The sequence below is a fragment of the Amblyomma maculatum genome, chromosome 3 (assembly GCF_055883805.1).
Source record: "Amblyomma maculatum isolate TAMU_Amacu chromosome 3, ASM5588380v1, whole genome shotgun sequence".
NCBI classification, from domain to species: Eukaryota; Metazoa; Arthropoda; class Arachnida; order Ixodida; family Ixodidae; genus Amblyomma; species Amblyomma maculatum.
In genome coordinates, this window is record NC_139346.1 from 162,883,704 (window position 1) to 162,955,792 (window position 72,089).

Here is a 72,089-nt window from a genome sequence, read left to right on the forward strand (position 1 = left end):
CTTGCATATGAATTGAAATAAAGCAAATAAACAGCCCAGCTCATGTTATGGGTTCACCAAAGATGCATATTTTTTCTTTCTCATTAACGCGCATTTTTTATTCTGTGTTCCCTTTCCGCTGCGGATTAACAGAAAATGCTGCGTGATCAACGGTTAGCCAGGAGCAGGCACGAGGTGGTTTACATTAATGCAAAAGTAGAACAGCACATATCCTTGCTGCGGTCAGTCAACACATTCTATGTTCTGCTCGATCAATCAACAATTTAGTCAGTTTAGTGTAGGTTAATGAGTGAGTAAGTATAATGGGGCTTAAAAGATCAACATCTGTTTTGTTCTTTTATGCCTCACTATGCTTATCATTAACCAGCACTGATCAGACAGGATTGTTGATTGGTCGGGCAGAACATAGAATGTGGTGACTTATCGCAGCTAGGAGATGTACTGTACTACTTTTGCATTAATGAAAATCACCCCGTGTCTGCTCCTGGCAAACCGATGGTCGTGTACTATTTTCTGTTGTTCAGGAGTGGAAAGGTAGCAGAAAATCAAAAAGCGTCACTTGCAGAGTTTCTGAAGCATTTGAGCCTGAAATCAACAAAATTTCAGTTGCGCGAATTCCAAAAAGCGCTCTTAAGAAACACATGGGCCACTATTTCATAAGCGCTCAACAAGAGGTCAACACTGCATCATCCAAGATGTTGCCGATTATCAACAGACTTTCAACAGCGTGTATTGACACAACGCTTTCGAATTTCTATAGAAACCCTACATGCATTTTTGTAAGGGCAACCTCACCTAACCCACCCCCTTCCCCTCTAGGCCTCAGGTCATCCTCATGAATAAAGGTTTATGAATGAATGAATGAATGAAAACGCAGCACGGATTCCTAGATTGAACACTAGGCGGGGTCAGCTTCGTGTATCCGTGAATGACATAAAGGCCGATGGCGTCACCATGTGATGATTAGTGACAGCAAAACGGCTGTCTGGAACTTTGGAAAAGGGAGGATCTCGAAGGAGGCAGCCAAAATTCTAGAGGAAGGAAAACTTGAAAGAATTGCAAGTATTTGGACCCCCAAGCACGAATCCGTCCCCGGCAACAAGGCGGCGCAGGAGCTAGCTTGAGGTCTCTGCTTCCGGGCAGCCGTAGAGCCGCCTGATTGCGATTTAATGGACGAGAAGCTTCAAACATATACGGAAATTTTAGAATACTACAGACTGAGCAGAAGGTCCCTGCCACCACCGGACCGAACGCTAAATAACAAGGAGGCCGTCGCTTGGCGGCGCCTGCAAGCTGGGAATTTCCCAAGTCCCGTCTGGCTTTTCCACATGCAAATGGAGGAAATGGCGGACGATAAATGCGAAGCCTGCGCAGAAAAGGGCACTCTGGATCATATAATCTATCAATGCCTTGATTCCCCTGGCGCCAAGGAAAACATAAATAGTAGAGAAGCCTGGGCACTGCTACTGCGGGGCGAGTCTCCCGCCAACCAGCAGCAAGCTATCCCCATGCTCGAAGAAACGCTGTCACTTCGCCTGTCTTTAGTCGCCGAGGCCCCGGCCTCCACCCCATAGGCCTGCGTGCCGGGGGCGGGGAGTAGGGAGCCTCCTACATCGGTGGAAAAATAAAGTTCTTAACAACAACCACATCCATGTCACCTTTGTCATCATCACCATCACTGTCATTATCGCTAACTACCAATACCAACTTCGGTCACTATCTACCACTAACGTTCTTCACTGACAGCATTAAAGCAAACTGCGGTGGTGGTCTCCATGGCAACCGCGGTGGTGTGACGATAGACAAGGATAACTAAGATACGTTTCTCACGTGCCTGGCGTGGTTATAATCACTATAAACAGATTGTATTACTCTCTGTCATGTTTTTGCTTTCTATGGACAACTGAACAGCGCTGTAAGAGAAAAAAAAATGGTGGTAAGACGCCCGACTACTGTGCCGGAGTTCCCGGGTTCGAACCCGACCGCGGCGGCTGCGTTTCGATGGAGGCAAAACGAAGAGGCGTCGTGTGCTGTGCGATGTCAGCGCACGTTAAAGATCCCCAGGTGGTCGAAATTACTCCGTAGCCCTCCACTACGGCTCCTCTTTCTCTCTTTCCACTTTCATTCCCACCGTCCTCCCTTCCTTACGGCGCGGTTTGGGTGTCCAAAGAGCAAGTGTGACAGTTACTGCGCCTTTCCCTTCCTGTGAACCAATTCAACTTGGTTTAATTTGTAGGGTTTAACGTCCCAAAGCGAGTCAGGCTATGAGAGACGCCGTAGTGGAGGACAGTTCCTCAGGTGGTAGAAGAAAAATGGGAGTGAAAGAACAAAAAGAGAAAGATTGGCCGTAATGGAGGGCTACCGAGTAATTTAGACCAACATGGGGATCTTTACGTGTTCTGACATCGCACAGCAGACGGATGCCTCTCCATTTTGCCTCTATCGAAATGCAGGCACCGGCGGTTAGGATTCAACGTGGGTGCTCTGGAACATTTGTTGGGCACTACACCACTGCAGCGGAGCGCGGCGGCAGCTATTCACTACGAGTTTTAGTGCGATAGCACTCACATGGTTACCAGAGCCAAGCAGAATTTTCGAAATAATATAAACTTTTTTAAGGAAAGGAAAGTCGCAGAAACTATCAAACATGTTATGAGGACACCTTACCCACCCCACATGTGAAAGGAGGAAGGTGGGAGTAAAAGTGAAACGAAAAGGACGTGCCGAAGTGGAAGGCTACTTAGTAATTTCGACCACCTAAATGGGGAAGGAGGGTGGCTGCTCCTTCCGAGCTGAGAATAGACCCCCGCCGTTGGAGGCGGGGGCTCGCCCACCACCGGCGGGTGCACCTGCAGTAGGCTGCCATTGCATCCACTACCACTTTGGTGGCGGACGACGGCTGTTGGGACGGGCGTCTTTCTCTATCCCTCTTCTTTTTCTTTATTTTTTCATCTTTCCACTCGAGGCAGCGGATGTGGCTTAAATACAGAGCCAGTAGCAGGACCGTGTATTTTCATTTCCTTCTTCCTACAGTCGCAACAGCGCCGACAACCTGGGGATGTTAACGCGCACTGAAGTCACACTGCGTACTGACGCCTCTTCATTTCGCCTGCATCGAAACCCAATCGCCAGTGGTCAGGTTTGTACCAGGGTACTCCGGCAATGTTGTAGGGCATCTTAATCAGTGCGCCACCGCTGCAGGGACGCAAAATATTAGTACACTCCGCCGGTAAAGGTATGATGCGATAGCATTTCACACAAACGCACACAAAAACTTTTGTTAGCGTTATTGTTTCATTTTTAAAATATCTCTCTCTTACTGCCTTCAGATAAAGAAGCGTGATACAGCAGCAGGGTATAGTCGCTTGCCATGGAGAAGAAAAGTTGGGCCGCTGACGAGCGGCGTTGGAACCTGGACAATCCCAAATCGTCCGACTGCCAGGTTGCGGCCTACGGCTGGCCTCCGAGAACAGGAAGAACGAACGGCGCAAGCCTGAGCGAGAGGCGGAGACGACGGAGCAGAGAGGAGCGCCTGGTCATGAGACGGCGTCGGGACGCGGAGCGACGTGCCCTGGCCTTGGCAAACGACCCTCGCACGCAGGCCATGCAGTTGGGCCCACGATGGACCTGGTCTACCGACATAAATCTTACAGAGTACCGCGTGGGAGCCATCGAGACGGCTGCCTGCTACTTTACCGATCATCGGGCCGTCTTTGTGGCATTTGAGATACAAGCTGAGTGACAAGAATAGCTTTAAATAATAAATGCTTCGCACTTTGCAGCAGACGAAATTGTTTCGCCTTTATAGCCATAAGTAGACATAACAGGGGAGGGAGAAACCAAAGCTAAACAATCAGAATTAACCGGGAGGGGGCGAGAAAGCAAAGCAGTATGACAAGGTGTTTGGTTTGGTTTGGTGGGTTGACCGTCCCAAAGCAACTCAGGCTATGAGAGACGCCGTAGTGGTGGTGGTGACAAACTTTATTAAGATGAGCCTTAGCTGTGACATCATAGGGATAGAATGGCTCTTGGGTGCGTGTCGTGGCCGGAAGGTGACGTTTCCCGGCGACTTTCAAAGCCCAGTCCACCAGCTGCCGTTGGGCAACCGGCTCAGAACTGGACACCGCAGCCTCCCATCGCCCGGGGTTTGTGAGTTGCCATTCGGTAGGTGGAAGATGCTCAGGACAAGAATAAACAATGTGAGCAAAATCCGCTTTTGGAGCACCACAGAGGGTGCATTCTGGCGTGAACAGTCCCGGGTGAACAAGGGCGAGGTAGGCAGTCTTTATTAAGATGAGCCTTAGCTGTGACATCATAGGGATAGAATGGCTCTTGGGTGCGTGTCGTGGCCGGAAGGTGACGTTTCCCGGCGACTTTCAAAGCCCAGTCCACCAGCTGCCGTTGGGCAACCGGCTCAGAACTGGACACAAACTTTATTAAGATGAGCCTTAGCTGTGACATCATAGGGATAGAATGGCTCTTGGGTGCGTGTCGTGGCCGGAAGGTGACGTTTCCCGGCGACTTTCAAAGCCCAGTCCACCAGCTGCCGTTGGGCAACCGGCTCAGAACTGGACACCGCAGCCTCCCATCGCCCGGGGTTTGTGAGTTGCCATTCGGTAGGTGGAAGATGCTCAGGACAAGAATAAACAATGTGAGCAAAATCCGCTTTTGGAGCACCATAGAGGGTGCATTCTGGCGTGAACAGTGCCGGGTGAACAAGGGCGAGGTAGGCAGTCTTTATTAAGATGAGCCTTAGCTGTGACATCATAGGGATAGAATGGCTCTTGGGTGCGTGTCGTGGCCGGAAGGTGACGTTTCCCGGCGACTTTCAAAGCCCAGTCCACCAGCTGCCGTTGGGCAACCGGCTCAGAACTGGACACCGCAGCCTCCCATCGCCCGGGGTTTGTGAGTTGCCATTCGGTAGGTGGAAGATGCTCAGGACAAGAATAAACAATGTGAGCAAAATCCGCTTTTGGAGCACCACAGAGGGTGCATTCTGGCGTGAACAGTCCCGGGTGAACAAGGGCGAGGTAGGCAGTCTTTATTAAGATGAGCCTTAGCTGTGACATCATAGGGATAGAATGGCTCTTGGGTGCGTGTCGTGGCCGGAAGGTGACGTTTCCCGGCGACTTTCAAAGCCCAGTCCACCAGCTGCCGTTGGGCAACCGGCTCAGAACTGGACACAAACTTTATTAAGATGAGCCTTAGCTGTGACATCATAGGGATAGAATGGCTCTTGGGTGCGTGCGTGTCGTGGCCGGAAGGTGACGTTTCCCGGCGACTTTCAAAGCCCAGTCCACCAGCTGCCGTTGGGCAACCGGCTCAGAACTGGACACCGCAGCCTCCCATCGCCCGGGGTTTGTGAGTTGCCATTCGGTAGGTGGAAGATGCTCAGGACAAGAATAAACAATGTGAGCAAAATCCGCTTTTGGAGCACCATAGAGGGTGCATTCTGGCGTGAACAGTCCCGGGTGAACAAGGGCGAGGTAGGCAGTCTTTATTAAGATGAGCCTTAGCTGTGACATCATAGGGATAGAATGGCTCTTGGGTGCGTGTCGTGGCCGGAAGGTGACGTTTCCCGGCGACTTTCAAAGCCCAGTCCACCAGCTGCCGTTGGGCAACCGGCTCAGAACTGGACACCGCAGCCTCCCATCGCCCGAGGTTTGTGAGTTGCCATTCGGTAGGTGGAAGACGCTCAGGACAAGAATAAACAATGTGAGCAAAATCCGCTTTTGGAGCACCACAGAGGGTGCATTCTGGCGTGAACAGTCCCGGGTGAACAAGGGCGAGGTAGGCAGGGGAGAGGAAAGTGCGAAATTGTAGCTGGCGCCACGTCACCTGCTGCAATTTAGTGAGGGACTTGTGTGGAGGTGGATAGGCAAGACGTTGTTCGAGGTAGTGCACAGTGATCTCGTGGTATGTTACCATACGATCTCGAGCGTCACCCCAGGCGTCGGCGGCTCCTGCTCGGCTGACAAAACCTCGAGCAAAAGAATGAGCCGCCTCGTTACCTGGGTGGCCGGCATGGGCTGGGACCCAGAGAAGCTGAATAGGTCGGATAGGAGCGGGAGATTGGCTAAGCCGGAACGCGGGTTCGGAAACACGTCCTTTCGCAAAGTTTCGGATGGCTGTCTTCGAGTCAGTAAAAATGAGGGCCGCCGATGTAGTAGAGATTGCTAAGGCTACTGCCGCCTCCTCCGCTTCCGCGGAAGTGGAAGCGATGACAGTACCTGCGGTAAGAAGGGTGGAGGAGTTTGACACTACAGCTAGGACGAAGGCGGGAGATGTGTAAGAGGCAGCATCGACGTAGACGGTCTCCGGCTCTGGGCTATAGTGTTTGTGTAGGGCGGCAGCCCGAGCAGCACGACGAGTCACGTGATGTGCGGGGTGCATGTTCTTGGGTAGGGGGTGAATGGTAAGGAGTTCTCGCGTGTGGTGTGGGAGGGAGAAGGTGTGGGCGTAATATGGAGGACCGGAAATTTAGACCACCTGGGGTTCTTTAACGTGCACTGACATCGCACAGCACACGGGCGCCTTGGTTTTTGCCTCCAGTGAAAGGCGGCCGCCGAGGCCGGGATTCGATTCCGTGTCCTTGCGAACAGTGGTCGAGCGCCGTAACCACACCCCGGCGGACAAGGTGTAACCAAGTTAAACCTGTACCTCTCGCTAAGTATATCATTGCCTAAATGAGCTAAGCCACTACCAATTGTTTCAGTAAATGTGTCTTCGTCGTCTTTTTTGGGTCGGTTCTTTCACCTTCAATTACGTTGCGCGTTCCGTTTATTTTTTGCATGAAATTCTTTTTTGCGGCAAGGGCCACAAAATGATGATTGGCGAGAGTTTATGTCCTCCCTGGATGGTAATTGTAGTTGGTGATGAGAATTGCATTTCTGGCGTCCGTCGTGGTAACCGTCCGCCGCGGGGCGAAGGTAAAGCTGTGCTAGATTGTAGAAAGCTATATAATTGTCTACAATCCGGAAACGCCCTTTTTACCATTTACCATTATTAAAAACAATAGGGTGTAATATTTTCCCTCCATATGCTACGCGTGGACCATAAGCTAGGCCACAGTTTACGGTTTGTTATCTTTTAATTTCGCTCACTAAGACATATACAATACCAGGTTATTTGTTTCGGTGAGGTGAGGTGAGGGTAGAAACGGTGACCTTAGGATACGCCGAGAAGCTACAGAGCTGTGCACTAAGTCCACCGTAGTCCGTGGTGGCTTTATATCCATGATCCCAGGTCATGGCAGGATCGTTACATGCCCTAACCATACATTTTTGGCTTGTCACTTTATTAACACCATTTATTATGCTATAACAAAGCGTATTTAGAGCAGCTAGCCCCGTCGAAGCTACAAATACTGCCTCGTAGCACAACAGTGAATGTGAAATTGGAAGCACTTAAAAACATTAAGGAGAAAGTCTTTATAGCCTCATGAGCGTCCTTAAACGCGTGCGTGCGTCCGGGAGAAGCGCAATAATTCTTTGCGAGATTCGGCGGCACACTGCGAGGTTGTGACGTCATCACCTAGTGTCATCGACCATAACTGAAGACTTCCCTAGATCATTCACGCATACACGTAGCTGACCTCGCCGGGCCTCAGATCCATGCGTCCGCCATGCTCCGTTCATTTTAAGCTTCCTCGAACGCCGCACCGCACAGCGTACCGAAGCAGACCCAGTAAAACAGCAATCAGCGGCGTTTGAAACACAGGCTGTCGCCTTCTAACACTCTAGATTTATAGGAAGGGAAAGGCGTGGTAACTGTCTCACTTGTTTTCTGGGGACACCGCAACCGCGCCGTAAGGGAAGAGAGGAAGATGGGAGTGAACGTGAAAAGAGAGAAAGAGGAGCCGTAGTGGAGGGCTACGGAGTAATTTCGACCACCTGGGGATCTTTAACGTGCGCTGACATCGCACAACACACGGACGCCTTCATAACACTTTAGAGGTTCGAAGTGTCGCCTAGAATTTGTAAATAACAAGGCAAGCAACCGCCATTATGAGACTGCGTTGATTTCCTCAAAGTTGACTAACAGCACAAAAACCACGTGTGTTTTGTGTAGAGGAAAGTACAGAAACAAAAGGTGCATGGCAAAGATTACCATATTTATTGACGTTCATTTTGCAATATAATATTCGATAAATACAATAAATTCATCTTGCTGACGCTGCAAAGTACGTGCCCGGAGTCGAAATCAGCGTGCGTTAACTTCCTCTAGCACAGAAGTCACGTTCATCGCTTGCGTCGTATTCAACTCGCCGTGCAAGCTGCTACACTCACACCGCCTCGACTCTGCGAAGTAAACAAAAAACCATATCAGTCCGCCACTTAAGATTTCCGACTACATTATCACCACCTTATAAACTGCTATTCTACAACACCACCGTACTATGTGTATCGCAAGAATGCATTTCTTAAACCCTTAGTGTAAGTAACACCAACGAACAAGACGTATTTTGAAACGTTTGCATGCAAAGCAGTACGTGACATTCGCCATTTATGAAATAGAGATTGCATCGCGTTATGATGAATGGGCGCATTCGTACACTTGAATGACGCAATACTGAGCCGAATAGCCTGATAAGCTCAAAGATCTAGAATAGGACACGCGTGTCTATTAAATGACAGTAGGGTACACAAAGAAGGAAAACAAGGGAAACAACAAAGCGTTCATCTTACCAATCCGTGGGTTAAAAAATTAGAGGGTCTCCTAGATGTCTCTTAAGAGGAGAATGGCAAAAACCTACCCTTCCTACCCTATAATTTGCCTCCCATCGTTAGCCTCTGTTGGCATTCGTTGCAGTGCTACATATAATTAAAATTGGTTTCCAGGAAAGGAAAGGCGCAGTATCACATTTTCTCCGGCAAGTATGTTTGGACGGTGCTCCATCGCTCCTGTCGCGTGGCGTTCCTTGGAGCGCGTTCAAGTGTGGTATCGCAGATGGCAGGTACGCATCCCGCCTCGGCCAACCAGAACTCCTCAAAAGTGGGACACACTTTGGTCACGACAGCATGAGCCCTTAAAGGCTTTCGCCCTAAAATTTAGATGTAATGGGTAGCACTCCTTCTCGTAAGAGATAGGTAGAAAGTAACACCACAAGCCCGTACCAGCCAATTCCTTTCCGCCTACGCTTGTTCGAAGATAGGATTAAAACAAGTGCATGCCCACCTTGGTTGCAACGCCATCTAATGAGACAAGCTTTCGAACTCCCACCTGAGATATGATACTCCTATTCATTACACAATTTGCGAGACAGTTTTCAGCTGAGACGCAGAGATAAAAAGTGTCAGCATGTTCAGCATACCTGGATCCAACTGCGTCTCTCCCTCGGTGTCAATGGGCCCAGCCGCATGGGTGTTATTGGCAGCGTCGCACCAGACTTGCAGCTTCACAGCAGACATCTCGGCGAACGAGTGACGATCTACCAGACCAAAAAACCCATGCTGATAAAATGTAGGCACTGAGAGCCCAGGCACAGAAGGCGATGCACATGTGCGGGATTCAGACGCAGGAAGCCCGCATTCTGCTTCCGGCCCAACATACTGCCGGTGACCCTCGAATGTATCTTGGTGTGAGCATCTGCAGTTCATGGCAGTGCACCCGTACGACATTTCCGCAGTGCAGCAGTCATCCGTGGAGACCTTTCTGAAGACCATCTCCCTGTCCTCACGAAGCAACATTCTAGTACCATTTAGAGAGTCTAAGCTGGCGAGAGCGGACTCTGGCGTGAGCTCGCCTTGTTAGATGGTAGGCAGGATGCACTGGGTGCGATCCACCTGTGAGAGCTTTCCCAAGACCACGCGGTGTCTCCCGCAGGCACGCGGTAAACGTTGTTGCTGTGGGTCGCACGTGCCACGTTCAGAAGGCAGTTGTGGTTGTGGCTGTTGGGAGAAGGAAAAGAAAATGCACGGGCCTGCTACTGGCTGTGTAGCTGAGCCACCTCTGCTGCCTCGTGTAGACAGAAGAAAAAATAGAGAAGAAATAAAAGGAAGAGAAGGAGGTTTGGTTTGGGTTGTGGGGTTTAACGTCCCAAAGTGACTCATGCTATGAGAGACGCCGTAGTGGAGGACTCCGGAAATTTCGCCCACCTGGGGTTCTTTAACGTGCACTGACATCGCACAGCAGACGGGCGCCTTACTTTTCGCCTCCATCGAAAAGCGGCCGCCGAGGCCGGGATCGAAAGACGCGCACCGCAACCACAGCCATCGACCTCCACCGAAGCGGTGGCGGGTGCAATGACGGCCTACAACAAATAAGAATTCGGTGGCAGGCAAGCCCCCGCCGCAAGTGGCGGTGACCTACCTGTCCAAACCCCATCAGGGGTGTACATCAGCATCGGCGAAATTTGTGACGAGGGCTAGTAGTGCTACGCACTATAACGTCGCGGTGGCCTGGTGTAGTGCAACGTTACGCCACGTGGGAATTTCTGTGCAGCTTGCTACACAGCGTCTTTAACGAAGCCGCTGCCGTATAAAACCTCTACAAGTAGCGCGCAATATGCCGTGTGCAGCTGCAAAGCTCAGGCTTGCGTACTACTCCAGTGCAGATTCTGCAGTGTTCTCTGAAAGTTTTCGTCCCACTATGAAGAGTCGTTCGACGAATTCAGAGAACATTAGCCGTGAATGAATCACCGAGTTTTGCATGCCTTCCAATAAACCGTTCGAATTCTTCGTCTGACATTTTCCGTGTTTGCGCAGTACCAAAATCGGCATCGTGCAAAACATTTAATGATCGGTTATCAGATAAAATATGGGCCCAATCGTCTGTATGCCGGGCCGTTCTAAATTTTATCGCTAGACCTAGCAAGTCCTCTCCCGCACACTCAGGAATATGTCTGAACTAATCTTTTTTTTTTGCCACAGTGTGCCTTTTATCCCAAAATTAATTGTTAATCTAATATCTCTGTACTGTGCTAAAGCTCTGTGCTGGCAAATTCCCTAGGCATTTGTGCCTGCGTAGTGGGAACTGGCATCTTTTTTTTTGTTTTAAACCTGGCACCTGATTTTGAGATTTGCGATGTGTGCTGCCGATTGTTCTCTTACCAGTCTATTTCTTATCTAAATGATGGTATGCCACAATGTCTGATCCATATAGAGATGATCGAAAGATGACCCAGATTTATGAAAAGGTAATATTAGAAGCATACAAGAACAAATTACAAATTTAATTACACGTCTCGCGGGTGTTCTCTGCTTCTTGTTTCCTGGTCATGAACAATCTTACAATCTTACAATCTTACAATTCCCCTAAGACGTACAATCACTTCTGCAGTAGTTATTTTATTAGCCCTGGCATCAGATTCAGCGCAATAGTTGCAGCATGACTCGAGAGGGAGACTCTGAGAAATTCAGCGATGCGTGCTTAATAATGCGCTGCACTAATCTACGTCTAGGGCTCCGGAGATATGCTGAGCTTTTCTTACCGCTTTTGTTTTACCCGGTCAGATACGCTTATTTATTTCTCAATATCTTTTCACTTTCCTCAATTTTCGCGCAGCTCCATGATGCAAACGCATAATTCGCCACAGCGCTTTCTTCATGGAAGAAATTCAGAACTGTATTCTCCAATCAAACACACGCTGCCAGTAACTGGATTAAATGCTTCACATTTACACTCAGTTAAAAGTTATGTAAAGCTTATAAATAACTTCGCGTCGGAAGAAACAACCATTCGTACTCTCTACAACAGTGCAATTGCTCATGGAATGAAACTAAATAGCGAACAGATTGTACTAAATCTTGCCACTCTCTTTTACTAAGCCTTTCTTAAAAAGAAAACTCATTGTGCCTTGGTCACCCAGGCTACTCTAAAAAGAGAGAAGAGAGTTTGCAGAAAACAGCATCGACTAAATCAACCCTACAGCACAATATGAGAGCGCTCAGAAAGAAAAAGGCAAGAGAAATTGACGGGAACGAGAGCGTTTCTCTCGTCCGCTTTTCTCGTTCCTTGTCTTTCAGAGTACCTTCAGATTCGTTATGCTTAGCCTCCTAGCCCAGAAACCAACTTTGTAAACAATACAGAGCATAGTTATGAATAACAGCGGTATGCATGTTTAACAACGCTGTTTTTGGTAACAAAGGCTTGCGAACTGCAAGACCCCAGCATTTTTACGCTAACAAAACACCGCAGACAGTATATCAGCAATTTTATTTTTCAGTAGACTAGTGAATTCATAGCAAAAAGTTCGTTCGGTAGATAGTTTTTATTTTAATATGGGAAGCGTTAATAAAACCCTAATCAGGATTGTCACCGTCAACACAATGTTTGCTATATGATTAAGGCGGAGCTCCAGACGTACCTTTGATCATTCTGGAGCAGGGAGAAAAATCATGAGACATACGACGGGGCATGGTACGATCTATGAAATCGCTTTCTCTACTGTGCATGTGCTAGGTGTTCTAGCCGCAATGCTCATTGCCCTACGGTGGGTGCGGAACGAAGTGCATGGCGCGAGGGTAGTTGGCGCCACTCGGCAGCGGCTGAGCAGTCGGGTATGGCTGGGAAACTGGATATGGCTGCGCAACCGGGTAGCCAGGGTACGGACTGATGAATACAAATCCCGGCGGAGGCTGGGGTACTATCGCACCTCCTCCCACGCCACCGGGTACGTAGTAACCAGGCATCACCTGAAACACGGCAGCTTGGTGTGAGCAATCCAACCGAAAATATTGGAGACTAAGTGAACACAAAGTTGTCGAGCGCTTAACGTGTCAAGTGAACATTAAAGACAATTTTGAAATCTATAGCCGCACCACTAGGTAATGACAGACACTTTTTATCGCTGACGTCATGGGTCTGATTCATGAACCTGGAAGGAACATTTAGTGTCAACCACTAATTTTCTCTGGAGAGCAGCTATTTACCTCGCGGTCAAATGTCAGCACTGACTTCAAGAGTCAAAGCAAAAAGTTTCAGTCAGACGCCAGAAAGAATAGAGTTGTGCCGGGGTTCCTTCGATGTTGCGATGGTGCTGTGTAAATCAACTGGCTCCTGAGCGTTCAGAAGCAATATTAACAGTATACGGAGCAATGGCCAGCCAGCCTCGAAATCAGTGCGACCGCCGAAGAACATTTTATCTTGCAAGCTTGCCCTCTTGCACGTGGGGTACTTCACCGAAGGATGTTGCGATTACAGGCATTTCATAGTTTACGCACTTCCTTTTATGGTCAATTTTAGAAATCCTCTCTTTGAGGTTTCTTCGCCCCCACTGCGAGTGGCGCATGATTTCATCAGTTGTTCTCCCAATTTCCCACCACTGACGCAGTGGGTACAAACTCTCCTATAGGGCTTGGTGCTCGGCATACAGGCTTAGAATGGACACGCAAAACCGTGAGACATTTTTCCTTTTAGGTCCCAACATTTTGGCCCCAACCTCATTACGTGCCCTTTTCGTACGGCCTCCCCGTCATGGAGAAGCGTAGCCGCACGTTTAGATTATCAGACCGGTCGTTTATTTTGAAGACTGATTCTGATTTCCGAAATCTATGCAACATTCTTGACCATCTCCTACCGTTTCTTCCACAAGTCACTATCCCAAGGACGCGACCAAAGTGATTTCCTCACGTCTGTATACTAATTATTTTTTTTTGTCGCTTTTCCCCGCTTCCTCTTCCAGCCTCTGTGCGTCTCCTGTATCTTAAGTTAATATTCGCCTTCTTCCACTTTTTCTGCTGCTGCCTAGTATTCGCTATGTACGCGAAAAAATATTTTCGACAAATTGCTTCTCCATTAAATCACTGGCGGCGCGCACCGCACAACGTACACAGATCCATTGCGAATTCTCCATCGCACTCCTCCTCTACTGCTGGAGCTTTACAGCCATTTCACGGGATTCACTTTCTTTGCGTCCACACGCCTAATTCGGTCGCCTTACTAATCTTCCCACTGACCTTCTCCCTTATAATAGCCTCTGTCGCGACCATCCATCTCCTATCTTTTTTTCTTTCAATTCGTCTCTCTTGCCACTTTTGAACCAGCTTTTTTTCCCAGCCACACATATTTGGAGAAGGGGTTCCGCGCCACTTTCTAAGCGGGCACCGCATTCATGGGGATTTCCTCGTCTCGTACACTGCGCTCTGTCGGCCGCTTCAGTTTGGCCTTGGCCTCAAGTACTTATTGCGCCAGTGCCGTCTCTTTTCGTGAGGCCATTTGGTATGCAACCAAAACACCTTCTCCCCTCCCACCCCCACCTCTACACGTACTGCGATTCCATTTTTCAGGCTCCGTCCTCTTTTGCGACCTTTGATTTTCGGGTCCGCCAAATCAGGCACCTACTTGTCTCCTTCTCCGTTCGCCTCTCAGTTTTCCCCTGCCACAAACTTTCGGACACTGGATGTTTAGGCAAATATCTTGGGAATGCAGCCGGCTCTTTGGCCTCTAATCGTTGATATACCTGGCCATTCGTGGTTTCCTATTTTAATATACTCACATTCTGCACGCCACGAAGGACATATACGATATACCATAAAGAAAATTGAGACGATAGCTGCTAACACCCTCAAACAATATTTGCTGACATGCGGTCCAAGGCACGACAGAATTGGCCTGTAAAGTTGTGATTGCCGCTGAAGGGAATTTGAAACACGCGTTCCTCTGGTTTAGCAATGTGGAGGTGTGCACGGAGTGAGATTTGGAGTCTGAACACGGCCCGAGCTCTATGCTCGGCCCTGCCCGACCAGACGCTCGAACCATCTGTCGGCTTGGCCCTGTGCTCAGACTCAAGGCCCGGGTCGGGCCCGACCTGCTATAATTGCAGTTTAATCGGTGATACAGAAAGAAATTATTTAAATATGATGTTTATTTTAGACCTTTAAATATTAAGCTATCATTTTTAATACGGCCCAATTATGAAATATACCTATAGATGCAAAGGACATGTATAGAATTGTCATTCTAAGTTAATATGGAACAACAGAAAGTTATGAATTGCTGGAAGCTTCAGGTTTGTACGGCGCTCCTCTATGATGAATTCGCCACCACTAAAGATTCTCTCCCTTCATCTTCACACGCCCTTAAAAGATACCGACGTAAGCAGAGAACTCGGACTCTCTAGTGCGGGGAAGGCGCTGAAAATGTTTGAATGTTCAGTTTAAAACTTCACTTTCGTTTTCGTCTCGTTGGCACTATTTCAGGAAGCCGTTGAGGGCGATTTCCCCAAATTTACTTTCCTATACAATTTTGATCACTTGATTTTGTGTGTCTCTATAGAGGTTGGATGGGCTTTCAGATGCGTGTTTACTCCAGAAATATTGTCCATTGAAAAATAATTATTTACCTCAATTGTGTCGATTGTATGGCGTTGATAACTCCAAGCGCATTATCGAATACGCGAACGTCGGCTATGTATGAATACCGGCATTTTCTAGGTGCAAAGATCAGAGCGCACAAAAAGCATAATTCACCATCTGTCTGCGAAACCGGCAAGTGGAGCTTGTTTCATCTGCTTTAAGCTTATAGCCTATAAAATTTCTTTTTTTTTAAAGTATCCGTCTCTCGTAACTAGAAAGCTTCAACCTATATTTGATGTCACTTTAAGCAAAAACTTCGCTTGTAGTAAGGCAGTGCTCATCGGGAGAGGCAACTGAACTGCTCTGTCTCAGTACCGATTGTACCGAAAGAGCAGGGATTAAAATTTTCGTCCCCAAGTCAGCACATCATAACGCGTATGCAGTTTAACAAAAGTCCTGAATGAAGAAAACGTTAACAAAAACACCGAATAAGGTCAATTTAGGAACAAGTTTTCAAGCCTCCGAAAGTGATATCTCAGATGTCCACGTCTTGTGTTGCCTTTTGTTGGTTTTGGTTGAGTTTTATGACACATAGGCATCCAAAGCGATCGTGCGTCAAGTGCAAGGTAATGTCTGCCTATGATGACATCTACATGTCTTCCGAGGACAAGCGTCAACAATCCTTGGACTTGGTAAAATGTACCTGTACGCTCTGCCCTGGAGCGCCTTCAGCTTCCGGGGACACATCATCCTGTAGGCCATTGGAGGTCAGCTTGCCCAGCTGCTTGACCCCCTCGTAGTAGTCGTGGAGGAAGAAGAGCACTATTCCCTGCGTGGCGAGCAAGCGTCGCACTTTTTAAAGTGAGATATATTGACACGTTTTCCAGATCTGCGGTGTTGATGGTGGCCACAAGGGAGTAACACTGTACCACGATCATTAGAGTATAGTGATGTCATTCATGACGTCATTCATGACGTCAGAGTAAAGTCCCTCGCTAATGCGCCAAACTCAGCTGTACGGATATAGAGATGTTATGTGTACTCAACAAAAGCACATGACAAATAATATTGAATAGACAAATTTGCATTTTGATACTGCAAACGCAGATATAGCGGCATCTCGCAAATTTTATAGGGCTGTCTTAAGTACAGGAAAAGTTTGATTTGATACAGGTGTAGCTAAACGAATGAATTTCAAGAACTCAGTGCATGGACTGGAGATACGGGCTCAGGACATGCGCTGGGAGAAGAAAAAGAAGAATTCATGAGGATGATGCCTATGATAATAATTATGATTTTCCATGTTGCGTCGGTATCTTCGCCCAAACTATCCTTTTTGCATAAGGTTGTCTGCATACCACCTGCTCTCCAAGTGTTTTACTCTGGTGAAGCCAAGCACAAAAAGCATGCACCCTTTAGAAATCTATAGGGCACAGGCGGTGGAACAGCTAATCGACTCCCGCAGCTCCAGCATACGAGGCCCATCCTCTGGCGACAGGTGAACCGCTGCGGTACAGGCACTGTCAACTAAAGGAGACATCGGGATCTGAAAAGTTGTGGAATTTAATCACTCTGCCATATCTCAGTGGGGCAAGTTCTGAAATTTCATTTGTTTTTTCGCTGAGTCATTTCTATGTTTTCCTGTTTTATTCACACGGTTGTGCCGCTCTGAGGCACCCATGTACGAGGAAAACATTAGGATATTAAAACACTACTAAGGGTAATAATCCTTAGTAATATTGGGACCTAATGCCGGAAGGACATTAAGGCGAAAACCTCATACGTCTCATGAGCCACAGAATCCGACGTTCGTCCAAACCAGATGGTACAAAAAATCACAGAGATGGCCACAAAAATGGAGGACGTATCGAGCAGCCGTATGACGCACACAGCATACCGAGCATCACCAATGCGTACTGGCCGGGTGCATCCAAACACACCTGTGACTGAGCCGACCGACATTTCAGAAAATCCTCTACATTTCGTCCGTGTACATACACTAGGCAAATTCAATGCAGAGGAGTACACCTCACACTCTACAAACTTTTGGCAAAGGGTGCACACCTGTCATGGGCTGCATTATAATCTCTTCTGGTTTTACGCAGCACAGGTACGTACGCCCTCTGGAGAAAGGTCGGAGCTCAATGGGTTTGCTTGTCATTCACACAGTGTCGCTCACATTGCAACCCCAGTGTTGCACATCTGAAGGCAAGTAATTTTTTTTTTATCCTGCCCACTCCATTAGTATTATAGCACCTAATGACGTAGGGTACCCTGTACACGGCTTAGAAGAATGGGCTCTAAACTTTGGGCATAGTTTCTTCAGCCTACAAAATATTGGAGCGTCGACTTTCTGGTCTTTCTGCGCCACGTGACTGGCCTAAGAATCATATAAAGCGAGGCTTCTCGGCGTGCTTTAGAGCCCACCTCGAATACGAACGTTGATTATTGTTTAAATAACGGATGGTGCAAGCTTTGAGCATTTTTTACACTAATAACCTATTCAGAGGTCACCGCATCTACATTGAACGCGTGTATGTTTCGGGCGTTTCCTTTCAGCGATGTCTTAGTTTGTTTTGACCTCTGAAAATTGACGGCCTGAAATTGAAAAGAGAGGACGCGAAACTCAAAGCCGAGGTTGCAGGTAGTTGTAGGACGTTCGAGATTATATATATTGTAAGGCGCAAGGCTCATTATTAATTTAAACACGCGAACACGAAGACAAAGGACAAGATAAAAGAAAGCCACAGTACAAGCTTTCTTTTATCTTGTCCTTTGTCTTCGTGTTCGCGCTGTTTAAATTAATAATGAATAAGTACCAACTCGCCCAACAAAATATGTTGGCAAGGTACTGGGTATCGCAGCACCTGTACTTATAGAGCACTGCTGGCCAAATGCTGACACCTTTAGAAACGTGTTCAGATGATACCGAGAATCTCCAGTAGAGATGCCTACAATCTAATAGGTTCAGTATCCCTAATTTCTACTGTATACAGGAAATGCTTGTGACGCAAACTTTTCAGAAACATTTTACTTCAATCTACGACTGCTAGCCCAACGGCTAAGATATTCGTCAGTATCAAGCGCGGCTCAAATGGTACCATTCATTACGCAACATAATTATTACAAGTTGTAGCAAACTGGGCCAGTTTCGCACGTGAGAAATATGGTACAGGAATATCAGTCGCTGTTTCCCGTTGAGTTAAAAGAAGCCTGACCTGAGGCTTACCTTAACTACTGTGACCAGTGTAACACCGAGGAAAGAGGTTCCGAAGTAAATTTGCTGCAAAAAGAAAGAAACGTGCTTTGTTCATTGCTGAGACCTGGCGCAACATTTGATACAGAAGCATTACCATGCAGTTTAAAGTTATTCGTGAACGCAGAGTATTTTCTGTCTGCCAAGAAATACATCGCCTAACGAGTACTGTATTTGGCCTACATGCATATGAGTGTTAACATCACCTATGAATCACGAAATATTGTCGCTTCTTTATCACTGAATATCTGCGCAAGTGGTCTCAAATCTTGTTTGTACGATCCCCGTTTGTATATTTAGACTTCCTCTGGAGAAACTGAGGGTGAACTGTAGTATTTACCAAGGTTGATTACACCTTGTACTAATTCCTACTATTTTACTTCTTGGCGCTATTCAGCTTCTCCATCACAATGTTTGCGAACACGGTTCTGTGTTCAGTCCTGCCAGAGACTTTGCGTGCCAACAGTTGATTAAACATCGCCTGGTTAGCCGACGTTAAAACTTACTCCGAACTCTACGTTGTCAAGTGGAGGATTTCCTTTCAAATACTGAAACAATAAAGATGAAAAGGAAAAAGAAATCATTACCACGACGAGTCGCAAAACAGGGGGCCATGTTTTCTCTTCGGCAAATGCGTAGAACACTGTATGATATTCATTGTGTCTTCATTAAATGCCTGGCCACAGTGCAGCGCTTACTCACAGGTTGAAACTAAGGGTTTACATATTGTAAGACTACTGATAAGCTTCGGGAGGAATGGCGTGACAGCAAAAGACGTTACTAACAGAGAAAACATACGCACGATTGAGCTCCCTATGGCGCTTGTGTATTATTTTTTTTATTTCTCAGTCCTCATCTTTTCTTGTCGCGCCATTCCTCAAAGAGCGTGTCACACTGAGTACCGGAACTTATTTTACTACAAAGCTGCCGAAAATTAATAGTTTAGATAACCTTGCCCCTTCACCAATCTTTTACACTATTTGGTTTCACAAATGCACGATAATATGGAGTCAGCGTATGTTAGACACAAACTATAGTAATAAAGCATCTTTTAAAGAATCTCTTAACTGCCTATTATTTATACATTTGCACTATTTGCAGGATTTATAGCATTCGCATCGCATTTACAAGACAAAAATTTTAAGACTTCATTGTCGGCACCATGTGTAGTGGAGCTTTTCTGACGCGCAATATTTAAACGGTAAACTAAACAATTTGCCTCAAAACCATTTTTTTCTTCTGCCGGCTGAAGTCCTGTCAGGCGTGAGGATAAACTTCTAAATTGGTTAGAACTAATGTTGCCTTCCCGCCTGAAGGCGATCGGACACTGATTATTTAGTGTTCATCAAATGCAACTGCACAGGTAGAAAATGTCAATTCCGTTCCAGACAAGTCTTATCAAACAGAGTCGCGAAGCCACAGTTATTTAGTGCAGCACAAGATGGTGTTTTATTAATCATCCTATCTTATAACTAAGTAACCTATATCGACAATATATCCGTTTTAAAATGTTATAATTACTTTGAAATGTTTTTTGAAAATAGCAGCCACCGTCTTTTTTCTTGCGATTATTACGTGGACTTACTTCCTCAGTCCAAATTAGTGGGTTTAGATGGTACACAGAAATTGCTTTTTGCGTAATGTATTATTATTATTATTATTATTATTATTATTATTATTATTATTATTATTATTATTATTATTATTATTATTATTATTATTATTATTATTATTATTATTATTATTATTATTATTATTGTTGTTGTTGTTGTTGTTGTTGTTGTTATATTACCTAGCACGAGGTCGAAAAAATCCTTAGTTGATGTATCCTCAATGCCCACGTCGTTTTTTTGACAGCTGTTTATGATCACTTCTACTACTTTTAAATGACGCGCTTCTCCCTCTCTTCCATTCTGCATTAGGTTTACACTGTTCTCCACAAGTGCAGCTTTTTTATTTATTTACACATAGTTCAGGCTATTATCTTGGTCATTGCAAGAGAGACAGTAAAAGGTTTAAGCATGCCTACAGCTAAAACTAAAGGTAGCCAAAGCGCAAATAAATAGTGCAATAGAAAGCAGAGCACTGCACTCAACAATCAAACAACTCTCCCCAAAGAAGAAAAGGCGCTCTAAGTGATACGCAAAATTATGAGGCCCAGATACTCTGGGATGCAGTGAGGTATGCCTTAAAGACTGTGCGGTGAAAATATTCGTTTTGTAAACGTCTGTTTTGGCAACAATAGGAATACGAGAAAAATAGTGGACGTGTCTTGTAGCCCTCGTAGCTAGTGGTTTCAGACCTACTCGGAAAGGTATTTCCGTTTTCTACTTCTACTACTCACTCAAGCAAGAAAGACAGTTAATAAATTTGCTGCGTACTGCTATTGCAGGAATGTGACTATGCTTCATCGGTGTTATCATAGAATCCTGGCTTCTATCTTCTGGTAAGGTAAATCCGCAGCCTTCGTTCGTATTGTACCTGACTGATGAATAACGTTTTTAGTGAGCAGGTCCCACACACATTGCAGACGACGTATCAGATTTAGACTTGATACATCCATTGTATATTTGTCATAAGCTTAGCATTAAGCCGCAAGGAACCGGTTTTTTCTGAGACCAGAATGAAAACTATATTATATGTGCTGGGACGAAGTTAGGTTGTGTGCAAAGTTCAAACACAAACACAAGCCGAAAATCATTCTAAAACTCGGTATTTTAGATTTCATCACTTTTGTGGTCCTGAGATGTTTCCGCCACTATCTGCCGATTTTGGTTGTAAAATACAACCTATTTCTCACGTTACAGTGTTTCAATGGTGCGAATTTGAACCCTTGACCCATTAAACTAAGGTGAAATCGCCCTATGTTTTGATAGGCAGCAGATCGAGAAGTACGCGATCTACCGGCATCATTTTGTCTCGTTCGAAAAATCATTTTTCAGGCTATTCTCATGTCAGATGGGCGTCCGTGAGTGGACACCTGAAGCGGGACTACCATGTGTCCCTACTGCTTTTATGGGTGTCCGCTCACAGACATGTTCAGCTTGGACCCTGAGCTCCAGCTCTTGCTCGTCCAACTGGCTGAAGAGGCTGTTGGGATCCAAGGCCTCCCAGCCTGCATCTGAGGCGGCGGCACCCGCCCCCTGAACTGCATGTCGGGGCGTGGGCAGATCGCCTTATCCGTTGTATATTAAAGCTTATTCTATCTATGAATCTACACAAGCGGGAAACAAAGGGACAAATTTGCGCGAAACACGATCCGCTATTGGGCTCCGGAAGCATGCGACACAACTGACCACTTTTGGTTGGCTGCTAGCGTCGACTGCTTGTGGCCTGGCGCCACTTCGAAAACGTCGCGCAGTTAGGCCTAGCTTGTTTAGCGGGGTTCCATTGTCACCACCATGGCGTAAAATGCGGACAATTTAGGTTCGAGCGTCATACTGGCCTAAAAAGCGAAGAAAGGTACAGGTAAGAGGAGCGCGCTGGTGACGCGGCATCCTGTTATCCGATATCAGTGACTAAGCGCCGACGCTCCACGATGGGCCAATAACGGCGCAGTCGGAGGTGCTTGGCACGACAGATAGTAGAGTGCCATTCCTGTCGCTTAGGAGCATCGTAATTATGACGGTGCAGATGAAAAAGTGATGCCTAAGTAGTGTTCATGTGCGCGACAGATCGAGTACTCGGAAAAGTTCGTGGCGTGGTGGCAGCGGCGCGGTCGCGAAACGGCTTCACGCGCGGCATCCTTGTGAACATAAATTCCCTTTTAGGTTTCAGGAGCAATTATATCGATGGGAAACGGTGTATTCACACCAAAAACCAGTCATAACTCATTTTATCGAGTGGCTGTTAGCCTTGGTGATACAAAAATATGCCAAAAATATTTTTCGCCGATTTCTAAAATTGAATCTTGGGCATAATCACCATTACGGAAGAGCGATATCTCGGCTTCTCCAGAAAGAGAAACTCATAATTTCTGCACTAACACTGATTTTTAACCACTGTTTGTTTTACAAAATTATCAAAATAAACCGTTTGTCTTAGCCACTAAAAGGATCTTTTCTTCGGCAAGTCTGAAGAGCCTTCCAAATCATCCTAGAATGCTCATTTATGTTTTTTTTTTCTTTAATTTGTGATTTTAGATCATCTAGGTAGCGAAATATCCCAAAGATCTGGTGTTTACTAACAAGCTTCCTCCAAACAAAAGATCGGTTTTTCTTACTATGTTTAAAACGACCTGCATTAGGTAAAACAGTTTGCAGTTTGAAATGAGCACAACAAAATGCATAAATCGTGTAAATCTGGTGCATATACGTACATAAATAAAAAATGTGGGTCTAAGATGGTGTCTCTCATTAAGTAAGTATACCCTTAAAGTAAGCTTTCTACTAACAAGTATAAGGACTGCACCGCCACTATTAAGATACTAGAACAGGAGCGGCTTCATTAGTTTTCTAGACAAGAAAAGCGCGCACGATGATTTAGGGAGCTAGAAATCTCCACCATTCACCAAATACAAGCTCTGCACAGGTTATTAGTCGATTCTAAAGTATACCATGTTTGCTTTACCGTCAAGAGCAACCAACCCGTGCTACTGTCTAGTTTTAAACCTTAATGGCAATCTCGAAAGCGCATTTCGCTCTTTTCTCACTACTTGCAGCATGATGGTATGCAAGTTCAAAAGTGCTTTTTCTCCTTTATTGAAGCTAATCACGACTTCCAGCAACTGCCCGGAACTCGACATATCAGACAAACTTACTGAGAGGATGGACACTAATCACCTGTGGAATCGAAGTCGAACGTTTCAAAACTGGTTAAACCACTTTGAGCGCACAGCGCGGAGTGCCCTGGCTCAAGTGAGATAAAACACATCCTGGTAAGATGAAAGTCAAGGCTTTCTGGCAACTATTCTTAAGAGACAATGTCCCGCAGTTACTCAAGTGCAGTCCTAACTAGGACGCTATCAGCCTATCAGCTACACCCACGTATCAAATCAATGAACTGACCGTTAATTTTTGAAGAACTTTCCCCCGTATAGGTCGCACAGACACCACGTGTCCGGCTCACTTTCTTTCAAAGGTCGCAGCACTTTCAATGCGCAAGGAACATTTTAAGGAGAGTATAGCACGTTGCTTCACTCCCCTTCAGGGTGACAGCACTTGCTTACATCTGTCCACGTTCCCCCTTCCACTTGCAGGCTTCTTAGGTACTGTTGGGAATGAAGTAAATAAATAGTAAGGATATGGTCGTGATTATGTGCATGCACGGAGAGCGTTAAGGAAACGACGCTGAAAACAGTGAAAGTGTAAGCTGTTGAGACCTACATCCACTTCGTGAATCTTACAACAGTCAAGTTGCAGGAACGAGAATTTAATCACTACGTACCCATAGCTATTAATTTTTAATTTCTTCAATAAGAGCCACATACTGTTTTTTTTTCTTCTTTCACGAAAGAGCGCTAAGCGCAAATTGCGTTTAGAAATAAGCACATGGGTTAAAAATGTCTTACGTGACATGGAAAGTGGCAAACTTTGAAAGTGAATCACTTTGAGAAGAAAGATCAAGGTCAGGGGAGAGTCGCCCCTGGGGCTATTGGATTTCAAATTAAACTACGCCTTGGAAACGCAGGCACATTCGTACGCCTTGGTAAAATGGGGCCTTCGTATCTATGTCTGCTGGCGTTTTATATTGTAGTAGCCTACGACTGCGAGCTATTTTGTGAAAATGAGGGTGAAGAGGCACTTATTAAGACAGTAGTGATTGAGCGGTTGGTAAAGGGCACGTTAACGAGGATCGGCAAGAGGAGCCATTGACGGAAACCATTTAGCATCTGTCACATCATAACCCTTACCAGCGGATCGTAAGTGCCTCCTGACCCTAATTTTATGAAACAGGTGCAATCAGCTCATTCACCTATCGACAACAGGCATGTCGAGGAGAACAACCGATCTGGAATTAAATCATTTCTCTGAGTTATTATTTGCGTCCCTCGCGTTTCAAATTGATCGATTTCAAAAAACAGGTTCCAACTGCGGACTTTTGGGCTAAAAAAATATGTCACAAAAGTGCTTTCAGAAATGAAAAGCGTAAATAAGGATAGGGCAGGGGGCAGCATTCGATAAAGACACGTGCCGTGTGGAGAATTTTGAGCAGATAAATATAAGTTAAGAAAACTGCATTGCTAATAAATTCCTTTTAATCTGCATTATAGCAAGGATACCAATCCTCCTCTCCGCACTGGTCACTTGAGATAAGTAAACATAGCATTCGATTACAAAACAGTTATCTTCCATAAATGGGATGGTCAGTGAGTTGCAGAAGAAGAAACGTCAAAGTTAATTTTAAAAAATTGGGAGGACACTTAAGCCCTGTCTTTAAGGGTATGATGCCACATCTTAGTGGCTGCCGTCTACAGCTCCGCTTAGGGATCTTCGCTACAGGCTTAATCACTAATTCTTTAACTGGAGCCTTTATTATCTCACATATAATCATTATCATCCCACTGCAACCGAGCACGTTATGTGAAAGAGCAGCTTACATAGAGATAAAGCTCTGGTTTAACCGAGCCGTATGAACGTGCCTGTACGATGTAGACGTACATGTCTGACACGGAACCCAAGCCACCTGCAAGCTCCGATTCCCATCTACTTGACCATGTCCCGTCCTCACGTGACAACTCATAACTTGCCGACAACACAGTGTCTTTTCTTGTCACCTGTCAACTGCCTCCTATCAAAAGGCATAAGCGTAATTTTTAGCACAGAGCGCCGACTATACCGACGTAGGATTTTCTGGAAAACGCTATCAGAACGCTACCACGTCACTACAGCGATATGAGGGCCGGCGAGTTAAGGGGCCAAAATGCATGACCCTGAACGTTTTCAACATAGGAGAGAAATTTACTTACTGCGCGCTGAAAGAGAATCGGGAAAAGCAAGTTTTAAATAAACAAAAATGCAATTAGAAGGCTAGCAGATCTTGAGAATGCAAATTTTGCGAGTGGCAAATCCCTCTCGGTATGGTGTTAATTCCAACCACTCGGCTCCAGAATGTTCCATAATAGTTCAGCTTTGATGCCAATAAGACCTCGAACCACCTATCACACATATGCGTCCGGACACAGTGCAGCTTGCTAACATGGCCTGCGAATTTACACTTCTAGATTTAAAAAAAATCTACTCATTGCGCTCGTTTACGCGGCGGGTGCTGGGGCGAATGGCGTCTTCATGCTCTCCTAATGCGATTACTTCGAGGTCAAGTAGGGTGAATATGAGGGCCTTCCTTACTCTCGGTCACCCAGGGTTGTGTGACGCCTGTGACATTCCCGTAAGGCCAATGGGGCTGATTTTAGGATGTATCTTTCTATTCGGGGCAGCACAGCATGAATCTGTTGTAGGCCGTCATTGCACCCGCCACCGCTTAAGTGATGGACTATGTCTGTTGCGGTGCGCGCCTTTCTCTCTTTCTTCTCTACTTTCTCTCTTCTGTCCGCCCGAGGCAGCGGAGGGAAACGAAGAGGCGTCCGTGTGCTGTAGGATGTCAGCGCACGTTAAAGATCCCCAGGTGGTCTAAATTACTCCGTAGCCCTCCACTACGGCTCCTCTTTCTCTCTCTCCACTTTCACTCCCACCTTCCTCCCTTCCCTTACGGCGCGGTTGCGGTGTCCACAGAAAGCAAGTGAGACAGTTACCGCGTCTTTCCCTTCCTATAAATAAACCAGTTTAAAAAAAAAAAGCAGCGGAGGTGGCTCAGCTATAGAGCCAGTAGCAGGCTCGTGCATTTTTTTTTCCTTCTTCCTACAGCCACAACAACAACAACAACAGAGCTGACAATCTAAAAAAAATGTAGCACTAATTGAGTAATCAGCAAAGCTTTGGATTAGGAACAAGGAAACACAGAGCAATAAAAACTTTGTAAAAATAAATAACCGCTTGCATACAGGAGGCCACGCCCCCACAGTGAGGTAAAGCAGATTTGCGGCCTCTGATTTGTGGAGGAAACTATGAGAACTCTCCTCAGCCGCTTATTTTGATCAGAGCCCATTTTCAAGGCTTATTCATGGTCGACCGGAACACTTTCGGCATTTGGTAAGGGCTGCTTGAGTTGCGTTGAGCATTTGATAGATCAAGTCCTCGCGCAGCTGTGTTGTAAAGAAAGTCAAAATGCGAATAATGCTTATACTGCACAATATAGTTTGATGTCCTGAGACTATAATGTGGATAACTTGGCCATTCCGGCCGTGTGTTGATTGTCCGCCCTCACGAATGTCTTTCGTCAAACTTACTGGTGCTGCCTAAAAGACGGTGGTTTATGGTCACTAACGTGATATTCCGAGTTCCAGAGCTTCAACAGAACTTCAATCACAGTTCAACCTTGAAATCTCGCCTCATAAATCATCACTTCTCTTTTAATGTTTTGGTTCTTTGGTAAAATGTAACGCTTTTTCTGAAAACGCCTTTGAGGAGAGCCGTTTGACAAGCTCATGAGTGTGTGTAGCCTGTTACTCCATTGGCATCATTGCCTATGCCATTTTGGAACACTGTTCTTTCTGCATCCTTGTTTCTATTAAATCTCACCACTATCCTCATCACCTTGCCGCAACGTGAGGGGAACCGTTAGCCTCGGCGTCCTGCCCCGGTGGTACCGTCCACTGTGGCAGTGCACGCTAAAGAATCTTAGACGGTCCAAATTTCCGGAGCCCTCTACTATATAGCATTTCTCAAGCCTGATTCGCTTTGGGACGTTAAGCCCCATAAACCAACCAAGTTGTCTTTGGGGACTAGGAAGCAGGATATTACGTGTACTCAGGGCTGCGTTGCAGTAAAGTAATCGATTCTCCCTCCAAGTAACGGATAAATCGGATCACTCAGTGGTTTAGACTCGCTTATGAGTAGCGAATTCACAAAAATATATTGCATAAGACTTGTGCTGATCGTAAAGGCGAGGTGCTTTATTACTCTCTTTTTAACTCGTGCTCTGTTGCCAATGTTTACTTTGAGTGAAGCTAAAGTGAAACATGCATTTCAAGTTCGACAGAAAGAGCCATGTGTGATGCAGTTTCTGGCATGACAGAGAAAAATTAGAGGGACACTAAAGCTTCGCCGTTAAGGGTATGACGCGATAGGGTTTCGCATACACGGGCGATGTTTTCTCACTTTTTTTTTATACGCCGATACTTAGCATCAGCAAACAGTGGCTATCCATTCGAACAGTTTGACCCTTTTGAAAGCATTTTTTTTCAATTGTTTAAATAAATAAGCAATCAATTACACACTCCAAATTTTCTTAAGTAGCATAATCGAGCATTCCCTTTACTTTGTGAACGTTTGGCACTTTTACAACCCACTATACATATTTGTTTAATATTTCAGTTACTTAATCAATCAGTTACACATACTAAATGTTTTAAATTGGCGTTGAGAACTTGGCAGCAATAGACCCCATTTTCTTCTTTTTTTTTTCATTATATACTTGAACGAGTAGATAATTAATTACAATGATTTCATTAGCACGTCATCGCCTATCCCAGAACAATCAATCATCAATCACTAGAACCACGCATTGCTATGGAAGGTCTTTTCTGCGCAGCCCCAGATTATTTCCGACAAGCGCTAGCGACGGCGCCGACGCCGACGCCTTTTCGACCGCACCAGCTGTACAAGCTATCACTTAGTACAATAAATAAACACATAAGCATTAAAAAAACACTGAGATAATACGGACAGCCTATACTCACATTTTGGGCGGCATTGTAGAAGTAGACTGTCGGTGCAAAGAAGTCGAATGTGATGACGAACAACTTTGCACTCAGCGCCATCCCCATCAGCTTAGAGAAACTCTGTAGCCCAGCACGGGTAGTAATGAAAAGACGGGAACGAACCAAGTTAATTCTGGAAACGTTATATCAAGCGTCGTAAATACACAGGAAATTTTAGGAGCTAAACTAGTGTCTTGCGCTTTAAATACCTGGAACGGGCGTGATTGAAGTACATTAGAACCCATACAGCCTACCAGGGGTTGTGCCTCTGAAGAAGTATTTTGCAGTGACGTTAGGATTGTGGCCACTATATACATAACCGAGATGAACAAGTCTTCCAAACACGACTTTTTTTTGTGTCTGCTCATGAAGCATAGCATATTTTGAGGTATGTTAAGGTTTAACGTCACGGGGGAAGATATGTGTGATGAACGGGGGCTGCGTACTAATATCGACCACCTGGTGTTTTTTAACATACTCGAAGAGAAGATCACAGATTTAGCATGAAACAAGAATCGCATGCAGCCCCATGCAATGTCTGTTGATGCTTACGAAAGCTATTGCTCTAACATATTGAACCTGCGAAATACACCGAAACACAAGAAGTACAAGGGACATCGCTGGCCCGTGTACTTCTTGTGTTTCTCGGTCTTTCGCTGTTTCAATATGTTAGATTCGCACCATCTAGCCAAAATAGTCACCCTGTTAAAGTTCATATTGCCTCAAAGCGTCGCAATATTCGTTTCTTTATGTTTGCTGCCGCAAACGCGCAGTTTATGACTGTGTGGCATAGGATGCAACTAGAGGTATCTGAGACGTTTTATTTAGCATCGTAGAAGTTTTTTTGTTTCTTTTTTTTCGAAAGGTTTGCTGCAAGGCATAAGTTGAGAAAGGGGGAATGGGATGCAGGAGACAGAAAGTTAAAAGAAGGAGTGAAGTCCAGTTGCGCTTATGTATTCGCAGAGGTTGGCAGTGTAGCGATTGTCCATTGTCCACTTCTCATAATCACAATCACGATTCCACCGCAGGCCCACCTTCATGATTATCCGTTGACTAATGTGAGTCGTTGAAGGACACGTCCACAAGTGACGCACATCGCAGACGTCAGGTGCAGTGTCACAGTGAGGGCACCTGTCAGTCACTGGTAGATCTTTATCCCGCCATCGATGTCGTACAGATGAGGTCAGAGCCGCCCCTGCCCGAATCCGGCGCACTGTTACCTCCTCCTGCCGAGTAAGACTACGGGGGAGAGGGTGCGAACACGGAGGAATGAGAGCGCGTGTTCACTGGCACAGAACTTGATAATCGGAAACGTGGGACAGGAACGGATCTGGGGGAAGAGGGGAAGGTGGTGGATCGCCTGATGTGTTTATGTGCGTCATAGCATCCGCTTGAATATTACGTGGATCGCGAGCATGGCCGGGAATTCAGTGTATGCGCACAGGACATGGGTACTTTGAACAGAGCAAATGAATGGACTGTGTTATTTGGAATGTGCGTCGAACGGCCTTAAGCTGTTTAAGGGCAGTGAGAGAGTCTGTGTAAAGATGAACTGCATTGAATGTAGGAACTGGCGGAAGGGAATATATGGCATTGTTAAATGGCTTGAAGTTCCAGAGCCAGAGGGGTGCACGCATCCGCGGTATATGTCACGTGAGTGTTGAGATGCGGATTCACTCACCTGAACGCTGTCCCTAGCATATGACAATATCGACACCTCCGTGAGATTACAGAAACTAACGGGATGTTATCAGGGTTTGGGGGAATGGTATAGATATCCTAATCAATCTAGTCCATTGCAAATGCAGAGGACACATATCTTTCAGCTACAATCGAACGATGGGCGCGCAAAGCCTATCTGATGTTTATAAATATCAGGCGAGCGTCACTTTTATGTGCAGTAGCACCGAAGCGAAACAGAGAGGACTTCGGGAGATGGGGACGAGCATTACCATTGGCCATGTTGCTGGAGACATCGCCGTGTGCTTGGTCATTCTGCTTGTTTCGAAGTAATTTATACGTGAAGCAAGCGTTATCGCCGAGTCCCGAGAGCGTTTCTTCTTTGCTTTTCATCTTCAGCGTGTGTATGTCTCCAAACTGATGCAAATGCCGAACACACCATTTCTCCGGTGGCGTTTGCGAGTAGCTTTCCAAGAGGGCTAGCTTTATTCATTGTTAAGCGATTACTCTGTAATTAGAAGTATATTGCACTTTTGTGGATTTTATTAAACATTCGAGCGACATTGTTCCCATCCCGACTTCCTTATCAGTTAACTCTCGCAGTACCAATTAGCCTGCCAGCTTTCCGGATAAGCTCAGTTAGTAGAACGACTGCCCTGGCTTCTGTGAGTCCTGTTGATTTGTTTTCTAGATGTACGGCTGGGCCTAGTCAAACATTATAAGTAATCACGTTTTATAACTAAATTATGCGTCGGAAAAAAGGAACCTCTGCGAATATTGTTTTTATAAGTAACGACTGCAAATGATTTCTTGGAAATGCTAGGCTATGTAACAAAACTGTGTGCTCTGTTCGTCACTTCGCGCTCCATTTACGATGATCTATGGGGAAGCAAGGTTAAAAAACGTCGGCCGTAGCTTGACTTGTCCTCGCCTCCCGACATGATAACGACAGGTAACACTTAACATCGAAGCTACAAATCCCATATAAAAATACCCGTAACACAACAATGTTGGCAAAGTAAATGCACAAGTAATGCCGAAAGTTGGGCGAGTTGGTTGACATTCATGATGGAAAATAGCGCGAAAGTACACGAAGGACGGAAGGAAGAAAGACACGGACAAGCGCTAACTCGCAACTGCAGGGTTTATTGCTGAAGCACGCAATAAATACAGGTCACATGAAAAAAATAACAGAAAAAACAAACGGCAAGAGAAGAGAGAGAGAAGCAGCCTCCTAAATGGGAAGCTAGGTCATAACATAGACAGTGATACACAGTAACACGTGCCACTCATTGCTGGGGGGGGGGGGGGGGGGGGGGGGGAAGATACAGCTAAGTATAGATAAGTAAAGTTAATGTAAAGTAGAGTCTAAGAAATCAAATTCGCAATCTACCAAGTTAACCGACGGTTCGCTGACACACAAATTTTGACATTTTTTAATATAGTAAGCCTCCATAATTTCACGAACCAGCTTGTCACGATGTCTAAAAAGAACAGTGGCCATAGAAAAAAGCGGTGTGCACTTTTGATTCCCCTTATGGTTCTCTTTAATGCTACAAGCGCGGCAATGCTCCGGAAGATTACCAGACTGTTCTTTTAAGGAGTTGTGGTGTTCCCCAAGCCTAACGTTGAGACACCGCCCCGTTTGTCCTATGTAAACGCCTCCGCATGACAAAGGCAGCTTATACACCACGCCGATCCCACAGGGTACAAACGGCGAGCGGTGTTTAACGGAGCACCCACGCCTCTTTTTCTTGTCGCCGCCAGTTTCCTGCCGATTTCGAATATGAGAGCACAAACTGTTCAATTTTGTCGGTCCAGAAAAAACCACGGAAACACCATAGCGGCTTCCCACCTTCTTAAGTCCGTGTGCCATCCTATGGACATACGGCACGACGCCAACCTTTTGACGCTCCCGTGTAACAAGTTTTGACTTATGGCCTGCCTTAATCCAATGCACCAGTTTTCCACAAGTCATCTTAATAACATGCATGGGATAGCCAGATTCCTTCAACCTGTTGACCTGTGCAAAGACGCTCTTTTGTAAGGAATGAATACAGGATTTTGTGATTGCTGCTTTGAGACAGGACGTCGCGATACCATTCTTAATAATTTTTGAATGTCCAGAGGCAAAACTAAGAAGTGCTTTGGCAGATCGGGGGCTGTAAGCCCAACAAACGTCATCCCGGCATACGGACAGGGATAAGTCGAGGAACCGTAGTGCCAAATCTTTAGGCTGCTCAACGGTGAACTTCAGGCCTGAGCTGCAATCTATAAAAACCTTCAAAATGTCCTCTCCTTAAAACTCCTTAAAAGAACAGTCTGGTAATCTTCCGGAGCATTGCCGCGCTTGTAGCATTAAAGAGAACCATAAGGGGAATCAAAAGTGCACACCGCTTTTTTCTATGGCCACCGTTCTTTTTAGACATCGTGACAAGCTGGTTCGTGAAATTATGGAGGCTTACTACATTAAAAAATGTCAAAATTTGTGTGTCAGCGAACCGTCGGTTAACTTGGTAGATTGCGAATTTGATTTCTTAGACTCTACTTTACATTAACTTTACTTATCTATACTTAGCTGTATCTTCCCCCCCCCCCCCCCCCCCCCCCCCCCAGCAATGAGTGGCACGTGTTACTGTGTATCACTGTCTATGTTATGACCTAGCTTCCCATTTAGGAGGCTGCTTCTCTCTCTCTTCTATTGCCGTTTGTTTTTTCTGTTATTTTTTTTCATGTGACCTGTATTTATTGCGTGCTTCAGCAATAAACCCTGCAGTTGCGAGTTAGCGCTTGTCCGTGTCTTTCTTCCTTCCGTCCTTCGTGTACTTTCGCGCTATTTTCCATCATAAATGCACAAGTTCAAAGGTGTTATACATTGCAGCGAACATAACGCTGTCAACCTTGTTCAACGGATAAAACCGATTAGTAACACGTTCTTCGTGCTCCGATGCATAGCAACCGGTGACTGGCAAGGGGTGCTTCTCGATGATAAGAAGAGCTGCGTGGTAACGATACCAGCAGCAGCTAAAAATGTGGGCATGCCTCTAGGTTGGTTTGTGGGGTTTAACGTCCCAAAGCGACTCAGGCTATGAGAGACGCCGTAGTGGAGGACTCCGGAAATTTCGACCACCTGGGGTTCTTTAACGTGCACTGACATCGCAGAGCACACGGGCGCCTTGCTTTTCGCCTCCATCGAAAAGCGGCCGCCGAGGCCGGGATTCGATCCCGCATCCTTGGGAACAGTAGTCGAGCGCCGTAACTACTGCACCACCCCGGCGGGGCTTGGGCATGCCTCTAATGTTCGCATAATGTTCTTTTATATAACTCGCCATCCGACAGTGTCGCCTCGGGCTCTTCGAACTCACAAGATAATGTTAATAATCCGGAAAGCGGTCCATTAGGATACGTTGAGAAAAAAGAACATTTCAGACCAGACCTAAAAAATAAACCACACACTTACCTTCGTAATGTAGGCATCCTGTACATTCTGCAATAATCCCACGAAAAAAAAAAAAAAAAAACAGCGGTCAGGCATTAATGTTCTTGACACGCGAGTTCCAACTCGAAAAGAAAAGTGATTATCTGCTTGTATAGAGAACACACACTAGAACGCAGGTCTGCTGAACTGGCCAAACCACAAAGGACGTAGCGGCAATCCATGTCGCAACTGTCGTTATCGTTACATCAATGACAATAGCTAAGGGTGAAACTAAATATCCATACATTGATGATGAATATAGATATCAGTGCTTGCCCGACAACGACATAATTGAACCACGTTTATTTATTTATTTTTTGAAAGGCTAAATCCATTGCCCCCCCCCCCCTCCCCCCCCCCTTCCGGTTTGGAAATCACAGGCAGCAAGCTTTTTTTTTTTTTTTTTGTTAAGCTGAAGTTGCAACAGCAGCCCTGCAATCGCAGATGCCGTATTTAAGGGATAGACTTTAATTTAAACAACCAGACGTAAACGTCAACCTGAACGCACACTGCAGAGGACGCGGGTGCCTCCACATTTTGTTTTCACCAACATGCCGCCACTGCTACTGAAATCCGGCCGATCTCGCGACATTGACTCAGTACCGTCACACCGTTGCCACTCAGCAAACTATTCGCGCGATCGTTCTAGTGCAGGCCTTTCGTTTTCAGTGATGTCTGCGCAGAAATATGAGACTAATAAGTATGCCTTCCGGAAGAATTTTTAGAAACAACATATCTTCGTTCCTTAAGATCCTTCCTAGCGTGCCTCCACGAAAAACTCATAGCAAACTGAGAACTTTCGCACTTACCAAAAACTTTTGGTACGCACTTAACAGCTTCTGTCAGAGGCGGCATCGCAGTACGAAATACTTTCCTGTCATCTACCTTGAAGCGATCCCTGTAATTGCCAATACGCTGAGGCACGACCGGACTATAGTGGCAGCGGCGGCGCGCTAGCAAATGCGCTCGCCGCCGCTCGAGTCCGGCCATGGCTGAGACTAGTGTCACAAATAATTTTTACAGCGCCCTGAACAGTGGGTAAGGGAGAAGATCAATCGACAGTTCATACCGAAGATAAGGGTGGGATCCCTTCCATGGCGGCCGCGTTTGGATTGAGCAGATATGCACAACAGCAGATATGCACAATATCGACCTTCCCAGGTTCATTGATGTGCTCTGACATCGCACATCAATGAACCTGGGAAGGTCGATATTCCCTGAGCTTTCCATTATAACAGCCTTCACAGCCGAAGACGCTTTGGGTTGCTAAACGCTATAGAAGATACCATAATACTCTGCTATACCATTTTAACAGGAGCAGATTGTTTAATTCTCATTATACAAAAAAATGAAGGGACTCTTAAGGCAACCTCCTAGGTTATGTCGCAGCGTCGTTAATAGTTCCTGTATGTCGCCTGCCCTACTAATCATCATTTGAGACATGCCCTAACTTAATCACTATTCCCTTATTTTCATCGATATATTTTACACATGCTTGTTAGTATAACTACCACATTGTGTGAAAACCATTCGCCATCTATATAGCTTTCAGCCTTAAGCCAGCCTTACGAACGGGCCCGCTTAATCTAGTAGTAGCGTGTCTTAATCGGGATACGAGCGTCTAGCTGGGTTCCATCCCAGTATAACCACCCCATTTCCAAATAGTGTTCGAGTTGGCAGCTCCTACCATCTCGGTCATGTGACGTGGTCTCGTGACGTCACACGACCCACCTATCAATCAGTGTTGCGCTGGCCATGTCACCTGCATCTGCTAGCATACCGAAGCCATGCCCCGTGATCCCTCGCTCACAACGCCAATTCCTGATTATCTGCAGATCGGTGCTTTTAACAATATCGCGTCAAAAACGTACAAGGAACGCAATGTCGACAAACGTACCCCGAAGTTGATAGCCTTCATCATCATGATGTCGGCGCCGAGGCTTGTTGCGGATACCGCGGAGGACAGCAAATCGTACACCTTTCCATAGGCTGCAGTAAGGTAGTCGGGAGACATTCGATATACAGTCGAAAGAATTGGGCTGATAACAAAAGTTGGGTTATACCGATTCAAATATAGCAATGCCACAAAAGTTTTTATACCTGGCTGAAACGTAGTAGCCAGAAACTGTTCGGAGTGTTACAAGTGTTAAAATAGTACTTGATTGAAATTAGCCTTGGTTAGTAAAGAGAAGAAAACAACATTTCCCTGGTGGTGTCCGAACCCATGACCTCCGAACTTCACGTCCAGTGCTCTTATCAACACAGCTATAGAGACGGCTGTTCCGTCTTCTAATTGTTGGGTATTAAATGTTGCTTGTAGCTTGTTGATAACAGATAACAACACCGAACTCCAAATTCTGAAGTTGTGGGTTGGGATCCACCAGTCGGCATGTTTTTTACTTTTTATTTAATTATTTTTGGCCCAGTAATTGATCATATTAATAATAGCAATAACCAGCAGAAATTAAAGAAAGGAATCCTTTACGCTTTTTTTTTTGTCTTCGCTGACGGTTGGCTGCTTTTATATTTTTATATAATCTTCAGCCGTTTTATAATGTGCTTATAAACACGGATAATGAATTGAGGGCCTCGTGAGGATATGATATGAAGACAGCAACAGTTACTGAAAAAAGTAAAGCACCATGAGATACTTTTGTATTTTAGTTGTACTATCGATCAGTTGGAAATCAGCAGCCTACTTTTCCTGTGAGCTGAATCATTAGAATGTACAAGGAAAACAGCAGCACGCTGTTGGAAGAACCTCCTGATTATCGAATGCGATGCTCATCAAAGTGGGCTACAATGGCAATTTACAATACAATTTTGAACTTTCAAGGAAATTTATTTTTCATGGAGCTTACTCATAAGTGTGCACCCTCGTCACCCTTGAACATGGCAGTGGCCGTACAACGTCCTGTTTTACGCACGTACAACGTAGGTTTCGAGCTCTGAAGGAAGTATCTATGCGAGAACCATCTTGCGTCTCCTGTAGCATCATGACTGTCCAAACGAGACCCCTGTTGAGCTAATTATCTAAGTCAAATTAAAAATATTGGGGGCAAGAGGGTTGATGATGTCATTCAAATAAAGAAATTCAGCAGTTACTGAAAGCCATGAAAGCATACAGGGATGTTTATACTTTTGTTTTATAGTAAAAGCTCGTACACTATTGATATCGCTTCATGGTCTTAATTTCTGCCCTACAATTCAGTGCGAACTTTAAAGCCTCAATTACACAATTAATAAATTAGCTGACTGAAATCAATGAACTCATGCAGTCAACCCATTATATTCCCGAATTAAAACTAAAATTTAACTTGGTATGAAATGTGGTGGCTGCCAATTCACGAACCAGCGACATGTGACTTGGATACTTATGATCACCGCACAGCTCTCCTCTTGTGTCGCGTCAAGGAATCACTACTGATGAAACGTGCATGAGGCCATGTGGCTGAAAGAAAAGCTTTAACAGCCTCGCTGATTAATATACTAAGCAGGCTCTATTTGATCAAGTATTTTATTTTTACTTTCATCAATAAAAAAAATGATAACCATTTTTGCCCAGACGACAGGTAATTATCAAAAAACAAACATCTGCATTCCACCCATTGGATTCAAACCCGTGACCTCCGCATGTCGCTGGCACGTTTTTTGCAACCGAGATACGACGGCCGCTTTCAAACCTATTTCCATGGGCATTTATGCTACATGTAATATCTGTGTTAGAATATTAATCGTCGCGATAACGTTCAGTCGTAAAGATTGAATCTAGAGGATATTTTTATGAAGGTGGTATATACTCACGCACAGGCTCTCTCCCGAATTTCATTAACGATGAGAACGTGAACAAGCCGTTGAGAACCTGCCAATGTAAAGTGGAGATTCGAAGAAAATACAGCAAAATAGAGTAAATATAGTTGCAAAACAGCAATAGAAGAGAAGGCCCAAATAATTAGCTCCACAAACGCTCACTACAATGGGGAAGAATGTGTTACTTTAGGCTGTTTTGCTTGCGTTCAGGAAACTGCGCGAATCTGAAATTCATGCACTAGACAAACAATGCGCTTACATTTACGCGAGAATACGACGCCATTTATTGTGTATTAGTGATTGCGTACATTGGTCGGAGTACGCATTCCATAATTTCTTTTCGAGATTGCACTTTCACAATTTCGACGTTTCCACACGATACCATAGAAGAAGCATTTGCTGATTTCCCATGTGCTCATCGACAGGATTAGATCTTAAGCTGCTCATGATTTTCGTCACAGCACAGACACTTGAGAATTAGTTTCACTTTTTGGTGTTCAAGACTAAATCAAAACTGAAACTATACAACATCTTGCGAAAGTGCAGAAAACACCAGAGCGACGTAGACTAACACTACAACAAATAGCCTGGAGAGCCGAAACCCGACACTCGTATTGCGTTAAGCGCTCCTGGTCTGACGCAGTATGGTCTACGGCTTTCATTTATCGGTGATCTCTTAAAGCGCAGTTTAACTCTCTCACCTAACTAGGCAATCTGTCCCTCTACACACTACAAATGAAAGAAATACTCGACATCGAGAAACTCTTACCGCGCAAATGAAAGATATTATATACACGGTTTGAACGGAGACCATCTTGCTGTTGTCAACTTCTTCGACCTCCTCATCTGCGAGTGACGGAGAGCTGGCTGGTAATCGTTGCACGATCAAAGGTTTCAGAGAAAGCAATACTCCTCAAAATGAGTGACACCATCTTCTTGATCATTTATAGGGCTTTACGCAGCACAAAAATAAACGTAAATAAAATAAAGGGACATATTTGGCGGAAAGAGCATATTTAATATTGCTGATGCACATTTGTTAATTATTAATTTACCGAGCCAGTATCCGAGAAAAAAGAATGGCCATATTTTTTTTGTTTCTTAGAAGTACCGCTGACGTTCCGATGAAGTGTGCGCACTTTCTGAAGATCTACTGTAGCAACCACAAAATTGCGGGACGCGAGAGCGCATGGCAGACTATATATTCCTGCATACGCTCCTGCAGGCGCGAGACAGAAGCAATGCGGCTGACTACGGCAGATCTACATTCCACTTCATCTAGCGGCATACGCCCGCTTTATCGTCCTTTGCAGGCAGCCCTTTATCCTCACTCTTATCTTAAGCCAGCTGTTCTGCTTATAGATTGGAACCAGCATGAAGTGTCATTTTGATAATTTGCGCATACGTCGAGTGTCTGCGGCAGCCATTTTGATCGCTGAAGGAAACCGTGTGCAGGTCTTCGTGGTGTGGCAATTTCCAAAACAAAAAAAAAGAAAGAAAGAGGGCGCGTAATAATGCATTTTTCGCTTTATTCTTGCTGTTGCCCTTTCCACAGGCGTGGCTTTTAATCTTCACTGTCGGTAGACTTAATGAGAGCAAGACAGAATGCTAAGCTAGTTGATCTGATAGTAGCTGCGCCTGGAATGAATACGAAGAATCACGAAGAATATGCGAACGGTTTACATGTGGGCGAAGAGCAACAATATTGCTTGAAGGCACGTTCGTCAGTTGTGTTAGTGAAGTTGGCATTTACTTGGTCCTTTACTGACTGCAGCTGTTTGGCGTAAACGGGTGTAAGCTATGCGCTTAGGCAGAGCTCAGGCGAAAGACCGTTATGCTGCACATCAATGCGGCTAAAAGTGATGCTGGCAGCAAACATAAATAAGCTGTAAGTAGTTCCTTGGTTACCAAATAAAAGGAAAAAAATTGGGAAGCAAACGCAGATGCAGAAGTTGAATACACCGTTAATGTAATGCGATATTCCCCTTGACACAGGCGCTTACCTTAATAAGTGTCTCAGTGCGTGAGCTGCAGAAGCACGTGTAATATAGGGGAGAGGATACATAGCTGCCGGCTACAGACGTGACTACGGCAATCGAGCGACCATAGCATTACGCTTATACCAGATCACTCCAATATCACCACTACCACCACACCGACAGAACAAAACGAACATTTTCTGCGCCACCGTAGACATACGGGAAAGAGAATTCAAAGGTGAGAGCTTGCTTTGACATCTTCTTGGCTTACGGCATGAACGGAGGTTTTAATGTAACCTCAAACATAATTTTATCCCTAAAATATGTTCACGAAAGCGTGCGATAATGCGGATTCGCAAGAGAGCAGATGAAAATACCCGATAACAAGAACGTCCCTGCGTCACGCGAAAATAAAACAAAAAGTCACAGTTGCTCATGATCAGATTCAGAAAACATGGGCTATGTTTAAAATACGATAAATTGCGATATGCATGGCACACACCTTTTTCAGCAAAAGAAATACATCGCGATTCTGGAGATTAGCCAAGATACTCGGGTATCGATCAATACTTAAGGCGTCTGAATGCTTTTCTTTCCACAGTAGCAGCGAACAGCAGAGCCACACGGTTATACATGGAAAGGGTGAAAAGTGATCATTAAGCCGCCTCTAATAGATGATGGTGTAAGGAGCCTGCTGAGAAGTTTACCTAAACCGTTAGGTGTCTACTCGGTGAGCCGGCGGTTTCTGAAGCAAGTACTGTAGGCCCCTACATTATCATTTGCGTTGGAATTATCGCTATCGCGTTAGAATTTGCTTGGCACGGAAAAGAAGGGCTAGTCACAACGTGTTCCAACCATTAATCGGGAGTCGAACTATTAACCAGCTCATAGAACGGTGTCTAGGGAAGCGGTAGCGCACTCTCAATCAGCGGTAGCACTGTTGCTGCCTGAGGAATGGGCGCTTATGTGGAGAGCGGCAACGCTTTCAAACTGTCATTCGTAATCAGCGATGAACTATCCCATCTTGGCGGTAAAATGTGGCGCGTGCTGCATTCCGTATCGTGAAGTTAACTCTTATCTGATTTGTTTCTTGCTGTCTTCATCGCTCTCCCGACGTGTGCGAGAATGGCAAAGATAACGTCTTCGTCTTTGCGCAGCGCTGCCCGGTGACAGCCGACTATATGACGCTGGAGCTGCGTCAGCTGCTGTTCTTTTCACGTCAGTGGCGACCCATGTTTTGTATTAGTACGAGGTAGCTTTCAGCCGAAAGCTTCAGCGTGTCTCGCCATGACTGCCTGCCTTATGTCGACGCCTATTAGGCCAGGATATGGAAGGCCATCGGACGAACACTTTGCCCAAGATGGTGCTTGCCCGCTTAGTCCACTGCAGCCAGCGGCTAGCATCGGACCCGAGTTGGACAGTGAATTGAGCAGCCTGGACAAAGCGCAAACATGCACGCTCTCGCGAAGAACCACCACGGACGCGGCAACTACGACAGAAGGAACAATTCACGAGGTATCTCTAGAAATGTTGAGCAAGTTCCGTGAACCATCGCCGGCTATGCTGAGCCTGGAGCAGAGCCGAAGCCGCTACCGGCGTCGCCTCACCTCCCGGCTTGTGTGTGCCTTCTGTGTGCTTCTGTTGGTCGCCATCGCAGTCTGCCTGGCCTGTGTCGCAATGCTTCTGCACGTCGAGCCATCCCGCGGCGTCCTGGTGGCCGTCGAAGGCTCTCTCGAGTTGGTTGCCAACAGGAGTAGCCACTGCGTGCTGGGCAAACCCGCCGTCATCTCAGCTTACAAATCGGATACAATTGAGAAGTTCGAAAATAAGCTGGATTCCATCTACGGTAACATGTCCGTGGCCAGTAGGTACGCTGGCTCCCTCGTTGAAGACTTCAGATGTGTTTTTCGGCCGAGCCACAACAGCGTACGAGTCGAAATGGACTTTACACTGTTCTGGCGTCGTCGCCGTAACCGCTACGGGGTGCTGTCTGCCTACCCGAGTGCTCAAGAGGTGGCAGATTCCCTGCTCGCGGCACTAGCCAATCGCTGGCTGGCCGGGTTCTGGGTTGACCCAGAAGGCATTGCTGTGGGAGCTGACAGCCGGACGATCGCCTAGCGGTGAGGTCGCCAGCGCGCGAGCTTTTCTCCGTTGGCTGCCGCAACTGAGAACATCGCGCCCTCGGCAAGTACAGCTGTTCAAAACAGCAGAAAGCTTTGCCTGCCTATAATGTGAAAAGTGGAAAATAAAGGGCAACAATTTGTTACACCTCTGTGTTTGAACGGGGGTTAATACCCTCCCCCTCCCTCATTTGCCTTCTCATATTTCGTCCAGTTTACCGCGGACTGCTATGATCTGGAACCACAGTCTCAACGCCTACCTGTAATAACGACGGCAGTGAGGTGATTCTGGAAAGAGCTCAGTCCTACTAATCCACGTTATGGCTTGATTGCCCTGCCTGAGTAGAACGCAGTACTTCGTTTTTTGTAGTGCGTTTTATCGTGTTAGAAAGAAATGCTCACTGTTCGGTGAATTTGCGCTTAGGTGTGCAAATTCCTTATTGTCGCTTATTCACCTTGGTGGTAACAAAACACGTGAATGTTTATCATTAATGTACCGTCTTTGCCAAAAGTAACCAGGCTGCTCCGAAGGCTGCCGGAGCAAGCGCGCGGCCGTGTGGCGGCGTTGCGCTCGATGTGGCTTATCGGTGCTCGTCAGCTCCGAGGGTACAACAGCTGACGTAACTTCGCACCCTCACTCTCGCCCGTTGGATGATAAAAACTAGGCGCGTATGATGTGCGGGCCAACGTTGGTGCAGGCTGCGGTTTCACGTGTGCGATGCCTGGTTATGGCCTGCGATGGAGATCAGTATAGCGACGGGCTATTCGCTCTTCTCGGCAACTGCGGAAAACTGAAAAGCAGGTGATAGTACACACGGTGAGCTCTGGCTTTTCTTTTTTTTAGGATGAATATGGTACTAGATTTGCCAGACAGTGTTGCCCTGAAATAAGGGTTCCGCGAACGAGAAAGTAATCATGTGCATCTAAAGGCTAAGCGTCAGGAAGCTTTCATTATAGTTCGTTACTTAAACCAAAACTTACCTACAAGCAAACGCAAAAATTTGGAATCAATCATTGCACTTATTTATATACAACCTCCTCAAGGGGTTGACACAATTTTTCATGATTACAAGAGAGATGAGGTGGCTTGAAAGTGTTCACAAGCTTTCCCATATATTTGCACCGGAGTCACGCACGGCCCGTAAAGTGGCACTACGCAAGGCACCTCAGAGAAAACATTGAAATTTCGAGGTGCGTTATTGTGCTTTAATACACAGGCGCATCAAACACGCAGGAAAGCGCAATTGTGCTGGTACGTTTCAGCAGTGGGTTACAGAACACAAGCACGTATAATTATATAGCCAGAAACGCGACTTATATCTGCTTCAGGGCAGTTGCCGAGAAGAGCGAATAGCCCGGTGGCTATACTGAGCGCCCTCGCTAATCCCAACCAGGCTTTGAACACGTGAAATGGCAGGCCGCACATCATACGCACCTAGTTTGTATCATCCAACGGGCGACAGTGAGGGTGCGAAATTGCGTCAGCTGTTGTACCCTTGGATCTGACGAGCACCGATAAGCCACAGCGAGCGCAACGCCGCCACACGGCCGCGCGCTTGCTCCGGCAGACTTCGGAGCAGCCTGGTTACTTTTGGCAAAGACGGTACCATGCATGACTATTGCGCTATTTTGTTAGTCCCTATATGCAAGGTGTTGTATACGTACACCCATTAGTGCGCTTAACCCGAATGCTCGACAGTGTGACCTGCACTGACGTCAGCACCGCGAAGCGTTGGCCGCTGGGGCTGAAACAATTGCCACTGCATGTTTGCGGCAGCTGATAGTAGCTGCAGCACAGTTCCGTAAGAGTGAGCGTGGTCCTGACGGGCCCGTTTAGCCGCGTTAGGAGTAAACTCTCGCTAGTTTCGGTTTGAACTTATTCAGCGCATTTGGCGACTGAAGGAAGCTGATGTTTATCAATGAAAGACTCGATATGCACGCATGCGCCACAGAAATATGCGGCGGTGGCCGAGTTGGCTGTCAGCTTCGAAAAGTACCTTCTCGACGCTGGCGGCTCGAGCCGCGCACGACGAAGTTTTTTACAACGCTTCAAACACATTTTTCCGTCATTAATGAATGAATTGTTGCTATCGCGTCTTAAAAAAAAAAAAAAAAAAAAAAAAAAAAAACACAATGGGCTTCTGTGGAAGGTTCCTGGTTCTGGCGGCGTTTCTCTCGTGGTTGTGATACAACACAATCGCACAGAAAACATGTTGAACTTTGCTTATCTCGGCCGACATAGCGTGCGACTGCTCATGAATCTATCAAGTTCAGCCTCAACCGTAAATAAACTGGTAAATAAACTGAACAACAACAATCGACATATTTGTCATTCAACCTTACACATCATGAACACGCGTTTGGTGTGCCTTCCATACTTTTCTTCCAAGCGGCAGCCATGTGGGACTTCCCAGACAAGTAAACTGGAACGTGTTTTTTGTGTGCTTTTCTTTAACCGCAACCAAGAGCAAAACGCGGCAACACGAGCTGACTGCGCTCATTCCGATGACGAAAGACAGACCATAATAAGCTGCACTCGAGCTATAGTGAGCAGCCTCAAACATGCCCAGCCGATTGTCTAGGCCCCCGCGGCCAACACTTCGCGGTACTGACGTCTCTTCCTGCCACGCTGTTGACCATTTGTGTTAGCGCGCCGACGGCATAGGTACAGGGTTATTCATTTCTAGTTATAAGACGGTTTCTGCCTTCAACACATTACTGAGTCCGTTGCAGGCGCATTTCGAAGCTAAGCATTTCCAGCTCAGATGGACCCAGAAGTGGTGCGTCGATGGCCTGCGCCTTAGCTTTATTGCCTGACATGGTTGGACAAAATGGCGCTTTAAAGGCAGTGACCATGTTACAGCTAGAAGTGGGCAACCCTGTACCTATACCTTTTGAACTTCAGTTACCAGGGCTCTCATAGAGACCTATGGTTTTCGCCTGCTAGCCGGGAACAAAGCCCTGTGTACTAGTGGGCTGGGCTGGCGCTGAAGATCATGGATGATGGAGGTTTTAAAAGCTAGCGCAATGTATTGAAAAAATAATCTGGTCTGTAAAAATACAAACGCAATAGTTTCCTGAAGCACGACTATGGTACTGGTTCTGCACAATGAGCACTTGGGTTTTGCAAACAGCGTGCTTAAGTGAATCGATGAACCACCCAACACACTGGTCTACGGCTCGACATCACTGACATTCACTGCAGCTACTTGTTAGTAGCGAACCAAAGGCTGGTTAAGACCAAATTTCTGCGGACAACTCTGTAGTTTCTCAGTGTTTCGTTTGGCTATCAGGGTGTATCGCTAGCGGACAGGCACCGTGAGCAAAGCTAGGAGCCAAATTAGCAACTCTGCTCCAGGATGTCTTCCTCACTGCCTTCTGGTCCTTTCAGCTCGGTAATGAAAATACCGAAATCATTTTATTTTTGCCACTCGCATCCTGGACCTAGTGGCGTGCAAGCCAGTACGAACGTATGAAATTTCCATGATCTAGTTCAACATTCTGTATCCTACAAAAGGACACGGATGACCGTTTGACTACGCTGCATTATTCTGCCACGTCAATGTGACACAGGTGTGCTAATATGTTCGTTAAATGAATGAAACATCCTCTTTTCTTCATCGTTATACCGCACTCTCAGGCCCTTGAAATTTTGCAAAAGAAGTTTTTAAGCGCTCTTACTTCCACTTTTAACAATTTCAACCAGATTTTCCCCACTCACATTTTCTTTCTCTTCCTTGCTGCAAACCTGCGACAAGAGAAACGATTGCACAGTTGATTTGTTTTTTCGCTACCAAAACAAAATATGTAGTCTGCCTCGGTCATTGTTGGGGAAAGACGTAGCCCATTCTAAGACGCCTAATGCATTGTAGATGAGCTCCCGAACTCGCAAGGACGCACTAGTGCTCACCGGCTGCCGCCTTTACTCGGTTTTATTAACTCGAACAGTGCACATGATTTGCTTGTTGGTTTTGAGCTTTCCTGAGGCGCTGCCACTCTTTCAGCCGAACTACGCCCTGTTGAATTTATTTTTTGGGGCTCAAAATTCACAGGTGACATATGCAAAGTTGCGGCGATATCCAAATGGCCTAAAAATCGGTAATCAAAGCTGTTCTCTGTTTGCTGACAATGATTCGAATTCAGGTCGGAATTTCGGCTTGCTGTTTATTGAAGACAATTTCGACCGAAGTGTTTCAAGGGTTTCGGGTAAGGTCCGCTTCATGTTCGCCCTCTGGATGTACGCCTGAACTTCCATCAAATGGAAGTTCAAACATTTCATGCTAAAAACCTGGCCTCATATCTATTGTTCCCATCAGGTGCGGCTGACGTAATCGTACATAACGGCACCCAGCTTGCATGTCCTAATGTGCTGGCAATATGACCTCACCCTTAATTTCTGCCCAACAATGGGTGTAAGGTTGTTAGTTCTTTGTGTACAAGTAGTCGTACATGGACGTCATAGCGCAGCATCGATCTTAGATATTATGTGCATTTCTCTTGATTTCACCGCCAGACAGCGCTGTCTCGCGCTAACAATGTTATCTCTTGGCTATCAGGTAAATCAATCAGCTGAATAATACAGCGTGAAAGCTATGAGGAGATTTTTTACATTCAACGACTAAAAAAAAATAAAAACCTTGTTCAGTGTGTAGAGAAGAATAATTACATTCATGAAAATTCACACTCATTCAAATTTGATTAAATACTCATAAACAACAGCAATTTTCGAATATCAGGATTGGAGAGTATACTTTTGATTATAAATTTTTTGTTTTGTTTTGTTTCTGCGACCTGCTATGCACGCGCATTTTTCTCCAAAGCGAGACATTAGCAATGTTGATAGTTTCGGGACGGATCCGGCACTTTATTGATTCCGGACGGGTGAACACGGCTCTGAGTGGCTGGATAGCACTGTACTCGCCGCCTAGAACGACCCTAGGCGGCAGCTGCTCCACATTGCCTCCTTGCTTCGCGCCGGCCACGTAAGGGGCGGTTAGCGCCTGCAAAGAGGAAGTTTGCCGTGATCCAGTCTGCTTGAGGGCACCACTACAGACGTCAATCTCCAAAAAGCAATCAGTTCTAAAATCTCATAGCAGACAGGCTGTGCAACACGGGTGTACATGCTTGAAAAAAGTCATTTTTTGAGTGTCACACTTTCAACTTTGCCTCGTCTTACCTTTGTATGATGTGAGCGCTGTTTACGGCACATCTACCGAGCAATTCACAAGAAGCAAATTATAAACCGTATTACGCGTTTACAATCGAAAGCAAAACAGCATTAGCGGCGATATCCTCGTACAGTTTGGAGCATATGATCCTTTCCATATACTTTGATTTTTCTTTGAATGTTTACTCGATACTTTCTTGCGACTCCTACTGAGGATAATGCACAAAGGAGACCGGAGGTAGGAATCTGGAGGGATTTGAAAGTAGTTTTACAAACATTCCACTGTGGTCTATCACATATCCTTGGGGCGTTTGCATACTCCGGCCACTTCCTTGCATTCAACTTCATGACTCGTACTTCTTTTTGCTTCTGAAAGAGATTTAGCTGAGTGGGCATTACCTGTGCTTGCTGCCTAAGGCAGCTTCGCCGGCTCGCCCGCCGGTGCTGGCTCATCGTCCCTTAGACCATCAGAGCTCAGTTTCCCCTGCTGCTTGACGCCATCGTGATAGTCGAGAAAGAAGTAAAATACCACCACCTGCACGAGGCATACCAGGATAAACTTTCTCATATGTTGTTTCTGCATTGATGCAATTGGCAATGGCAAAGTCTGACCACCTTGGATATCCACAAGTGAATACTTTATTTAGAGACCGGGGTAAGCCCGAGCAAACCCCTGCGTTATATATCAAGCTGTCGTGCTGCGCACCGCCATCTGCACGTTGGTATTGTCTTAATTTGAGGCACACAATTATTAGCGCTTATATATTGACAAAAAAAATATTTCATATTTTTTTTAAATAAAAGTTGTATCTAGGCTACTCAGCAGCTGCGTATAACTTAGGATTAGGAACTGAGGGATGTAAATATTGAGAGCACAATGATCATATTTCGCCTCTTTAATGTCTATACATTTTTGAATCTTTGTCACGCGCTGAGTGTCAGGCTTTTCCGAAATCAAGACTTCTCTTTGAGGGGTGGCTCACTATACACACATGTTATATGGCATCTCGATATTAACACGATAGGGTCAAAAGTCCTGTTCTTCATGAAAACAGGCTGGGAAGTGGGGTTGGTATTTGGCGTTGGTATTATGCGCGAAAAATAAGGACGTTCTTGGCCCGGTGATATGGCCAGGCACTCATTGGACGCTTGACTGTGTGACGTCACGAGACCACATCACGTGGCCGAGTTGACACAACGCGAGTGGCTTCCTCGACACGGGAGTTGAATCCTCCAGGGCCCTTGGGCTCCGTATTAAACACGCTACTTATACGCCAGTCAGCCACGTTAGAACGACACGGTTAAAGCGGGGTTTATGTCTATGTCGTGTGATCTTCGAGGTATATAATGGGCCAGCTGAAGACATTCTGCTAATGATTGCTTGTGAGATGCGAGGCACAAGTAAAGAATTAGTGATTTGATTACTCGAGCAGCGAAGTGCATGAATAAGTGAAGTAGGATCCGAACGCGGAACCATCAAAAAAGAACCACTAATGCAGTTGTGTCACACTTATAAAAGCAGAGTGCCCGAAATGCGACCCCCCTCCCCATCCCCGTCTCCTCTGTTTCACTCAGAGACAGAGGTACGCATTGTGAGCAGGAAGGAACCAATATGCTGTTATGCCATGAATGAAGGAAAGTGCACAATGATTAGCATTTCCGTGTTTGGGGTAGTACCACATTGAAATGTTTATTTCAATGCGGCTCATGGGTCGAATTCTTGCCCTCTGAACATGTCAGTGAAGTTGTCCATATGAAGTGGTAACGGAAGCAGTCTAATATCAATGTGACGTAATACTGTCACTAATTTCAGAGAGAGAGGGAAATAATGTATAGTATCGATTCCCAAAGTATGGACCATGGCTCTCTAATTAGGGTCTGTAGTTTGAGCCCAAGGGTTGTGTCTAGGGTTCGTTTTTCTCGCTCACATTGCAGTTGCCTTAGCCATTGTGACATCAGCCGTTGTCGAGCCATCGAAGTGGCAAATAAGCCAACGTACGCCTGTGTGAGGCTATTCTTGTATTATCGCCTCTGGCTCGACATTCGCTCTTTAAGGAATAACGAACGGACGAGTATGTGGCGCCTGGTTTGTTCTCCTTTATGTAAATTGGGTCATAACCTTTTTTTTCTTGGCAGCATTCCAGGTGATCACATATCTTTTTACTATTTAATTAACATGCAACAGCTAGTCTATTTAAATGATAGGAATCCGGACCTAGTTGCGTGCCTCCAATTATTTGTGCGCCGTGAACATCTCACACCAGATGACCTAGCGCAGTGAGGGGTTTCGAGTCAGGTGTCCTACTCGAACGAGCTTTCGCGTTCATAAATGTATGTGGTGCTAAGTGCCTCGAAATGTTTGAAGTTAATCGCAAAATAAAGCACGAAGTATATAAACGCTAATGAACCTCTATGCCTAGAAGCCGGAATTTAGAGAAATTCCTTGCGGTTTCATAATGCTCACGAAACTTTCCTTTTCTCTCCTGCCATATGCGTACCGCGTGTCAGAGATTAGTTTTCAAATAAATACATGAATAAAAACCTACCCCTTCCAGACGACGCCACACCGCGGTGACGTAGCTGCAGCTAATAGGCTGGAGACTCCGGAGCTAATTACGCGAGAATTTTTGTTTGTAATTGAGTAAAGATGTCCATAGAAAAAGGTAGGATGCGTACCAGAGTGCGTCATAAAAATAACTCTAGTTAATGATATTCTAGTCGAAGTCTAATTCAAAAAGAATAAATTGGCATGGACAGGACATGTAGTGCAAAGAGATGATAAGCGATGGTCTCTAAGAGTAACAAACTGGAATTCGAGGAAGAGAAAGCGTAGCAAAAAGCGGCAGAACGTTAGGTTGGAGGAGGAGGTTAAGTAGTTTGCAGGTGTGAACTGGTAGCAGTTAGCACAGGATCGGGTTAATTGGAATAATAGGATAAGCCTCCACCCTGCAGTGTGTACAGCGTGGCTGATAATGATAATAACGATGAAAAAATATTCGCGTCTTGTTCAAGACAAGGAGGTTACTGGAGTACCGAAGACTTAATTATGAGCACCGGGCCTGTGCTCTAGCATGCGGGTGGCAAATAATTATGGGGGACATATAAGCCACGCGTTCAAGGATATGACGAGAGACCGTAGGCTATCAGCTCACCAGCTCCGGCCATTATTTCATGCAGGCGGATTATAAAAATAGTCATTCTCTGTGTAAAGTCAGTAGATGCTAAAAAACCGCAGGTGATCCGATCTAATTCGTAGGTCCCCACAACGGTATTATTTAAGGCGCAAATGTCGGTTTCTTTATGTTAAAACATCACAATTTACCATTCATTAAGCGAGGCGAAAGCAGAAAGTAAACACGTGTTTTTTTCGGCTTACTTTTACAATAGTGGCAATCGCGATACCGGGGAACTGCGCTGCGAAGGTGATCATCTGCATAGAAAAAGAAACATTGTTTATCGCAAATATTCTACGCAGCCGTTAAGCTGGAAAAGCTTGAATGCTATTGATAGTCCTCAGGATACCTTCGTCAACCAAAATCATGTTCAGCAAGTTACGTTTACAAATTTTGATACAGCATGGCTATTCGTACGCGGCCATGGCGATGGCATTGGCGAGCGTCCTAAAACTTGTGAGAAAATTCTTCACACGGTGATTATTTAATACGAAGCAAGAGACGCCGATAAATGAAAAGAGATTTCTATTCATATTTCGGCTCACAGCACGGGGCCTTCTTCGCAATAAAGTGGTCACCGGATGTAGATTGTTTTTTAAACAAGCTTGCATAATTGCTGCAAGGAACGTGCGAATATCAGGATGAGATTACCGTCCTTTCTGTCTAACGTGCGTCATGTTCTCTGTATGATTAATGATTCCGGACGTAGCCATTATGCTGCTATGCTTGTCTCATTTGTTGCTACTCTGAAGCTACTTTGATCACACCCACTTTATTTTGTATTATTAAACGACGTTGACGGTTCAGCTCGGCGTTTTTGGCTTTAACGGCCAATTCAGCTTGAACTCTGTGTTTACAATCGTCGGCAGTTTGCTGACATTCCAGCTCGGCTTCCTCCGTCCTACCAATTAGCTTGTTGGTCCGCGAGCGCCACCATTATGACAGGACACATGCTCAAATAAAGCTTCCCCACTATTACATGCATCTGATTGACTGTAAGGTAACATTGTCACACTATTGCCAGCCACATATCGTCGCACTTGTTCAAATACAGAAGTGTATTTGCTTACAGCACGCTGGTTTCATTTATCAATCCCTAGTGACTACTCACTAATCAATCAGTCTATAATATGCACTACTATTTACCTGCAATCGATCGGTCAACACTGATATCACGCTCTCCATACAAGGCGTCTATCATATTTTCGGCGTCTCTTTTGACTTCACCTTGACAAGCAGTTTGGTGATGGGGCATTAGAACGTAGAGGCGGCATATGCTTTGGCGAAAACGTATCAAGCCCGTAGTTTCGGTGGCTGCCGCATTGCATGACAGCGCCAGTCAAATGTCTGCGCTAGTAGAAATTTGAACCGTCCTTGAGCGCTCTTTCTAAAACAAGAATAAGGCGACGGCTCTTCGGCGCACAAAACGCAGTGCGCAACGCATAAAACTAAACAAATACGGTTTATTCTGAGCAGCTTCTATTGCACAAACAGAGAAAGGTGTATGACGATTCCACAGAGTCTGCATGATGGAAGAATGACGCAAATCAGGTGAGCGCTCGTTGAGTTTGAAAGTTTCAGGCCATTATCTAAAATGCTAAATATCTCACCATTCAAGATGTCCTGTCTTCAACTCACGAAACATTGTAGCCGATATTCACCCTTTTTTGGCTGTCGATATTCCTTGCGCTGAATGCAACGAGAAGCGGAAACCTGGCTACTTCAACGCAGGGACCACACCATCGATCACTCTTGAGCACACCTTTCCTCATTAATGCAACAGCCCTTTGTTTTCATCCCAGTAAGCCCCTTTATGCCGTGGGGAAAACAACGCGGAAGGGAAGGAACTGCAGCTTACAATAGGTAGCGAAGCACTGAAAGTGGTAGGCGAATATGCCTACTTAGGACAATTAGCAACTACAGATCCGGACCATGAAAGGGAAATAACTAGGAGAAAAAAATTGCGATGGAGTGTATATATCAAGTACTCGCAGATTATGACTAGCAGCATACCGGTATTTCTCAAGAGAAACGTATATAACAGTTGCATTTTACCTGTACTCACCTATATGGCTGAAACGTGGAGGCTAACCAAGAGGGTTCTACTTAAGTTGAGGAGAACGCTGAGGTCTATGGAGCGCTGAATGGTAGGTGTAACTTTAACAAATATGAAGCGTGCTGAGTGGTTCATATATGTAACTCGAGGTAATGACATTCTGGTGGAAATCAAGAAGTAGTGGGCATTGCAGGGTAAGTAGTGTGAAGAGGGGATAACGGATGGTCGAAAAGGGTGTCAAGAAAAGGAAAGCGTACCAGAGGGCTACAGAAAGTCAGGTGGGCGGATGAGGTTACGAAGTTCGCAGGGGTCAAGTGGATGCAGCTATCACAGGACCGGGTTAATTGGAAAACTACGGGACAGGCCTTCGCCCTGCAGGGGGTAATTGTCCGGAGCGAAACTTGACAGCTAGGATGTTTGACCTCAAAGAGGTGACTGCAATTGTTTTTTCCGAAACTGCCACACGTGAGAGAAAATATCCAAGGTTTAGTTGAAAGCCTAGAAGGAACAGTACCAAACAATGAAATAGGGATTTTTAGGATGTATCCAGTAAACAATTTGTCACATATATGCTTTTATTTTTCGCAATAGTTTTGAGCTGCTACCATGTACAAACACAAACAGAACGACCTGTCCGTTTATCTTCTTTCTTCGTGTGCAGTCAATGGGTGAATTATAGAGAACATACTACGTATGTTTCTGTATTGCTAAAGCCCAAAATACGTACTACTGCTGCACGATGTCAGTGCACGTTTAAAGGTGTACCGAACCAGAACCCGACTAGATCAATTAAAGCGGACGATATTGATAGATTCTGAATCGTCTGTCATCATCCCATAGCACCAGAGATATGGGCGATTGAAAATGGGCTGCTCGTTTTTCTTCTCAGCTCATACCGGGGAGAGAAAAAGAAATCTTAGAGGCCGATATGGCACTGAGTGAGCGGGTCACTTTTTTTTTTGTTGTCTTTTGTCCCTTCGCAACAGCTAAACAGCAGAAACAGGAGTGTTACTGGACACGCGCTGTCATCTCCCACTCAACCGAGCAAGCATCCCGCAATCTTCGATGCGCCGCGGCTGACCAATAATAACCGTCTACGCTGCTGACGTCGTCCCCTGCACTAGGCGATGAAATGTACGATAACTTGGGCGAAAGCTGTTATCACAAGTCGCCGCGCGTCTCATCATCATCATCATCAGCCTGATTATACCCACTGCAGGGCGAAGGCCTCTCCCATATTTCTCCACTTAACCCGGTTCTGTGCTAGCTGCATCCACTTGACCCCTGCGAACTTCTTAACCTCATCCGCCCACCTAACTTTCTGCCGCCCCCTGCTACGCTTTCCTTCCCTTGGAATCCAGTTTGTTACCCTCAGCGACCATCGGTTATCCTCTCTTCGCACTACATGTCCTGCCCATGTCCATTTCTTCTTCTTAATTTCTACTAGAATGTCGGTAACTTGAGTTATTTCTCTGACCCACTCTGACCCAGAGTGGGCCGCGCGTCTAAAAAGCATGAAATTAGAAAAAGTAACACCCAAATCACAAGCCAGCTTTTGAGACTTTGTACGTGGCATTCATACTAAGTACCCTTTCCTCTAAATAATGCGCACATTTTATGGCCGCTTTCTGACATCATTTCAGGGACCCTTTGTTATGCCTATAGGCAGTCGAAGTAATGCGGAGCACTACACTACACTGTCTCTCTTAGCTTCAGCCACCGAAACAGTAAAGCGCACCTGCTCACACCAATCCAGAGAAAGAAATGAACACATTTTCGTAGTTATTTATTTAGGCGTTAATATTTTAGTTGCAATTTTTTTTACTTACTCCGTCTGTCACAGTGTCTTCTGGAGGTTTTCCTTTAAGGTACTGGAAACATAAAATGAAGCACTATGACTTCTCAGGCCTTGTGAAAAGGTGTAGAAAGAAGTTCATATTTTCTCTATGGAATGACACCGGAGCGTACCCACATCCATATTACCAGTTAGTATAACTAATTATGTACGCGATTAGTTATGTCGCCGCTGTTGACTATCCAGAGAGCGCCCTTTACTCTGCTGTTGCATCAGAGTGCTGCAACAGCTGACACTTGCCAAGATCAGAGACATTCGACCCTGGAGGAAAGACTTCAGCGAGTTCTGTTAAAAGCGCGTTTCTCTGTTCTGCAGCGTAGGTAAAGTGATATTATTAGCTAAAGAGAAGCAGATGGCTTGGCGCCCCCTGTTAGTCATGGCGAGGACTACTGTGTGCTTTGTCTGAGCTTTGAGCATACTTTTGCTGACGGTGAGCGCCACTCACTGCATTGGTGGAAGGCGCGTCAACCTCTGATAGAGTGCACTAAAAGTACTACTGTCAAGAGTTGTCGCTAAATATCGCATCGCACACACGCGGTAAATCGCTTACAGATTTCGTGTTGTTTAGCCATAAATATATGAGCACTACTTTAGGGCACATTTTTTAGATGAAAAATGACCGTGTAATTACAGAAAAGAAAACATTTTTTGTGACAATTGATTTGTTAGTGGATTTTCTATTTATATGTTTTTCAAATTTCCTCATTCGAAGCCCTAAATTATCACGCATGGGGCGAATAGTTACATGCGCTAAAGGCTACAATAAAATAATATAGTTTTGTGTCTGTTCATGCGGTGTGACTGGGAACAGATAGATTTGGCACTACTGCGGCCTTTGTTCGCAAATACGACGAGCGAATGAGACGTTACTGCGAGCGAATCGCTTCTCAGATTGCTTCTCACACAAGAGCAACAAAAACAAAAATGACACTATGCGCTGTTTCATAAGTGCATTGTGCCGATGACGCCGGCAGCATGACATCGATACTTGCTTACGTCTTGCCATTTTAAGTCACCTCCAAGACTTCTCAGATACTGCGGAGGAAAAACAAAAACATTGCGAAGTAAGTTGATACAAATCGCCGAAATGAGCCCCTAAAATCTCCGCGTGTATACAGCCGCATAAATGTGTACCGGACTTCAGCGCTTTTAACATTTCCCTCCCTAATTACTCCAAGTGGTAGTAGTTCTCACATGAGAAACATCGCCGTTTGCATATAATTTAAAACAGTGTAGAATCGTCATGCATGGAACACACAAAATCCCAATAGAGAATACATGGACTGTCACAGGCAACCAATGGAACTGTGTCAAGGTAAAGTTGTTTCATCAGATGCGCATCGGGCCGACTGGTAAAGGCGTTATGACGTCACAGACGTTTGAAACTGGCAGAGGTGCTTTCTTCTTTACATAACTTGCTGGCTTTTCACCATCTCTCGCGCTGGGTGAAACTACAGCACAACCGTTGCTCAGGTTAAAACGCCTCTAGCAAATGAATTCTATATTCAGCTCCTCATTGGTTCACACTTAAATATTTGCGGATATTATTCGTTTTAGTTATACTTAGGACCATTCGGGTCCTGGCAAATAGCAGCTTTAGAGCATAGCACAAATAACTTCAGTCAAGTATTTCGTCGATGTTTGCCCTAAGCCTCCCTCCCTGTCTCCCTATCTGCCTCTCTCTCTCTCTCTCTCTCTCTCTGCCTAAAGTTGAGGTGGAGAAACAGGAGGTGGCAACGCGCGTCACGCGGTATACCAGTGAGGAGACGGACCGGCCGTCCAGCTACAGCCGAAGCCGCTCTCTCGTCTCCGTCTCTTATTGAACTTGAAGGCTGTAATGAGAAGGTGCATTCTTGGCTGCTCCGCCTCCTTCTTAGCAAAAATGCGTGAAGCGCGCGTAAGATTGTAAATGGTAAGTTCGTTTATAAGAAAGGAAAGCCCAGTATCGGTCACACTTTGTCGGTGGACTCCTGAAATGCGCCGCAAGGGAAGCGAGAAGGCGGCAGTGGAAGCAGAGAGAGAGAAAGGGGTGCCGTAGTGGATAGCTTCGGATAACTTTCGACCACCTGGAGATTTTTAACATGCACTGACATCGCACAGCACACAGATGCTTCTTCGTTTTGTTTCCATGGAAACACAGCCGCTGGCGATCTCGTTCGATCCAAACCCGTCCTTCAAGTCGAACAAAGCGTTTACTTACTGCTTTCTGAAAGAGAATTTGCAAACTTGAGCGTTAGATGGGTGGAGAGTATGAACCAATGGTCTAAATGTAAAGGCAGTTACGCTATTAAGGTCTCGCGCATTCATGCACTATTTAAGACATTAGAAAGCCGCGCTTGCTGCAGACTAAAGGTGCCTAATGAAATAGGCACATCGACTTGAGAATAGGGAAGTTACGCAAAGAACGTTTCAGTTCTCAAACATTTTTTTATAGTTGCAGCATATTAAAGTGAATGCTTTGATAAGTGGACTAATTTGCTGATATGGAACGCTGCGCCGAGATATACATTTTTCTCTCAATCTTTGCAACAATAAATCAGGATACAATCTTTGTGTGGTGAAAGTAATTCCTATATCCTCAAGGAGTAATCTTTTCTGTGTTTTAGGTTTTGACTAGCTCTTCTTCATTTCTCTGCAGAGCACCCCAGACAACACATGAAGTGATTTCTAAAGAAATATGTTATTAATGCAAACATGTTCTCGCGCAAATATGACCGTGGTCGTGAGTCGTGACTGACATTACAAAAAGACTCCAGGGGACTTCCGGTGGATAAATGACCACCATGCGTTAATAACCTTTAGGTTGTGGCACGCAGTTGGGGTTTTCATTCTGATTAGGACTATTTACGGGATCGTGAAAGCATCAGATACTCATGATTAGCTTTGGATAATTGCTGTGCCTATACTGCACAGCAATCCTCAGAATTTTATTGCTCCAAACGCTGATATCGGGTGTCCGGCAGCAGCAGAGCCACACCCATATGCTGTTGTTAGTAGAAGGTGTGCGCGTCACAGGTATAGCATGTTTTTCTCTATGAAGCGGGATAAGAAGCGTTGTGATACGGCCACCTGGTGCGGCGACTTCCTCGCTGGGTCAAATGTGACTCGCTGTCTTGTCATCACCACCCGGTGCACCTCAACCAGCAGATGCATCGCCAGGTGAGAAAGCTTTATATATAGTGTGCGGCACTTTTCATGGTTGAAAAAAAAAATGCTCCGCAAAATACTATATACCGCAAAATACTATATAGGCACCAGCAGAAAAGACAGACACAGAACAAACGGCAGCTTTTGTCGGCTGTCATTTTAAGCACGAAAGGCTTCTAGCTCTCGTTGTCGGCGACCTTGATGTGACCTTGAGCCAGCACCGAGAGCAATCATCTGGGCGCCGCTTTTCCTTCATTCGGGTGCCGAAACATGAGCATCCGGGCACCGAAAGAGATTTAACGAGACAAGTCCTCCGCCTTCTAAGACTTCTACGCCCTCCTCAACAATGGCGCCTCGGTGTCACACTCTTGCCCGTATAGGACACCGCCTACACGACGCCGGCGAGCGGTTTGAAGTGCATTCGGCCATTTGGAATCAAGTCTGTTACTGCATTGCGGCGCCAGCTCACGACAATTTGCTTTTTATCAGACGACTTTGTACACTTTCTGGGCGCACTCGAGAGAGCTACTTCTACATTTTTGTCAGGCCAGCTTCTCTTCGTGGGCGTGTACGCATCTACATCGTTTTACATTTCAATCCCTTCACCGTCAGATGCTTAAGTCGAGAAATGGAGCCTGATGATAAGAAAGGTAGGAAGGGTCCTGCGAAAAACCATCCCTTTGTGAGTTATATACGCAGCCGCTGAAGACTGCTCACTCCTGCCGACCCCATGCTATGACCGTAACCATTTCATGCTTACTTCTGTTCTCGGTTACGGGAGAGGCAGTAATTTTTCTAAACGTGTAATACTCGCCTTCCCTGCGCGAAAACGCCTTCGGACGCCGGCTAAGCGTCTCAACTAATGCAAGAAATGCATTTATTTCTTTAAAGTTGAATATTTGTCTATTGTCTTGAATCAGGTAATGTCGAGCTATGTTGTTTAACCGAAAAATGGTTATAATGTCATATCCAATATGTGCTGCTTTTCTAACGCTTATTCCGTAAAGCGTTTGATGGGTTATACGGTGCGTTTTTTAGACTCCGAATAATGAGACAAGAAACAAATAAATTATCTGATTTTAGTAATGAAACTATAACGTTGACGAGTTTACAAGACATACTGAAACTGAGCGCCATGGATGGAGCAGTGCAAGATTATCACCAGGAAAATTATCAAGCGCTGATTAATTCCGTCCATGAGAGCTGCTCAAGGCTTGTTCACGCTTTGTGATACCCCTCAATGTTTACATGCCCACTAAGAAAAACAATGTTCATAAGGGTCATGTTTGGTAACGTCGGAGGCCATCAAAAATGGCTCGCCTTGCCCAAGTCTACCAAACGGAAAGCAGGGGCCTAGAAATGGCGCAGCACTAAAACTTAAGTCCGGTGGCACTTTGCCCTTTTGGCATCATATGAAAAACACTAAGAGGAAGCTACGATAGAAACTGCGGGACCACATTATTAGAATTCTGTGCAATTATTACCTATCGGAGTTTCTGTAAAAAAATAGCGTAGTTCAACGAGACGGACCGGATAAATTGCACACGGCACCTTTGCAGACCATAGCCCCTGGGGACATTGTTCTTGTAGCCAGTGTTTACTGCCAAATGGTCAGTAATGCGCGTCGCGTAATTTCATTCTGGCATCTCTATCGGAGTGCGTCCCGTCGGTTCAAAGTACACATTTAAAAAAAAATCACCCAAGTCGTACTTGATGAGACCCCAGTTTCAGAATGAGCCTCTAATGCAGTATTGCATAATAGGGTAAAAAAAGAGCTCCGAGAGAATCCTCGGGAAGGAAGCGACGCAGCCTTGAGCCATCTAACTAGCACTTAAAATTAACCAACGTACGAAAACACGAAGACGGACAGTAACGACGAATACAAGCGCTAACATGTCCTTCTCCTTATCGTTCCTGTCCGTATTGGTGTTCTCTTTGCGCTATTCTTCAGCACGAACGCGAACCAAGTCGCCAAAGTCTACTACCAGTTTAACACCGTAAGCCATGACCTCGGACACAATCAGCGAGAACAATTTTACCCCATAAAGTACGTTTTCAAAAGGTACTTTGTTTTTACTAAAACACCCTGTAGGTTATTGGCATGTACGTGGGGGCCCGCTGCATCAAATATTAAAATCCTCTATGACCGCGCGCCGGATCAAATAGTATCTGCATGACATGAAGAAGGCGAATCTATCAGCCAGTCACGCAAGGGAGCAAAAGCTCCTTGGGTACACCCGTGTTCAAAGCTCAGAACCGTGCCACAGCGCGCAATTGTCTGTCTCATGCAAGCAGTGAAGCAGTAGAGAGCGCGCAGCTGGAAAGTGGTGGCAAGCCCACGTTTCCGAAGATGCAAGCAGCCATTTTGCTCCTTACCATTTCTGGCGCTACACGCTGGATAAAACGAATTTCGAGCACATGCGGGAATTTATTCTGTCGCGCGTTTCTCTATATTCGGGGCACTAAAAGGAATGGTAGATATCCGCGAGTCCGCGGTCTGCCAACATTAAGATCATTTTGTGACTTTAAGTATTAATTTTTAATTTAACCTAGGGGTTTTGCTATGTTGAAATATATACTGCCAATGTGTTTGAACACTTTTCTTTACAGCAACATGAACAAAATGACTTTTTCTTTCCTCCGAGAAATGCTCACTGATTAGGTTGTATTGATAAGGAATGCGTCCATCGACAATTCATTTTTACTTTTTCCTTGTCATTGTATAATTTTTTTTTTTCTGTTCCAAAGCACTGTCTCATTTTGTAACGCGTTAGTTGTTCATTTTATATCGCACAAACTGCCGCTGCTGTTCATCGTCGACCTTACGGGTGGCGAAGCCCGTCAAGCGGTCATTGCGAACTGCTTTTTTTTCGTCACCCGCACTTTTTGTACGACAAAAGCGGAATAAATATTCATTCATTAAATAATTCATACAACAGGCAGTGTAGGTAAAAAAAAATACAGCGCACAAAACGCGGATATTTCATGGACAACTCACGCTTTGAGCGGAATTGTAGAGGTAGATAGTCGGCCCAATGAACTGATAGATGATCACGAGCAGCAGCATGCCGAGGGACAGCTCCATCATTTTAAGGGGCTTCTGCAGAACACCATTCGAAGCGAAAAAACGGTAAATCAAGATTGAAATGCTTAGATTATTAGTCATGGGAGATTCTGTCACATGTCTCTGCTATAGTGATAATTAGATGCCGATATATAGGTAGCAGTGTGGTGGCACTGGTTGCAGTATGTAAGTCGTGCACCACGTTGTGCACCTAGATAACATTGTCGTTAGGGAAGGTTTGGGCAGTCACAAACCCTAATGAAAACCACAGTTTTACTGCTTTCGACAAGAGAAGTTATCTCTCAAAAGAAATAGGATTTCGCTTAATCACAAAACGGTGCATCCTTTCAGAAGCACGGAAAGGAAACCTGGTGTCGCTATTTAACGAATAATAAATGTACTACTAACTGTTATATTTTCATGTGATAATCGAAAGCTTGTTTATGAAGTTTGCGTGTACGAGAAATATTCTGTTCAGTTAAATATGAGAGTTACCATGCATAAATATATAATTCTTTAAGTTATGTATACATACCTGACTAAACGTGTGCATTTGACAATCAACGAATAAATCCAGTCAGAGTGTGCCCTTAACTTATAATGTATGTCAGAGAGCGCAGTATAATAAACGCACACTGTTGATAAAGTAAGGATATGAAAGACACCAGAATCAAATTATTCGCTCTAGTAAAGTAGTATTTTAACCTATTGAAATGCATAGTTTTGACAAATTTTCTTGTCGGAAAATACTAGGTAAAGAACACATAAGTTGAATTGGTTCACAGGAAGGGAAAGGCGCAGTAACTGTCACACTTGCTCTGTGGACACCCGAACCGCGCCGAAGGGAAGGGAGGAAGGTGGGAATGAAAGTGGAAAGAGAGAAAGAGGAGCCGTAGTGGAGGGCTACGGAGTAATTTCGACCACCTGGGGATCTTTAACGTGCGCTGACATCGCACAGCACACGGACGCCACTTCGTTTCGCCTCCATCGAAACGCAGCCGCCGAGGCCGGGATTCGATCCCGGGAACTCCGGCACAGTAGTCGGGCGTCTTACCACTGCACCACCCCGGCGGGGCATAAAGAACACATATATTTTTCAATAATTCGAGCTTAGGATCTCGAAATAGGGCTCTTCATGCTCATCGATGCCACTACCCAAATAGAATGGAGCTCACCTGAATGCTTTAAAAAAGAAACTGACACGTCGAATCTAGTTGCTATTTCATTTCGTCGAAAAAAATCAACATTACTTATTTTGCCTACATATGAAGTCTTATTATGTATGTAGTTGCGGAGAATGAAATACGTCTGAACAAACGAAGTACCAAACAGAAACCTACCTCCACAGCTGTGTCTTCTTGGGCGGGTATCATCCGCTTTACGAGCCATAAAATAAAAAGAAGATCACAAGCATTGGCGAGGGGTTTGTTTCCCTGGCATGCAGAATCAGAGTTTATGCTCAAAGACAGAGAAAGTGACTGTTCGTTCTTGCCGAGCACACATGAAAAGATGGGTGGTAGGCTGTAGTCACAACGATACCTACAAGCCGGAGTCAAGGATGCCTTAACAATTTGTCCTTAGGGAATTGACCAACAGGTGGGAGCTATGTACGCACATGACCTCTGCGTACATAGACCAGGAGCATGGCCGGGGGGGGGGGGGGGGGGGGGGGGTGGCTGCGGGGATGTTTCGGTGTCAAAGTACCCAGCGCAATTTTCTCAGCACTGTATCTCAGCTTAATTATTCCTTTACCCCCCCCCCCCCCCCGCCTTTTTCTCTTCCATTTTTCTTCGACGGGTGGCGTATACCTCGCTAAAAATATTTCCGGCTATACCACTAGCTCTCATACACAGCACCTCGGCTACTCCTTAGAGAACGTACGTAATTCATTCTTGTACAACCCTCTCTTTTCGAGCCTTCACTTCCTCAAACTCAGCGCAGGTACTTGCTGGTCTGGCTGATTGGTAATAAACGCCAGCAAATGGTAGCCCGGAAACTCTCCAGCCGTGCTGCAGACGACGTCCGGCCAACAACCCTGCGGGGAGTCCCCTCCTACTCTTTTCACTTCTCACAATTTGGTGAACATTGTCCAGCTCGGGAATAATTTCGTTCACCGTGCTCCTATCGCTCTCATCGTCAGATTTTCACAAAAACTTCTTGCAGTAGGGCTTTCACGCCTCTTTTATCGCACCTGTGTGAGATTCAGGGGCGGCTGTTTGGAGCTCTGAATGCGCTTGTTTTCGAAGAGAGGTGTGTCGCCCGTTTTGTGCAAAGACGTGAACGGCTAAAATATTAGTTTGCGAAGAGTTGAGCAGAGTGTGCCACATGCTCTTGGTCACTGTTATATCAGCAGTATCGAAGAATCAGAAACCGTGCTTTAGGAGCTATCGCTGTAAAAGGGATCGTGTCGCTCTTCAGGATACGTAAACAACAGGATGTTTTAAGTACACATCAGCGCTAATTTAATAGCCAAATGTGCGAGGCCAAACCCCGTGCCAATATACTGCAAATGATTAGTTAAATCGCCTGATATCTTAGGTTTACGCAAAAAACAAACGTTACTCTATGGCCAATCGTTGTGCATGCGTGTGTTTTTGCGACTCCCTCTTACGCATACATCATCACAACGTACCCCGAAATTGATGGCCTTCAGCATGATGATATTGGCTGCCAGGCCTACTCCGTAAATGCCGCCCCCGAGTAAGTCGAAGAATATGCCGCAAGCTGTGAAGAAGAAGCTCGCATTAATAAGTGTGTGCCGTATACAGCCCTTATAAAGGCGTTCTCACTTTAAAATCTAGAAATGCTTCATTGAAGCGTAAATTGGCGTCAGCTAATAAGCACCTCAATTCACAAGTCTGCGCACTTGTTTGAGAATTGCATAAATTGATGTGCCGCTTCAGGCAACAATAAACAATGATGGCTGTCTGATACAGGTGTGCGGCGGTATATCTCATATAGTAATCTGCTTCGATTATTAGTATGGAATTCTACGTGTTTTTTCGAAGATGAGCAGAATATAGCGGCCAGCCAATTCTTCTTCATTAGGCTCAATAAGCGCAATAACAAAATTGTCACCCTGTGCAGCTCTCTGAGTAGAGCCGTCTAAAACCAAGCATCAGCTATATACCTGGTTGAAATCAAAATAAATTGACTTTTGGGACAAGCCAGTGGGCAGGATGGCAATCATATACATTTAGTTTTCTGATGCATTACCGAGTTTTCTGAAAGGTGCGATACTTTATGAGCACCATTTATTCTATTTTACCAGCAAGTCGTTTTGAGATTTTCACTAAATCGTCTCTGTACGTTCACTTTCGTCTTTTTTTAAGCGCATATGTGGTACAGCGCATCGATTCTCAACGGCCGGCTATAGTTTTCGAATTTTAGCATTATAAACCGGTGGCGTAAGAAACCTCGAATAGCCTGCGTTTGACGTAAATCTTCACTTCGGTAAACACGCTTGCACGCCTAGAATTCTTGAACCACGTTTTGAAGCCTTCTGTAGAGGTCTAGCTGCGTCGTCGTTGAACAATATGACTCTCTATGCAGCAATTAGCCTTCATAATGTGTCTTTTAGAAGAGTCTGTGCGATGATTGGTACAGCAAATCAATGTACCCACTCTTCATCGAAAAACAAGTTGCGGAAAATTCATTTGCGTTCGTATTTATTTACACAGACTAATCTCCAATCTCAGATCAATGTGCAGACTGTTCAATGACTGACCATTGCATACTGCGTGAGTGTGGTGAGCTTTAGAAAAGCAGACACCATAAAAATGCGGACTGTGTAGTTTTACAACTTTGTTCTCCAGAGTCCAAAGCAGGAAGGATTTAAAGAGAAACTAGCAGCGGAAACAGTGAGAGAGAGAGATAGAGAGAGAGTGAGAGAGGGGAAAGGAAATGGATGTCGAGAAAACAAAGCCAAGATGCATCCTGGAAATATAACCTACTGATGCGCTGTCTACGTCTTGCCATCTATACAGGTCATCGCCGCCTATAATTATCCTTCATTACGTCGGTTTAGTGCTGCGCGCACCGTGATTTTGACGTGTTTTCATGCTGCCGAGAGACTGTCAGCCCCTCGAGCACATAGAAATGTTAGCCATGTGAAATATCTTTCGAGGGCAACCATTAACTACAGTGAAAAAGCATCTGGAGATAAGACGGTAATATCAAGGACAAACTGAGTTGTTAATGACAGCGCGTAAAAACAACCGACTGATCGCAACTTGATCATGTGACGTTGGATTAGTGATTAAAAGGCGTACTGCCGATTGCCGAGAACGGTGAAGTCGTCCCAAAAGAAATGCCCCTGAAAGTGACTTAGGTCACGGTCACTTTTTTTTTTAGCGGTGTTTTTTTTTTTTATCCATAACATACTCCGTGGCGTGTCATCTGCTTTTGTGGGAAAGGACAAAATACAGTGAGGACTTTCCAGTGAGAAAGCATGAAGAACGGAACGAAAAACTCTTAATTTTTTTTTTTTTGCTTCTTTACCTTCACGTGTCGGCTTTGCGACAATTCAAATAAAAGACGTCGTTTCACAAAGCGCGGATAACAGATCCTTGGCGCCCACCATTGCGCAGACCCTGGTTTGGAAATTTTGAGAGGCCGCTAGGTGGCGGTGGAGTTGCGAATTGTACGCTCTACGGGGTATGTGAAAAAAAATAACTCTAACCTCGCCTCCCTTGTTTTCTCAAGGGGAAGCATGACTAACTCAGAATTTTATTTGGTGACACCGTGGTAACTAGCGTACAGCAAAAGCTCAAAATGTGCTGATTCCGATGAGACCAATACTTATGGCTCGAACGTATCACTTCAACAAGGCCTAACTTGCTCATTCAGTCGGTGAGTCGGTTTTTTCTTTTCGGCTATATTTTCAACCTAGCATACGAACACCTAAGCAAGAGTTAAAAAGAAAAAAAAAAAGAACGTCAGAGCGGACTCGAACTCAGGAGTTTCTCGTGGGAACCCAGTACAAAATTTCAAAGCCATCTCCGATAACTGCATGTGTTTTACTGTCATTACGCCCTGTGCGGCTGCAACTCACGCCCTGTGTTGCAGCCGTCGCCTCAGCAACTTTTAAACAGAAAGCGAAACCATGAGCCGACAATTCTAAACACACGTTTTCGCACGTATATTCGGTGTGACTAGGTTAAACCAGCCCCATTTTTTTTTAATTTTTTGACAAGCGACCTTATCAGATGCGTTGTACTCCAAGAGCCATGGGCTAGAACAAGGCAAGAGTGAATGCATCATTAAAGGAAGACAGAGTAGTTCACATAATTTCTGTATATTTTTAGTGAGAACTAGAGGATGGTTTATCACCGCAAACGCAATGCATGGGAATATTTATGAACTCTATGGAATCTTGAAAATAACCTTTAACCCCAAACAGGTGATTGAACAAGTGATATCCTTTAAGGCTATCCGACCAGCCGGCCTATAGTGATACCGTAGCAGTCTGGGCGTGTTGGTTATTCATGATGGAAAAATACAGCGCAGAGAAGGACGAGGACAAAATGAAGACACATAGGACACACAGCGCTCGTGTGTCCTATGTGTCTTCATTTTGTCCCCGTCCTTCGCTGCGCTGAATTTTTCCAACCTATAGTGATGTCGCAGGTGAGTTCACGAAGTCGCAAGCTATGATTTTGAGCGCTGCTGTAACTTGCAACCCCTACGTGCTTTCTTCGTTGGTACTGTATTAAGGATTCGTCACGGGAAGCTAGCCCTTCAAAGCAAAGGAAAGATGCCGCTTTGCTGCGATCTGAGGGATTGTGTTTTCTCAGAAACCATGAGCGTGGTGCCTGCAGTTTTTCCAACTTCCTTTCAAATTTATTGCCACTAGTAACCCGCATTACCGCACGATTTTTTACAAAACTCACTTTACGTTTAGGCGTATTGCTGCGATAGTAGAACTGGTACTTCGTGGAATCGACGGTGTTTTCTCTGTGAACACAAAAAAAAAAAAAAATCTTTCTCAGCGAATTCCTGGAAAGTGAAGCCTTCTCGCCGGAGAATCTACAACCGCCGCCGGACCATCTATACTCTGTCGTGACGCTGGGGCTACGTCGACCCGGCCTTCACTTGGTAGCGTGCAGAGACTCGGGGTTGAAGAAGGACTGAATCTTCGAAGTTGGTAAAATATATACAAGCAGGTTTAATGGCACTTGGAGAAAACTTATTTACAATATTTACACGAAAAAGAAGGGTACATCAGCAAAATGGCAAGCGTTAAGAGTTCATAGCGAGAAGCGACTGGATGAGCCGTTTACCCAGGGCCCAGAGCGACATTTCGTGCTCTGCAGCGTCCTTAAAACCCCCCTATGTCCAGCCCCTCTCTGAAGATGTTGACCAACCAAATCCAGGGCACGCCCCTCAGGTATCGGCATCCAATCGAACACATCACTGCACTGATGGTCTGAAGCACTGACTGGTCCGGCATTCATTCGTTGGGCGTGATCACTTGTTGGCGGGAAAAGCTTGGGAACGGCGAGGAGAGGAGGTACATTTCTATTCTTCAGCAAAGAAACCACAGGCTGGTTCTGACAAGGGGTTTTACTTCTCAGAAACCCGAGTGCACGTGGCGCCGCATAGGGCTCCCAACATTGTCCCTTTTCGACAATTGCAAATCTTTCCTGCATTCCCGGGAAATCACTTAATGGCCGTATGAGTCATGCTCCTTTCTTGTCCTGCACGTCAGCGGACATGTCACTCTGTCGTCTCCTTTGGATAGGAGGCATTCATCACTGGAGGATAGCACTTCTCGACTGGAAGGGTGAACAAAAGAAAGAAAGTACTTCCTGCTATTTCCCGCAGGGGGACGTTTCTTTGTGTTTTTCCAGACGTTCTCTTGACAGGGTCAATTTGGCATTTGCAGGTTGTCCACAAAGCAAAACAGGCTTACAAAACAGGATTCCTGGAAACAGGCTCACTTAGAGCCATTGGACCATCACCACATTTCCACAATACTTTTCCATGCCCACAGGCGAACAATAGAGCGCGCAAATGCGGATGCTTGGTCGTAACAGCCTCCTCCCCCGCCAGAAGAGTCTCGGAGGGCAGCAGTCCCAGCTGCTGCATGAAGAGACGACTTAATGGCCTGCACGTGAACGCTTGAAGCTCGCTGTTGCTTGTCGCGTTGTCTTGATTGTTGTAGGCCAAATTGCTCGAGCTGTCCGAAACTCAACCACATGTCGAAGCAAGCACTCGGCTCCCGTCTGAAGAGACCAGGTTAAAAGAAAACTGCCATTGTTGTTCGAGAAAAGCCCACTCTCAAGACGTTCGGGACCCACGTATTCCTAGAAAACCAAACGTGCTGCTTTACATAGCCACACATATACAAGCGCACGAAAAAAAAAAAAAAAAACCTGATTATCAATTTGGATACATGGTGAGGAACATCTCGGACCGCTTAGAAAGAGCGGCTAAGCGCGTCCGCATTCCCATTTAACTTCCCCTTTTTGTATCTTATTTCAAAATTGTACTGCTGTAAAATCAAGCTCCACCTAAGAAGGCGACTGTTCTTCGATGTCGCAGTTTGCAGCCAAGCCAGGGGACAATGGTCCGTCTCTACGGTGAATTTGGCCCCTCCAAGATAGCACTGCAATTTTTGAATGGCCCATACAATGCAAGCGCACTCTTTCTCTGACGCGCAATAAGCCCTCTCTCTAGAACTCAGCTTTCTGCTCAAGTAGAGCACGGGGTGCTCATTACCGTCGTCATCTCTCTGGCAGAGAACAGCACCTAACCCTCGATCACTGGCATCACACTGGACCGTGAATTCTCGGCCATAGTCTGGAGCTCGCAATACCGGACGGCTAATCAGCACAGCCTTCAGGTTTACGAAGGAGGCTTCCTTTTGTTCGTCCCAGACTACATTTGTCGGTTCTGTCTTGCGGAGAGCTTCGGTCAGAGGGCTAGCCAAAGCTGAATAGTTAGGGATGTAGTGATTGTAGTACCCAGTCAGACCTAGGAATGCTCGAATTTCCGTCTTCGTGCTCGGCCGCGGATAGTCTGCTACCGCAGAAATCTTAATCTCGCTGGGTTTCCTGAAACCCTGACCTACATTGTGACCCAAGTAGTCCACGGTCGCCCTTGCCAGGCAACATTTCTCGGCCTTTACGGTTAGTCCAGCTTGACGCAAAAGGCTCAGTACAGCTCTTAGATGTACCATATGGTCCGCCCATGAGTCGGAAAAAACCGCAATGTCGTCTAAATAAGGCACCGCGAATGTTTCACACCCCTTTAAAACCCTATCCATGAGTCGGGAAAAACAAAATGGAGCATTTTTGAGCCCGAAACTCATCATTGTTGGCTGGTAGCTGCCCGTCGGAGTGACGAAAGCCGCGTATCTGCTGGCGCGTTCAGTGAGCGGTACTTGCCAGTATCCTCGAGTAAGGTCCAGCGTAGTCACATATGCCGCTCTACTGACCTGTTCTACTCTCTCCTCAATATTCGGAATAGGATACACTTGATCCCTGGTGAGAGAATTTAGCTTTCGGTAGTCTACCACAGGCCTAGGGTCTTTACCTGGAGCTTCTACTAAGATCATAGGCGAAGCATAATCGCTTTCCGAGGGTTTTATTACTCCCAATTCCAGCATGCGAGTTACTTCCCTATCCAGAATTTCTCTTTGCCTTGGAGAGAATCGGTAGCACCTTGATCGCACTGGCACGTCTGAAGTCAGCTCAATATCGTGCTCAGTCAAATCAGTTCTGCCTGGCCTGTCCACGAAGCAGGCCTCAAACTCTGTTATTATCTCGCCCAGATCGGACAGCTGGGATTTCTTTAGTTCTCCTCTCTGCTCCGTCTTTTTGAGAAGCTCCTGAGCGTTGCTTCCTTTTCCGCTGAGGCAAATCAAGTTGTCCCCCATCTCCTCGGGAAGGTTTAACGTTAGATTTACCACGGCTTGCTCCATAGCTAAGTCCTCTCGGGTTCCACTTAGTAGTCTCGTGAGATTACTAGAGACTGGCGGCAAGAGGTTACTCTCAATAACGTCCTCATTCCGCGTCTCATCAAGCTCGCTTTCAAGTTGACTTATCTGAGATGCCTCGCTCTCAAAGTTTTCCGACCCGCTATCTTCCGCATCGACCACTGTTTTAACTGCCGTTTCCTCCGCTGTGGATTTTTCTGGTATGAGCAGTGTAGCTAGTTCTCGCGCCTTTGAACGTGTTAATGCTTGCACAACACTGTCTCCGAAAAGGATGCCCCTCTTTCGCAGTAGCATGTCCGATTTGTTGGAGAACAAATACGGATAGCACTTAGGAAGCTTTCCTGAAACGGCAGCCTCGGTTGTTAATTCGCCGAAAGGGCCCTCGATGACCACGTTCGCGATCGGCAAGCACACACTCTGTTCCTCCACTACCTGGCGGATCCACGTACACTGTCCTGTATAGTCGGAAGGCGACACATACGCCGGATGGACAACATCCATCGTTGCGGCCGAATCGCGCAGTACCTTGCAAGGCTTCCCGTTGACTACTAGGTCATGCAGGTAGGGTTCTAAAAGCTGCATATTTTCATCGCAGTCACTGACATACGAGAAAGCAATCTTTTCTTTCCGGCAGTTGACGGCAATGTGACCCTGCTCATTACACCTAAAGCATGTGAGCGGCTTCCTAGCCTCAAGCTTTTTCTTTGTGTTCTGCGCGTTGGTCACTTCCCCACTTTTCTCACTGCCGTCCTTTCTAGGGAATCTGCCTGAAGAAACCTTCATTTCTTCGTTTCCAACTCTAGCAAAGTGCCTTTCCTGACGGTTTTTCACACTGAACTTGGGATTGCGGGGCCTATCCACTGCTGGGTTGCTGAATTGTCGGCGCGAAGCATACTCCTCAATAAGTTCGGCAGCTTCAGTTGCCGACTTAATTTCGCCTCGGTCCTGTAACCAATTTCTTTCTTTTTCTGGGAGGCAGTTATAAAACTGCTCCAAAAGAATTCGCTCGACTACAGCGTCCCTATCACTGTAGGAATCAGTGCTCTTTAGCCACTCGCCCAAATTAACTCTTAAATTGTACAGGAATTCAGGGTAACTCTCGTCCCTGGACTTAGTAGCGTTCCGAAAACGTTGTCTGAACGCCTCGGCGCTAAGCCTATACTTTCTCAGAAGGCAAGTTTTGACCTTCTCGTAGTTGTCCGCGTCCTCCTTGCTCAGCCGCGCGACAACCTCCGCTGCCTCGCAGGGCAGAACCGTCAATAATCTCTGAGACCAAGTGTCTCGCTGGAAGGACAGTTTTTCGCAGGTTCGCTCAAAGTTAGCCAGATACAGACCGATATCCCCTGATATCACATATGGCTGCATGTACTTTGACATCTTGAAATCTGCCTCCTTGTTGAGAAGAGGTACCGCTAGCTGGGGACAATTGCCCGACCTCTTGCTCAACTCTAGTTCTAATTTCCGGAGCTCAATTTCTTGGTCCAGCTTTTTTGCTTCTCTTTCACGCTTCTTTTCCTCTTTTTCCCACTCACGTTCGCGCTCCCTTTCCTCTTTTTCCCTCTCAAGTTCACGCTCACGCCTCTTTTCCTCTTTTTCCCGCTCTTTCTGCTGTCTGAGCTGCTCCTTTTTTTGACCGATGAGGTTCCATGCTTCACTGAGCTCCTCATCATCGGTTCCCAGATCAGTGATTGCCTTTATAATCAAGGGTTTTCGTGCCAAACCACTTGTATCAATTCCCAATTCCTCACACAATTGCAACAGTTCCGGTTTCTGCAGCTTTTGTAGGTCCATGATCGCTCCGAGTGTCGGCTACTTCCAAAACAACAGTGCAAACTACCAAACCTAAAGGCGTTTCAACACTTTTTACCAGTTCTAAAATCTAACCCTGTTCTAGAACCTGGTCCACATCAGAAGAAAAGCCAAGCACTCACCCACACATGCGATCGATGTTCCGAGCTGCCCTCTTGTTGGCCGATTGTTGCTCCTGCTTGTTGCTTGAGATGCCACCTCCGATCACAAGATGTTGTGGCTTGTAGATTCTGATCCACCTCGAATCACCAGATGTTGTAGCTTGTAGATCCAGCCCCACCTCCAGTCATCAGATGTTGTGGCTTGTAGATTCAGATCCCAACGCTGGTCACCAGTCGTTGTGCTTGTAGATTCAGATCCCACCGCTGCCACCAGTTGTCGTGACGCTGGGGCTACGTCGACCCGGCCTTCACTTGGTAGCGTGCAGAGACTCGGGGTTGAAGAAGGACTGAATCTTCGAAGTTGGTAAAATATATACAAGCAGGTTTAATGGCACTTGGAGAAAACTTATTTACAATATTTACACGAAAAAGAAGGGTACATCAGCAAAATGGCAAGCGTTAAGAGTTCATAGCGAGAAGCGACTGGATGAGCCGTTTACCCAGGGCCCAGAGCGACATTTCGTGCTCTGCAGCGTCCTTAAAACCCCCCTATGTCCAGCCCCTCTCTGAAGATGTTGACCAACCAAATCCAGGGCACGCCCCTCAGGTATCGGCATCCAATCGAACACATCACTGCACTGATGGTCTGAAGCACTGACTGGTCCGGCATTCATTCGTTGGGCGTGATCACTTGTTGGCGGGAAAAGCTTGGGAACGGCGAGGAGAGGAGGTACATTTCTATTCTTCAGCAAAGAAACCACAGGCTGGTTCTGACAAGGGGTTTTACTTCTCAGAAACCCGAGTGCACGTGGCGCCGCATAGGGCTCCCAACATTGTCCCTTTTCGACAATTGCAAATCTTTCCTGCATTCCCGGGAAATCACTTAATGGCCGTATGAGTCATGCTCCTTTCTTGTCCTGCACGTCAGCGGACATGTCACTCTGTCGTCTCCTTTGGATAGGAGGCATTCATCACTGGAGGATAGCACTTCTCGACTGGAAGGGTGAACAAAAGAAAGAAAGCACTTCCTGCTATTTCCCGCAGGGGGACGTTTCTTTGTGTTTTTCCAGACGTTCTCTTGACAGGGTCAATTTGGCATTTGCAGGTTGTCCACAAAGCAAAACAGGCTTACAAAACAGGATTCCTGGAAACAGGCTCACTTAGAGCCATTGGACCATCACCACATTTCCACAATACTTTTCCATGCCCACAGGCGAACAATAGAGCGCGCAAATGCGGATGCTTGGTCGTAACAACTCACTCTCCACAAAACATGAAATCACTAAAACTGCTGACTGCAGAAGAAGCAAAATGTTTTGGGAGATATACTCGCCTTCAAGGATATGACATAATAGAGTTAAAGGCTCCAACTGCGGATTCCCTCACTGTTCCTTGTTGACGTACATGTAGTTTCTGCTCGCGTAATTATCAATCCTTTAATTTGAGCCTTAGTACCTAAC

The 72,089-nt window shown here is 45.7% G+C and overlaps 1 protein-coding gene across 1 annotated transcript; it reads right to left on the minus strand.

Moving 5' to 3' along the window:
- Positions 1-12,143: 12,143 nt before the first annotated feature.
- On the minus strand, positions 12,144-39,309 carry LOC146196691 (uncharacterized). The gene is made up of 8 exons (XM_084596391.1): positions 39,221-39,309; positions 37,212-37,269; positions 35,305-35,396; positions 33,390-33,416; positions 28,229-28,330; positions 18,466-18,519; positions 15,940-16,065; positions 12,144-12,635 (listed from the first exon to the last, which is right to left on the minus strand). Exons 2-8 carry the CDS (start codon positions 37,234-37,236, stop codon positions 12,429-12,431), a joined length of 633 nt encoding a protein of 210 aa, XP_084452517.1. The 5' UTR covers positions 37,237-37,269; positions 39,221-39,309; the 3' UTR covers positions 12,144-12,428.
- Positions 39,310-72,089: the final 32,780 nt, after the last annotated feature.

Excerpts from the sequence above, each read along its gene's own strand:
- LOC146196691 (XM_084596391.1), bottom strand. The coding sequence starts at position 37,236 with ATGAAATTCGGGAGAGAGCCTGTGC. Across the intron at positions 28,331-33,389 it reads AGGATGCCTACATTACGAAG|AGTTTCTCTAAGCTGATGGG; the intron begins GTAAGTGTGTGG and ends GCTGGGCTACAG. Across the intron at positions 16,066-18,465 it reads CACTGGTCACAGTAGTTAAG|GGAATAGTGCTCTTCTTCCT; the intron begins GTAAGCCTCAGG and ends CTCGCCACGCAG.